The sequence below is a fragment of the Crinia signifera genome, chromosome 8, assembly GCF_055691185.1.
Source record: "Crinia signifera chromosome 8, ASM5569118v1, whole genome shotgun sequence".
Taxonomy (NCBI): domain Eukaryota; kingdom Metazoa; phylum Chordata; class Amphibia; order Anura; family Myobatrachidae; genus Crinia; species Crinia signifera.
Genome location: NC_139224.1, coordinates 60,110,571 through 60,182,659, shown reverse-complemented (window position 1 = coordinate 60,182,659; position 72,089 = coordinate 60,110,571). Strand labels below are relative to the sequence as shown.

The following is a 72,089-nucleotide window of genomic DNA, read 5'->3' as shown; positions in this document are numbered from 1 at the left end:
CCCTAGTTACGGCCCTGCTTTCACAGATCCATTCACAAAAAACTAACCAGTAAACATTTTTTTCCTTCTGTGCAAGTCTGGGGCTTCCACTAATCTGCTAAAGAAACAGGCTGGTCATCGCCACGAACAGAGACCCATCAGAAAAACACCTGGGCATGCCAGCGCTTTCACAAGCACAACCCGAAAACGCCATGTTTCCATCCACCCCATATTGCTGGCTTCCTGCCAATCAAACTGCAATGTCAATGTGTGCGGATATTTTTTACCAATAGTGGCCAAGCATGCACAATCCAAACTCTGCACACGCGCAGTCCTTCCATAATTGAATGGATTGCAATTTCTCTAATTGGTGATCCATGCTTAATTAGGCCTGCTCTCTTTGTTGTGTCTCTGGCAAATGTGATTGGTTGAAATGTCGTTGCTTTGCAGTGGAGGTCTACAAATCAAATGGTATGCTTTGTCTCTAAAGGTGACATCTTGCAACAGTGCATGGCTATCTGATACCCCTTGAGCCACCCAGGACCTTCTGCTCTTTTGACATATGATGTATTGCATGCGACCTCATTCCCACCCACTGGGAGGGGTCCGAATTGGAGGTCGGACTTGCAGCTGGTCTGACCTTCGACTCCGATCCAATGTGCACAGGACCACGCAAAACCATACCTCCCAACTCTTTCATGTTGAGAAGAGGGACACTCGTGAGCACCCGAAAAGGGGGCATGGCCTATGTAAATTAGGGTGCAGCCTATGCAAATGAGGACCACGTCCCATTTTTGCCCGCTGAATAGTCACTGTGTGCATGCACACAGCGTTTACTCTGTCAGACTGGGGGGACTCCCAACTGCCCCCCCACGGGAAACACTGCCGGCCCTGGGCTGGTGGCGGGACCGTCCCAAACCCAGGACAGTCCCGCGACAAACAGGACAGTTGGGAGGTATGAAAAACACATTTCATTTGGGCTGATTCCACCAGATTTCTTGGCCTGATCCTTCAGAATAGGGTGAAATCGTCTCAAATCATCCTAGTGTATGGGGGACTTTAGTGTGACCTCATTTTGCTAAAATTCAGTTAAAGCACCCTTCAACGGCTTGCATCCAGCTTTCTCAATCCGAGGTCTGCAATACTATATAAGGGGAGGACTATATTGTCTCAAAAATGAAGACTTTTCTGCCAATCATGCAATTGATCTTTTATCATTAAGGGCCCGTGACTGCCTGCTTCTGGGTAAACCCTGTAGAATTAAGAATAAAGGTTATTGTGCAATCTCACACTAATATATAAAACCATATAAAAAAGATTTTGTTAGGTTTAGGTAGACTTTAACTGCTAATGAATGTGCCTGAAATGCCTCACTGCTTCTTTCCAGAGAATTGACTTTAGTGTCACTGACGTAGATGTTTGCAGCCCATTTCACGTATAGAGGATCACAGCTTAGCAGAACCTAATCATAGAACCTGTGTGAAAGAGAAACGTATAATACCAGGCCACATCTCAGCTGCAAGCAGAGAGCTAATGAGACATTACAGTGTCAGTTATTTTACAGAGAGCAGTGAGTCAGAGCCACAGCTGTAAGAAAAAGGTCAGATGGAATCTGTAAAAAAGATAAAAAAGATACTACAGTATATCATGTGCATTATATAGTAGAATGAAATTTGCTGCCATCTGCTGGATCGAAGCTGTATTTCCGCTCAATCATTAATTTAGACAAAGCCGGTAATGTGTAGACACATATCAGTTTATGTATCTATACAGAAGAAAAGGATACCCTCTAATATGCCTAAATCTAAGTACTGGAGGCAAATAAACAGTGATTCAAGGACTAAACAACAATTTGCCTATTCATATACAACTAATTGGATGAACTGACTGCTCCTAAACCTACCTTATCATGTCCCCATGCGGATGTACTGTACCCCTGATTAGCATCCATCAGCACACCATGGGCCTTATTCAGCATGGATCACTAATTAGAACATTTGCTGAAGAACTGAAGAATTTGCATTGCACATGCATGTCCGCAATTTGTGTTTAAATGGGAGGCAATGGAGTCATCTGCCACCGGGCTCCTACTCCCAAGGGGCCACCTCTCCTTTCCTACCAGCTTGAATCAGTTAATTGAAAGCCATCGATATCGCGTCTGTGGCTGACTTCCCTCCTAACATCATTTTTTGCAAGTGTCACACCCTGTATTAAAACTCATGACCTGTCCTACTGGATACAGACACCTTATGCTGCTTTCACATTGCAGAACCTGCTTAGACCCAATATTTCAATTTTTTTTTAAACGGGTCAGAGCAAGTTAAACCCCTTTCACATCGCATGTTGTAAAGGGTATATTACTGGTTAATTACTGTATTTGCACCTTTCACATTGAACCCATTTTCAACCACGCAGTTGTGGTTGTGGGCAGTTACTTCATGCAGGGATCCAGCCTTTCACCTTCTATCCCCCCCCCCCCCACACACACACACACACACGGGGCAGCCAACCATCCCATCCATCCAACCCCCCACCCCCCCTGGACCAAGGCAGGTCCCCCCTCCCCTGGTACCTGGCCAGTGCATTGATCCGGGCAGCTGGATTCAAAATACTGGGTTATACTGTAGCTGCAATGTGAAAGGGGTATTACTGATTGAGCTATTTGGGGGCACCAATATTTACCTGGCCTCCGGGGAACTGGTATGAATTTACGCCACTGTCCGTACACATGAGTTGATGAGTAGAGACTTACTCAGATGGAAAAAAAAACTGTTCAGTGTTTTAGTTTTTTCAAATGGATCTGTGAATACATCGCTATTTTGCAAGGAGAGTTTATTTTTTTTTCTTTCTGGGCAGAAACTCTTTTGATCACAGGTAACTGCTTTCTCTAATCCTCGTGTATGTCCAGCTTTAGACACAATGGGGTCTGCAATGCAACTTTTAATAAAAACAAGTACAGATGGAGCCATGCTGATCAGTAGCACCAGCGCACTGAAATTACCCATCTCGTCACTCCACTAATTGGGCCTTATTCGAGTTCACTCTTTCTGATAAAATCCTTCTTAGATGGGCAAAACCATGTGCACTGCAGGTGGGGAAGATGTTACTTGTGCAGAGAGAATTAGATTTGGGTGGGGTTTTACTTTAAAGTGAGATCTATATTGCAGTGTAAAAATAAAGCAGTCAGTATTTACCCTGCAAAGAATCACCAAAAAATCACCAAATCTATTTCTATCTGCACATGTTACATCTGCCCCCCTGCAGTGCACATGGTTTTGTCCATCTAAGAAGGATTTTGTCAGAAAGAGTGAACTCGAATAAGGCCCTTTGAGACTGGGACGGCCGAGCTTCTTACATGTTCGCGCATCCATTGCCACAAATGGGGAGCGCAAGCATCTCACACACATGTGCGCCTCAATCGTGCTATGGTAGCATTGTATTTTCTATGCAATATGTTTCTGCACACAATGCAGCCGGTGTGTGCATAAAAATGTAAAAATATATATAATTGATGCTTTGCCTATAACTATTAATGATTGACCTTATATTAAAAATAAGGATATAAAAATCCATTGAACTTTGCTGTATGTATTTGCATAATAAATCAATGTATATTTATGAATATCCAATGTCCGGCATATGTTAGAGATGTGCATTCCCTTTCTCCCCTTTTTAGTAGCATATTTCTGGTGGTACACTTGAACCCCTTAGGTATTTATCTTTATGGATAACATTTACTATGCCTATGAAGTATTGGTATTAGTTCTCCCGTTTTATACATGTATATGTACACTAATATAACCAGTAAGCCGTTTTATCCATTAGGATATCAATTTAAATTAGGACAACTGAACACCACTAGAAGTGTTAGTAACTTTGATATAAAGCCAGTTGTGGACTGTATAGATTTCCCTCAAAATTGCGAAACATAAGACCAACTAATAAATGATATGGTGGGACTAGCAGCATGATTGATAGTGTCATTAGTGTAACGGTTACTACTACTATAGTGACATTGGTTACTGTTGTTATTGCTGTCATCATTATGATTGATACTGTTACTATGAGTCACTATATCCACACATTTTTCTATCTGCCTAGCAAGAAAAAAGAAAATTAAAAATTAAAAATGATTGTAGTAGATCTCTAAATATTTTTATAACTAGTACTGTGTCATTGACATATATTGAAATACGTCTTTTTTAGAGTGCAGCCTTAATTTGTGATTACCAGATATACACAAACATTGCAATGAGAAAGAGAAACCCCGCACAGCTCCTTTAAGTGAGAGTGATCCACACACAGGGCTATTAAAATCCATGAGATAAATACTGAATACAGAACACCTGTGCAAATTGATCAGACCAGCATTTAAAGCCGGCTAAGTTGAAGGGACCTCACTTCAGGTGCGGCGAAACGCGTTCCAGAAAGGATCTCCGCCAACACCCGCTTAACCACCTCCACAACGCCAGAGCCTGATCTCCCCCTGACTACAGCGCATAGACACCCGTTGGACGCTGTGGCAGAGAGTGTGCAGAGGACTATCAGTTGTGACCAGGAGACGGCTCACATAGAGCAATCAACCCAGCTGACTTCCGAGCAGAGGGTCAGTCGAGGCAGCGGGACGGAGCGGACGCTGAGGCTTCACATACACTGCCTAATAGGTGTGAGCCCTGCGAAGTGGTAAGATACACATACCACGCTACTGTTTGGATTGTGCCACAAGGCTCCTAACTTTATGTGAAAAAGCAATTTGCCACCCAATTCCAACGGGTTCCTATGTAACATTACCGACAATAAGACTTTACAAGGCAGATTGGATCTATCAGTGTGTACATCCACCACCCAATCAGATGATCCTTAGCCCAAAAAAGGATCAAGTTTCCAAACCAGGAGTTATTAAGCTGATCTTATCTAAAAGCTAATACCTATTTCCAAAAAGGCTATTTGCATTATTAGTGTACTTTTAACATTGGGCCCATTGTGTGTTTAAATGTTTAGTGACCGTGGCCCTTATTCCGATCTAAGCGGTAACGGCCGCATGCGGCCGTTCCGCCGATGTTTTCGCTCTGCGCATGTGCAGAGGGCACTCTGCGCATGTGCAGGCGAAATCGCCGCACAATTTTTTTTACCGCCGCAAAGGGGGTGGATAGGGGCGTGAGGGGCTACTTAGCCTCATTTCCCTATGCATACGCCCCGCGTTTCATGGGCGTTCCCATGCAAACGCGGGGTGTACGCATGGTAATGAGGCTGTGACGCATGTGTTGGGGGCGGGCATCTGACATCGCCGGATGTCAGCTGCCCGCCCCCATACATGCTTTCACACGGACAAGTGTCCGTGAGGTCTATGGTTGCGGGAGCTGGTGGAGCGTGCGGCCCTGCCTTCGATGGTCGGCGACCATCGAATGCAGGGGGCTGCTCCAAGATGGTGGAGGCGTATCCCCCGCCATTTTCATGCGGACCGCCACATGTCCGCGTACGGGCGGCCGTGGCGATCCGTATGGAAGGCGGGGATTCGCCTGCGCGGTCGGAGCCGCATATGCGGCTCCGGCCGCACCAAGCAGAATAAGGGCCCGTGTTCTATTGCTATTTTAGTGTATGTAGTGTTGTTTAAGTGTATACCTTTGAGCACCCCACGTTCTTTTTTTCCTGCCTCAATCGTGCTGCAGCCCACTTCGATAAGTTGAATAAAATTTTATGATAATAAATAATAATAATAAATGTAATAGTCTCATAGGTGTGGGACTTCTGTGCAAGCCCTGCACTTCCAAAACATGGAGGCTAATATATTTAGGGGGTTATTCAGGTTGATTCGCAAGGCTGCGAATTCGCAGCCTTGCAAGTCCACCATACCCCGCCCGGCGAACGACCGCCCACCTGCCGCCCCCTCAAAGTGCGGCTTCGCCCGAACAGCTGCAAATGGATGTTTTGCATAAACATCCATTCGCATGGCTCGGGTAACCGCCCACATCTTTCGATGGTCACTGACCATCGAATGATGTTTAACGTGCACGCATATATAAGTGACTTTTCAGTTGCTTATATATGCGTGCACGCTGGCGTGTGATGTCAGTGATGTCAGCTACCCGCAAATGCACGCAGTACCGAACGGATCTGAATCAGGCCCTTAGCCCTATATGTGTTTAGACACTAACAAGTATCTGCCTGTCTGTTAGCGTATTATAGAATATATTTGAATAGTTTATGAAAAATTCTACAAAGAGTAAAGGCCTTCATGCTCTGGTTATACAATAAGATGAAAGCTTTTAACACTGTTGAAGCAAATACAGTAAGTAATTACATCAAAAAGGGTTATTTCTGCTGTAGAGCAGCTGTCTGATATTTGCTAGTGTCACAGAGCTAATAAGCTGCATAAGAACTGAGTCAGGACACAATCGAAAAAATGCTTCTGCTCAGACACCGGTCACTAAATTATACAGTGCGCAGTAATTGCACACTGCCAGGGCCACCTAGAGGGGGGTAGGGGTTACTAATTACACTGATAGCGTGAGAGCTCATGCTGAGCCTGCCGTCAGCACAGCACATGCTGTAGGTGTGTGCTGCTGCTGAGGGGGGCTTGTGGAAATCTGTATACCTGAGCAATGTGTGCTTGGGATGGGGAAGGAATGATGTATTAATGTGCGCTGGGGTGGGGGTAGGAATGGCATATTAATGTGTGCTGGGGCAGAGGAATGGTGTATTAATGTGTGCTGGGGCGGAGGAATGTCGTATTAATGTGTGCTGGGGTGGGGCAGCAGAATGGCGTATTAATGTGCGCTGGGGTGGGGCAGAGGAATGGCGTTTTAATGTGTGCTGGGGTGGGGTAGCAGAATGGCGTATTAATGTGCGCTCGGGCAGTGGAATGGCAAATTAATGTGTGCTGGGGTGGGGCGGAGGAATGGCGTATTAATGTGCGCTGGGGCATTGGAATGGCATATTAATGTGTGCTGGGGTGGGGTGGGGTGGAGGCATGGCGTATTAATTTGCACTGGGGCAGCAGAATGGCAAATTAATGTGTGCTGGGTGGGGGTGGAGGAATGGCATATTAAAGTGTGCTGGGGCAAAGGAATGGCGCATTAATGTGCGCAGGGGTGGGGCGGAGTAACGGTGTACATAATCCTGGCGCAATGTGTCCAAGGGGCTCTACCTAGCGCAGTGTGTCCAAGGGGCTCTGCCTGGCACAGTATGTACAAGTGACTCTACCTGGCACAGTTAATTTAAGGGACTCTAGCTGGTGCAGTGAGTTTAAGGGGCTCTACCTGGTGCAGTGTGCCTAAGGAGCTTTAGCTGCACAATGTGTATAAATGGCACTACTATGTGGTGTAATGTGAATTTGTACTAATATGTGACCGTGCCTCTTCCCCACAAAAGCACGCCCTAAATATGACCCTTTTTATGTGTGTGTGTGTGTGTGTGTGTCAGAGGGGGGGCGGTGCACCAATTCCTTTTTTGGCACAGGGCAACAAAATTTCTAGCTACAGCTCTGTTGCTATCGGGCACATAATGTGTGTAAGAGGCCCTACCACTACAGGCATTATACACCTGTTATTCTGTATGGGAGGGCACAAATTTATAGTTTGCAGGGGGGCGCCGAACACCCTAACACCGGGGGGGGGGGGGGCAATAACAAATAAAAACCCCGCCTCCACCCGACTTTGTTTTTTCACCGCCCTCTAAACATTTTGGGTGCAGGCAATCGCAGGAGGTGGTTACGCCTCCCGCGATTAGACCATGCCCCCCAAATTTTACCTGGCCCCGGTATACCTTTCGCCGGCACTGTGCACTGCTTATAGAGAGTATTACTCTCATCAGTGCCTGTAAGTTTACATACAGGTTGAGTCTTTTATGGTCAAAAATTACATATTGAAATGATATACAAAAAAGTAAAGGGAACACTAACATAACACATCCTAGATCTGAATAAATGAAATATTCTTATTAAATACTTTGTTCTTTACATAGTGACAATAAAATCACACAAAAATTATCAATGGAAAGCAAAATGTATTTACCCATGGAGGTCTGGTCTCAAAATTAAAGTGGAAAAACACAATACAGGCTGATCCAACGTTGATGTAATGTCCTTAAAACAAGTAAAAATGAAGCTCAGTAGTGTGTGTGGCCTCCACGTGCCGGTATGACCTCCCTACAATGCCTGGGCATGCTCCTGATGAGGTGGCGGATGGTCTCCTGAGGGATCTCCTCCCAGACCTGGACTAAAGCATCCCCCAACTCCTAGACAGTCTGTGGTGCAGTGGCATTGGTGGAAGGAGCAAGACATGATGTCCCAGATGTGCTCAATTGAATTTAGATCTGGGGAATGGACAGGCCAGTCCATAGCATCAATGCCTTTGTCTTGCAGGAACTGCTGACACACTCCTGCCACATGAGGTCTAGCATTGTCTTGCATTAGGAGGAACCCAGGGCCAACTGCACCAGCATATGGTCTCACAAGGGATCTGAGGATCTCATCTCGGTACCTAATGGCAGTCAGGCTACCTCTGGGGAGCACATGGTGGGCTGTGCGGCCCCCCAAAGAAATACCACCCTACACCATTACTGACCCACTGCCAAACCGGTCATGCTGGAGGATGTTGGAGGATGTTGCAGGCAGCAGAATGTTCTCCTTGGCGTCTCTAGACTCTGTTACTATTACATGTGCTCAGTGTGAACCTGCTTTCATCTTTGAAGAGCACAGGGCGCCAGTGGCAAATTTGCCAATCTTGGTGTTCTCTGACAAATGTCAAACATCCTGCACAGTGTTAGGCTGTAAGCACAACCCCCACCTGTGGACGTTGGGCCCTCATACCACCCTCATGGAGTCTGTTTCTGACCGTTTGAGTAGACACATGCACATTTGTGGCCTGCTTTAGGTAATTTTTGCAGGGCTCTGGCAGTGCTCCTCCTGTTCCTCCTTGCACAAAGGTGGAGGTAGCGGTCCTGCTGCTGGGTTGTTGCCCTCCTACGGCCTCCTCCACATCTCCTGATGTAGTGGCCTGTCTCCTGGTAGCGCCTCCATGCTCTGGACGCTGACAGACACAGCAAACCTTCTTGCCACACATTGATGTGCCATCCTGGATGAGCTGCACTCCCTGAGCCAATTGTGTGGGTTATAGACTCCGTCTCATGCTACCATTAGAGTGAAAGCATCGCTTTCAAAACATCAGCCAGAAAGCATAGGAGCTGAGAAGTGGCCTGTGGTCACCACCTGCAGAACAACTCCTTTACTCAGGGTGTCTTGCTAATTGCCTATAATTTTCACCTGTTGCCTATTCCATTTGCACAAAAGTATGCAAAATTGATTGTCAATAAGTGTTGCTTCCTAAGTGGACAGTTTGATTTCACAGAATTGTGATTGACATGGAGTTACATTGTGTTGTTTAAGTGTTCCCTTTATTTTTTTTAAACAGTGTATTTGAAATCCCAAAGTTTTAGAGCACGACTGAGATAGTGACACCTTTGTGATGGTACAAACTTTGTTTCATACACAAAATATTTCATAAAATATATAAATTACACTCAGGCTGTGTGTACATGGTGCATGCATTTTGTGTTAGGACCGATCCCCACAATATCTCGTAATATTATGGTATGCTAACATTCCAAAATATGGAAATTCTGATCCGGAGCATGGCGTATATAAGAGGACTCAACCTGTATCAGTATGTTTTGAGGAATCGGAAGCACCAATAGGAAAGCCACACAAGCACAGGGAGAACATACAAACTCCCTTGTTTGTGATGTCCTTTATTGTCTTACATGTACAGGTGAAGGAGGATGTCATCAGACAACCCGCAGGAGCACGTATCATCAGTGACATTGAGCGTACACACTGGACGATATGAACATTTTGTCTTCCGACCTGCCAGGATCAGCAAAATTGTTCATATTATAGTCTAGTGTGTAGCCAGCATGAGACATAAAATGAATGACATTTATGGTGAAAAAGAATAAACTGATGTAAAGGTGCAAGAGGTAATATCATAGTTACAGTTACATGCTGACATATGTACACTGCAATATGCATGCAATGCCCATATGCTCCCGTAACATATGTACCCCAGGCATAAGACGCATACACTTATGATTCATTACATCATTGTGTATATATATAGGACTGGCGCCAATACTAGGCAGCTTTAGGCATTTGCCTGGGGCGCCGGCCACTGGAAGGCAGGCACTTGGAGCAGCCATAGGGGGGTCAGGTGAGCGGCTCCCTCTCTCTCTTGCCAGCCCCCCCCTCCCCTGGAGCGAGACGCTGCTCCCTCTCTCTTACACACACCCCCCCCCCCCGTGGAGCGACGCATCTCCTGCCGCCCCCTCCGTGGAGCAAGACGCTGCTCCCTCTCTCCTCCCCCCCCCTCCTCCCCGGGAAGTGACACTGTGGCCATCGCCGCATCTCTGGCAAACACACACTCCCCTGCTGCGGAGTGGAGTGGAGTGGCGGCCACTTCACCCCCTCCTATATACATATATTTCAGAACACAGAATATAGAGAGTGTCACGTCTAATGGAGTCAGCCACAGAAGCAATATCGACATCTTTCAATTAACTGACTCGGAGCAGGAGCCTGGCGACAGATGACTCCCTTTCCTCCCAGAGTTATGCCTCTGGACCCATGCCATAAGGAACTTTTTTCATGAATATGTGGGGAACACAATCGAGGATCTGAAAAAGTCCTTTCTTAGTGAATAATTCTTAAATTTGGCATTTATCTGTATTGTAGACTCTTTTCAGCATGCAGAGCACTAAAGACCTATAGAGGGCGTTAATTATCAACTTTCATAATAGGCAGTGCTGAACTCTCAAACCTTATGCAAGTTAGGTTATATGGATATGAAATAAAGTAGTTACGGTCTAATTACTGGGGAAAAATTGCAGAATAGTATACATTTTGGCAAATCACAATTAATATGGAAAAAAAAACCAGATAAGTGCGTAGTGAACCATAAGTTTAGCTGAAATAAGTTCAGAAAGACTTAGTACCATTCAAAATTCTCTCCAAAAATGCTCTTATTGGAAATGATCACATGCTGTTTCACTCTACTTATATTTTTAAGAGGGCTGGGAGACCATCGTTCTGATTCATCGAAAAAAGGAGATGGATTTATAAAACCGTGGATCGAATAAAGCTAAACCTGAACCAAGTGACCACCATATTAAAGTACTCTATGATGGTGATGCTTATTACTGCAAGTCTATTTTACTTAGGGTGTTTATCACATTTGGTATTCTGAGATAACATAAATCCCTATTCAATAAACTTTCTTCAATGTTAAAGTTTTCAATTCAAAAGAAATATAAATTGATTAAACCTAATTTGCCCTCAGGGGAAGTGTTTAGGGCAGTGGTTCCCAAACTTTTTGAATCACGGCACCCTACAGTATAAGAATATTTTTCACGGCACCCCTAGGCCAAAAGTTTGTTACTGAGAGTTTCAGAAAAAATGTTAAATTAAATAAGTTGTTATTAAATTATATCCTTAGGTCAAGATATGTGGTGAGGAATATGATCTACTTAAGTTTACCCACATATTTGATCATTGGAATCTACAAGAAGTGATTTTTCCTATTTCATTAACCATAAATAATTTGAATTGGTTCTGGACCACCAACCTGAGGCACCCCTGTAAGTGCTCTGAGGCACCCCAGGGAGCGTAAGCACACAGTTTGGGAACCACTGGTTTAGGGGTTAAATTCTCTTGAATAGCATATCCAACAGCATCTTCAGATAAAATATTTTTACAGGTACTGGGCCTGATTCAGAGTTGTACCCTAACACAATTGCAAATTTCTAAGATAGCAATGTAGCCGAACTGAGCTCACTGTGTGAAATGCTTTGTGAGAGTCTCTTTTACAAAAAAAAAAATATAAAAAATAATATAAAAAACTAAATAATTCTTCTTATTATTAATAATAATATTAAAAATAAGAAAAATTCAGGTATAGTGCAGTAATGCAAAAGAAAAGCAATTTGCATATATCCCGTACAAAATATGTCAAATTATGTTTTTTGTGAAAATCACACACAAAAAGGGTGAGATTTAATACGATTCAGAGAGAAATAGAGAGATTCTGAAAGGGAGAGATTTGGGAAGAAATCGCCAGTTTTTTTCATATGTCACTTCCGGTTCTGGTATATGTCACATAATAATAGAAAATATTGAAAGAGAGGCGCTCTTGAAAGTTAAGGAGAAATGATAAATTCCGAAGGGCTTTTATTTAACATTTTAGCTCGAGTTTTAAAGATATTGAAAAGATTTCTAACTGGAAAATTTTATTACAAGACCCTATTTTATCTGTTGAATGACCATCTTGTCCTTCTTTCATTTATAAAAATGCACCTTCTCTGAAGGACAAATAAGTCCATAGCAGTATAGAGTTAGAAATCCGACAAGGCATAAGGGTTTCACCGCTGTGGTGCTCTTCTTATGTGTAAGATGGTCAAGAGCAGTTCCAATAAAATGACTAGTTTTTACAGTAAACAGAAAGTCCTATTTAATCAATGAATTCTTAACATGTAATTCCAGAAATATTATTTATGCTATTGAATGTTCGTGCCACTTGATCTATATTGGAAAAACCACTATAAATGAAGTATACGTTTCCTGTATTTGCAAAATGGAATACACAACTGAACTGCAACTTACGCCACGGTGGAACACACAAGTGAGCCGCAAGCATCACTTCCGGTAGCGACAGGATGTCATATTTCTGCTTACGGAGATTGCGGACACATGGAGATAGACTTGGGACTTCCAGCTGTGGCAATTCAGGGGTGCAATAGAGGACGGACTTTGTTGTAATTAGTGCTAATATGAGGGGGTATAAATATGTGCTTTATGGATGTCTACACACTTCTGACAAAGTACCCAGTGTCCGAAACGCGTTAAGTGTGTGTACTCCACTGTGGACTTTGTTGCTGCTGCTGCTTCCCCCATTGGCGATTGGATTCTTGATCCGGCACTTGGATTCAACTTGCCTCCCTGGTGACATTGTGGGTGAGAGGATGCTTGGAGACTTAGCCCAGCAGTAACTGCCTGTTGGATTGATTTATGCTTTTTACCTTCTACTTGTTTGTTAGTGCTTTTTTAAAAATAAATGTTGATATATAGAAAAGAATTAGTGCAATACTTCTGAATATCTCCAACCATCCCTATAAAAACCTCCGGTTTGGGTGATGCTTTAGAGCAGGCATGTCCAACCTGCGGCCCTCCAGATGTGCTAAAACTACACATCCCAGTATGCATTGCCATCATTCTAGCATTCCCTAATAGCCAAATTGTGGCAAGGCATGCTGGGATGTGTAGTTTTAGCACATCTGGAGAGCCGCAGGTTGGACATGCCTGCTTTAGAGATTCTTGTGATTTTAGGTCAATTAAACCTATGTCATTGGATCACTGAAGTCGAGTGAACAGCCCAGCAGTTATTGCCTTATGGGATTGCTTTCTATTCACCATTTATTTGTGAGTGCTATATAAAAAATAAAATAACCTGCATGTTTTAAGTAGTATTGCACTAATTGTTTTTTCCTAAATCTCCAATCACCCCTAAACTAAAAATCCTCCTGTTCTGGTGCATGCTTTGGAGATTACGTTTTCAGATCTATCAGACCTGCATTTATGGATCTATGAATCTCTGGATACTCATGCAATAGGTCATGTACCTTTATTTTCCATCTGGATTGTATGGTGTATGAAATATAAGAGGTAGAGACCAAGCATTGGTTTAAAAACTGGTAGGATTTGTTCATGGTTTTCATACGCAAGTCAGGGAAGTCCAATTCCCATTTTAACATACCACTTGGTGTCTGGTCTAAATGATATATTTGAGCGACAGTCATATACGTGAGAAGTCAGAATAGACCTGTGCTATCTTACTTGTACAAGTCTGTCTAAAGTGCATAATGCGTTATCCACCCGAGAGTATGCCAGAGCAGATTGAGCATAACATGTATACATGCAAATTGTGGTATCTGAAGATATTTATCTCCTAGTTGTGTGTAATTCCAAGGGTCAGTGAGTCTACCGCGAGAACATGTGCCACATTTTTTAGACTACCCAAATACCATGAAATAAATACATTTGTAAGTGGATTAGGAGAAAAACTGATGCTACCCCACAAAGGGAGAAAAATGGATATTTGTTTAGAGGCTTTCAAAGCAGACCTGGCCAAATCTCCACACCATGCATGTGGAGTTAAGGAGAAAATTATCCCGCACCGCTTCTGGAAGTGCATGAGGAGTCCACCAGATCCCCGCTGGATGGGGAGCACTACATCTGTACAGTGTCAATATGGGAGAATCTTTGAAAAAGGTCGAGAGTCACCGAAATGGCCCGTCAGGGAACCTGGCAGAGTGATATATGCTGTCTTCAGCTACTGCCTGTTCTCACTAATACTACTTTCAGACCGCAAATGCCGTGTCGCACACGGGATTAGGACACGGGTCCCATCCCCAGAGCAACACAGCAATGCGGTCTGAAAGTTTCGACACCGACACGGCATATTGCCGAGTCGGTGACGTCACATGGGGCGGTGCTGGGCGGCGGCGCGTCATCGGGGGCTCGGGAGGAGGCAGTACTTGGAGCTGACAGTGCTGCCTCCTCCATACTGTGAACAGACACGGGTCGCTCGACCCAGGCACCCGTTCACACTGCACTTGACACTGGTCATAGCCGTGTTCAACCCTGGTCATTACCAGGGTTGAACACCCGTGTTGCTCGACCCGTGGTGGCCTTTTCAGACCGCACCGTGACCCGTGTTTAGGCCCCGCGAACACGGCAATAAGCCGTGTTCGGAGTGCGGTCTGAAAGCGGTATTAGGGTTGATAAGTATCTGTGGATTCTTCTATTATGCATTAAAGTTCATTATATGGGAGTGCTGGTTGTCACTGAAGGGGATGACAACTATCTAATGAGATTGCTGGTTGTGATGAGATGCGCGCTACCGTCACACAACTTATCACACAGCTCAAAAAGTATGTGCTGCACATAATTTTTGTACTAGATCTCATCTCGCTATTGCAAAACCTATGCAATGCGATCTAGTCCAAATTGTATACAATAATTGTAACGTGTATGGGAACCTTTACACAAAGGACAGTTACAATAGTTGTTTGGTTAGGGCTTTATTCAAAAGGGCGACAATATATTGAGGATACAAAAAGACTTCTTACTCCTTTGTTTTGGAATGTAATTTTATTTATATTCTTTATCCTGAAATCCAATAAAACACGGAGTGCAGCAGATAACGTATAGATATATTTATATATATATTTGTATGCAGTATAACAGATATATAAAATCCAGAAAACACAGGCAAAATACATAGATGCAGGCTTGGCCTGCTAATATCAAACCCACAAGACTATTATTGCCAGCTAGGCATCAATTTCTGACACACAATATTCATTTGTTTGTTATACACATACCATTGAAAAAGACAAAACACAGCCCCTTTTCCATGCAAGAAAACAAAATAAAAAATATATATATATTAAAACATGATAATTACAAAATACATTTTATCATTTGTTTTTAAAATGGAGCAATCCTTCATTCCCATCATAAACTTCTGTATAGGGTATCCAAGCGTAAAAAATAAACAGCAAGAAAATATAGAATTGAAAAAGGAATTAAAGGTTTTTCCATCTTCAGTGTACAGTATGTGTTCATTTTTAGATCTGGTACCATCTTTGCAAACAAAACTAGGCTTAACTGCAAGTTTTACAAACAAGAAGGAAAGTATGTGTATTATATACACATTAAATTCAGTAAACATAACAGATAAATAGATGAGCATATTACGATTAGAGAAACATGAAAACATAAAAAAAGTCAGGTACACCAGAAATCATTGGGGAGGGATCAAAAGCAATGCTTTCTGGCCTTCAAGTTGGACAATGCATCTGACGGTATGCCGTTACAGTTAGAGGTTTCAAAAAACAGGATTTAAGATCGGGTGTGGTATAACACCCAACAGTCGGGATTCTGAAAGTCATTAGCCCGACTGCGGGGACACAAAGTGGGGGGGAGCGCAATGAAGCCCCTTGCGGGCTCGCCATGCAGTGGCTCATTACATTTGCCATCTCTCTTATTCTCCCGCTATGGGGGTCATGGACCCCCACGAGGGAGAATAGCCGCTGCCCGTGTGTCAGGCTTTTAGCAGTTGGGATTCCGATGTCGGGGTAATGACTGTCGGAATCCTGACTGCCAGTGAGGCCTCCGGCACCCTTAAGACCATGTTGGAAATAGATTGTACTTGATTCACAAAAAACTCAGGACTGTTGGGCAATACTTCTCTAGTTTTTTATTAAGCGGCAATCATTTACACTACAAAATCAAACTGGTTTTGAAGTGTAAACGATTGCCGCTTCAAAAAAACAAAACCTGGAGATTTCTTACCAAATCTCTCACTTTCTGAATCTCCCATCCTATTACATTTCCCCCCATAACTTTTTTTATATAGGTGAAAAGCCAATCACCTGCTGCATATATAAAATGGTTTTCTTGCAGGTTTTACTACTTAAGACTCATTTATAAGTGTGTGACAAGAGTTAAATAAAATCGCTGCATCCCCTCTTAAAAAACAAAATGTATTTTCCTTCACCAGTTGCCTCAGACAGAGCACAAACACTGTCAGAGCGTCAGCACCATTACGGCAGTAATATATAAAAACACAGAGACAATATTGAATGGAAGAAGCCAATATGGCGCATGATGAACACAGTGTACAAGTAAGACCTTGTGCGCCAAATTTCCCATTAGCTCCTAATAAACACTTGTATATTTATTTTGTAGAATTCATTGCTGCTTCAGTAAATTTCTAACTATCTGGGGTTAAGAGAAACAGCCAAGTACTGTTTTTTTATTTCAACAGTAATAGTTTAAATAGCACCAACATGGATAGATATTCAGTATAGCAACACAAATATTGCAGTGTCCCATTTGCATCTGAACACAAAGCTGTTAAGGACAAAAGACTAACTACATTTCGGGGTGGCGGTAGGGGGGGGGGGGGGGTCTGGCCACAGGATTTAATAGAGCAATAACAGTACCTGCAAATGCAAACCAGAGTGCAGTGATTGTATTGTAATATACCGTAATTGCCCTTCTAAATCCTGACGGCACAACCATCTGTGCTTATGCTGGGTACACAATTGACTATTTTGAGTGATGTGGACGATTCCACATGATTGGGACTTTAACATCGTTCACACTATCCAGTGTGTAAGCCCTATTGTGCGCTCTCGCAAGCCATGCAGGTCGGTCGTGCATGCTGCTCATTCTGATTATATATCACCTGCGATTTTCATCACATAGCGCAGTGTGTACACACTACCTACATTAATAATGACCAAAAAAAACCTAAGGATGCACAATATATTGTTAGGTTGTTTGTAAGTTTATATAATGAACGAACACTGGGGGTCATTCTAATCTGTTCGGAAGGAGCTGAATTTGGCTCTGTTCCGATGGTTGGTGAACTGCGCATGGGTCTTTTGTGCGCATGTGCACGTCCTCTTTGCGAATGGCTTCGGCAACTTGCATAGTCGCTGAGCCGTTTGCTGGGAGCATGGTGGGCCGGACATAGGTGGGTGTCGCCCATGGGAAGGCCCAGCATTTCTTTAGTTCTCCCCATGAAAACAGTAGGCGTTCCCATGGGAATGCAGGCGGGCGTGTGCGTGCCAGGGACGGGTGGTGTTCCATGACATCAGCCGCCCACCCTGTCTTCATCCCAGTGCCCACAATTATAAGTAATTCTCCACTGACATATTTGCGAGCCCAGAAGAAATCATTCGATGGTAGTCGACCATCAAATGATTTCTCCTGCTGCGAAAACATGCGAGGGGATTCGTTTTCATAACACATCCCCTGATATGGATGCGAGGGGATACAGTGGTCGGGAGGGGCAGTTTTTCGCCAGTGAAGGCACTTTGGGACTCGGTATGCTGTGATCTTCAAAGCTTACTGAGTCAACCAGAATTAGGCCCACTGTGCAGTTTGTCCAGGAGTTCAAGGGAAATTGTGGACATTGCCTAGTTTGCACATTGCCTATTGTGTACTGGGTTTTAGTAAAATATATCCCCAAGAGGTGAACAGAGCCTAAACAAATGTGATTATATATATATATGCCTTAATATGCCTTAATAAATGCTAGAGTGCTATATCAATAAGGAGTCATTTCTTTTAAAGCACAGTAAACCTTAAAACATCTAGATGAACAAGCTATATTATTATTAGCTACATTTCAGCATTCAATTACACTACTAGGATATGGGCATATTTTATAATATCCAATAAAAAGCGCACATTTTACAAAGGGAGCGCAAGCAAGGCAGGCCATCTTTGTTACCGTATATAGAGCCTCCCAGTACATTCTTAATGTAAACTTACAACATAAACATTTGCAGATAGGGTAGAGGAGTCAGCAAAAAGACAGTTTTGTCTTTTTTCATATGCCAAAAATACTTGGGACACCCCTAAAATAAATATAATGACGTATCGGCTCCAACACACACAGTACAGTTACATTACATGGTGACCAGCCAGGTGCAGCATGTCCTTGTAGCTGGACAGAAAAGCGAATAGGCTGCTGGTTGACATGTGAGTGACCACCATTGACCCATGAATGCTTAGGCCAAACTGCTCACAGTGATACAGTAACTACAAGCACCCAAAAGCTATGATGGAGGCCACTAGTATCAACTGCCTGTTGCTTGTACAATATAGTCACCAAACAAATACATCTCCAGATCGGCCCACTATTTGCTTGAAGAGGGGCTTACAATGTTCAGACAACCAGCCTGTGGCTGCTGCTGTTTCGTCAATTCAAAAACTTCATAAGAAAATATGCACAAAATTTATTTTAATAAGCTGTAAAGCACAAAAAGACAGTATACCACATTTGCCCTTCCCCATAAACAAGGTTCATCTAAATCATGCTCATCGACAGGCATGTTACACAATGGGAAATGTAGATCTATTAATTTAAACAAATATATTTGATAAAGGTGAAATTACATGTTTTTGTGTTGTATTTTGCATTGGTCATCTCCACGCTATAAAGGACCACAAAAACCATGTCAATTTGTAACAATTAAAAGTGCTGGTAGATCTTTTAATTATCACTCTATATATGTGACTAAATAAACAGAAGCAATTTTTTTGTTTTAGGTTCTAAGCTTTCATGCAAGGTTTGTGTATAATTTGTGATATTTGAAATATTTTTAGTCTATATTACTATATGGGTCTGATTAAAGGTTCCCGGTGCCCTAGGCTAATACACATGTAGCTCCCCTTGCAATGACCCTAAACACACGTGTATGGGCAATCAGGGACTTGCCATTCATACTGCAAGTTTGCATGCAACGAAGGTTATACAACTGGCATGGAGGATCTAATGCTTGTGGTGTGTGAAGGAGACTTTAGCTTTTGGCTGCCCAGCTGGCACTGTAGCACAATGTACACGAAGTAATGGTCCCATCAGTACATTACATTGGCACAGTCATCTGGCAGTTATCTTAAGAACTTTACCCCCCCGACGGTACATTGGGACAGGTGATATATAACAAGCATGTAGGCCTTTGTGTATTCTTCGGCTGTCACCTGCAAGGCACCCAGACAGTCATGGCGTCCTAGGCTACAGTCTTATCAGCCTATTGGTAATCACGCACGGATGATTACTACTTGGCAGAAAAAGCTTGCAGTACTTTCTAATAACCTGCAAGAGATGACACGTCTGTCACAGAATGAAGATCCCTAAAGGTTATACTGTCTGGGATATAAATCTGGTTAATTGATGATTACAACGTAAATTAGCCATTTCTCTTATAGAAGCAGATATAAAATAGTTATACAATTATTCATGCTGTACTGGTTTCACTGGGAACAACTTTATCCATGATTACGGATGCTGTACTCTCAAGCCCAACCCCAAACTCCAAGTAAATAAGAGTCCGGCAGCTTGGCTTCAAAAGCATGATAAGGTTTATGCCCATTCCCAAGTGACGCATGGCACCCCATGTAGATAGCACGCTGCTGATCCCCAGGGGATCCATTCAGTATGTGTTTGAGCTTAGCAATCTCCCCTCCTGCATTACATTCATACATACACTGCAACCACCGCTGCTCATGGCCATTGTTGGAAACTGAAAACATCCCCTACCATTCTGAAGCTGTTCACACAGACTATGTGGATGAGAATGATGGGTTTTGAGGGACAAACAGTTTACATCATCTAATGTATACGCTCTATGACAATGCCGATGTGTGGCCCCGCTAGTTGCTTGTTGCTTCTACTGATCTTTTGATCAAGCAGGAATAGCTGTATATATTGTTAACGACTTGCAATCTCCTGGGATGTGGGCACTGACAATATAATTATCGGTACTTATGTATTATCTGGGCTCCCATGTTAAATGCACCCCATTTTTTCATACCCCTACTGTCCAACTACGCATGGAGTTGATTTTATATAGTGTGGCGAGCGCAGCGAGCCACCGTGCCCGAAGCGTGGCGAGCCCCGCGAGAGAACGCGGTCTCATAAGAAAAACGGGAGGCCAGATATTACATAAGTACCTAATTATCCTTTAAAATTATGGAGGCCACAAACCACCTACTTTTTGATTTTGCACACTAGTAAAAACTAATGACATATGCATTTGTAATTTTTTTTGTCAAAAAAAAGAAATAAAAATAAAGTGTTAAAATTGGCAAGCAAAATTTTTATTCATCATAATGACCTGTAGTTTACCTTATATAGGAAATATAATTGGTATGGGTTTCCTAGCACGGCGCCAGCGATAAAAATTGCATCCATCGGGACCCCAAAAATCGCGTTGATCGCATCGCATGCAACCAAATCGCATTGGAATCAATGTAAAATGGTCCCTGAGACCCGATTTTACATTGGCGCCAATGTTAAATGCCTCCCAGACCCTAATTTCCATTGTTTCCCAACCCTGATGGGTCAAATGCCCCCCATTGTTAACTCCACCCCGAAGCGTAGCGAGAGCAGCGGTACAAGTCCTCCTACCTTTTCATACCCCCACTATCCACGTCGACGTGGAGTTGACTTTATATAGTGTGGCGAGCACAGCTAGACACCGAGCCCGAAGCGTGATGCGCATTACTTCACAGATATTACGCGTCCGCTCGCCACGCTACGGGCTCGGTGGCTCGCTGCGCTCGCCACACTATATAAAATCAATTCACGCCGACGTGGATAGTGGGGGTATGAAAAGGTCGGAGGACGCGTACCCCTGCGCTCGCCACGCTTCGGGTTGGCGTTCATCGTGTGGTGGCGTTAACAATGGGGAGGCATTTGTCATGTAAAATACCCATAAGGGTGGGTACACAATGAAAAATTGGGTCCATTGGCCCATTTAACATTGTTCCCTATGTAAAATCGGGTCCATTGCATTGGTCGCATTGCATGCCTTAACTTAAGGCATGCGATGGACGCAATTTTTTTCATTGTCGGGGGAAAAGGCTAAAAATAGCCCTAAAATCGCGTCGGTCGCGTCCATCGCATACCTTAAGTTAAGACCTTAAGTTAATGTATGAGATCACCTACGACGGGCGCCGTGCTAGGAAACAAGTACCATATAATCTTTTCTTGTATTATTTATATAACAAATGTGAACGATGCTAGCATTTTTAGTGGATATTTTAAAAGATCATGTATGCATTCCATGTGCCTTCCAACAAACATAATTGTGAATTCAGGGCTTGTGTAATAATTAAAAAATCACACAAAAACAATAGTTGATATAGCGACACAAGAAACACTTTCAAAATGCCAGAGAGTTTGAGGTTTTAACGATGAGGCATTTGAAGATAATATACTGTAGGAGTGGTTATAGATGTTGATAGGCATGTATGCAACAATAGGTCATCTTTAACAATCATATTAAAAAAAGATTTTATGACCATTATTCAATACAAATCTATTGCATATTTTCATTTCTATAAGTGCTACTTTTAGTTATAGTTTGGTTTCTGTAATGCAGGGTACTTCCCCCATGAGCAGCAATGTGTGGCTGATACCTAAAATGAATGAAATTCAAGCCCCATACTGCCCTTTCAAAAAGTGGTTTTTCTGAGACAGGAGTTAAGCAATGGCTGCCTAAGGGCCCGATTCCAGTATGTTTGTAATTGCACAGCCACATGGAAGCTTTTGTACAACTAAACTGCTATGGTATCATGATGCAAACTGATCAGAGTGCTGTTCCTGAAGATGCAGCATTAGAGCACATCACCCATTTGTGTCAGCCAAAGCTTACTCCAACTGGCCAGTCTGATGACAAACCCGGGGCTTATGAACGCTTACAAATGGGCATTTTGTAGAATGGTTGCGATTGCACCTCATCCGAATTCTGTGTGCCATCATGCATACACAATGCACCCACCATTGGATCTGTACATAAACCGGCTTGTTTGTGTACCATTTGAAATTTGGCCATAAGCCTGCAGTTCCTATAATCAACTATGGATTACGCTTCTGCAGAGAGTGACAATTTTCATTTCTAGTACATTAACGTCAGACAAGAACTGAAGATTTCTTAAATACAGTATATATATGGCCATTTTGTTCATATCTCAAATACAGTATCCTATCTATTTTCGTGGTTTGTATTTACTGATCAGCAGTTTCCCTGTCTAAATTGGTTTCTATCTGCGCGGAGTTGCTCATTTACAAGAAAAGTGTCCAATGCACAAGTGCACATCGAATAGAAGCTCTTCAGTTTTTCCTTGTGCCATTTCTAAATCTTTGTACACACATTTAAAATAGAATACAATATATTACCTATGGAAAGTGCACTGTAGGTTCCTGCCCTTCAGACTGCCAAGATTTCAGATTAAATAGAAAGAACATTATTACACTGTTCTGCAGACCACCAGGAGGAAGAGCAGGTCAGATAAGAATCTGCCGACTGTGGACGGAAACATAAGTGCAAGTTTGAAACAATAACCCTTTAGAACTTGTTCTGATAAGATACATGATGTTCATACGGTACAACTCTTCAAATGCAACTGTGTCGTTTTCCCACCTGCTAGACATACAGTACTGACTGAAAGCAGCAAGGCGTGCCGAGTTGTACAAAGTGCAAGGCTTTTTTGTTGCTTTACCTTTTATCTGTACTAAGAGACTTTTTAGGAAGTCACAGTAATGTAGGATAGTAGTGCTGACAAGTCAACCACTACGATAAAAAATGCCCTCAGAGTCATGGTATCAAACACAGATAACATACATACTGAGTGAAAAACTAGAATGTTTGGCCGAGCAAAATAAAACTATTCACTATTCTAAAGAGGAGCAAATATCTGAATGGACTATAGTGAACACATCTATGCTTATGTACCATTCAAAAATTCAAGTTTGCTTAGGAGGTGCTGGAAAGCACATTACCAGGAGCTCAGCTACATCCTGTTCTGTAACCAAGTGTAATAGGGCCTACACACATGCCGATTTTGTGCCATTTTCTAAGCGATTTAGCAAGGTCGCTTAGAAACTAAGCATACATCGGTGTGTGTGTGGGGGCTAAACCGATATAGATGCGCGGCCCCGCGCGTCTAAATCGCATTAAGATGAAGAATGAGCATGTCCCATCAATCTAGCAAAATCGTTTAGCAAGACCCTGCATATCGGGCGCCTTTTGTGTGGTGTCAATCTGGCATGCTTAAATCGCTAAGCAGAATCGCTGAGGCATATCGTTGACACATTTTGCACGTTCTAAGCAATATAGATGATTTTGTGCTCAAAGGAAATCTGCTATGCTAAATCTGGCATGCTATATCTCTGGCCAAAATCGGGATGTGTGTAGGCCCTATTATCCTGTATTAGACAAAGTAAGAAGAAGTACAGTGGCTTTCTTATTGCACCTCAAACCAGGAAATAGCTTATATGTCCTGTTCAGTATTTTGCATTTCATTTCGCATCCAACACAAGTACTGGGTGTGAAAATGACACAATGTAGAAGTTGACTGACAGAATAGGTCAACCTGCCCGTAGATTAGCTAGCAATTTTCTTCCAACCCATTAACCCTTCAAATCCCATCCAAAAACAGATACATTACACTAAAATAGCTTTTTCAGGCTATAGCACCAGAGAAACCAAGGGATTATAACTTCATTCCCATGGCAAAACCATTCAATTTACAGAATCTCCATTGAAATAGATGACAAACCATTAGGTATCATCATTTTCTAAATCATGCGTGTGTCCAGTAATAAGTAAAAGTAGGGTAAACTACCTTTTTTACCACTCTGTTTAGTAGACACATGCATTATGTAAGGCTCTCCTCAATAAATGTCTGTATATGTAACAGTACATTGGCATGTTAGCACCAAGTATCTTCTTAACTTCGATAGAGGAGAAGTGTAGGAAACATTGACTGTTTGGGTCAACAGGCAAATCTGAATAGGTTAGCCCAGTGGTTCTCAAACGGTGTGCCGTGGCACCCTGGGGTGCCTTGGAGTAGTTGCACCTGGATTGGTGGTCCATGACCAATTCAAATTATTTAAGACCAGTGTTATAGGCAAATTGAGGACAAACAGAAGTGAATCCTGTCCATTACCTCATAACGGACCCCAAGGATGACATATAAGACACAATTTAGGGGTGCTGTGAATACATTTTTGATACTCGGGGATGCCGGGATTGAAAAAAGTTTGGGAAAAAAGTTTGGGAACCACTGGGCTAGCCACTTTACCCATGCTGTGATACATAACAAACACTGCTTTATCTGTAAAAGGGACAATAATAGGTGCTAGCACCAGTGAATTCTAGAACAAGCACCAGTGAATTCTAGACCACCATAGACCTCAGATGTATTTAAGAGATAACATTTCTACAGGTCCTGAACTACTTTTTTCCATTACTAAACTTTAAATAGTTAAAAGTGCATTCACTCAAAAGCCGAAGTTTTCAAGTTTTGGCCCAAAAGTAATTATTCTTTTAGCCAATAAAAATAGTTCAGCATTTCATCAAGAAGCAATTACCTACCCCGCCCTTTCCACAAACAGCTACTACCTATCTTTTGCCTTTCCTTTGTAATTACTACTCGTTCCGGTTCTTAAATGATGTAAGTATACTGGTTACTTCACACAATTCCTGACCGGAACATAAGTACAGTATAAAAATGTGATGGCAGAGAATGGTCTCAAAGAAGGAAGGAGATGTACAATAAGATATAATATACACATTCAGTATATTACTGACACAATTGTGATTCTGATTCAGGACTTAAAAAATTGGAATCTATATATTTCTAGATTTATAAGGGCTCTTCATTTTTGTGAAGACAGTATAATCTATGAGGGGAGCTAAACATATATGTAGATTTAAATGCATTAATATAGAAGTGATCCATTCAATTGTAAATTGGTTTGTTTTGAAGAAAAACAAACTTGTTTTAATGTCGAAGTAGCTGGTTAGACCACATTCTGAATTGGGCACAGTTTATGCTACCACTCTGTAATAAACAATGCAGAAGAACTTTGGAGGGTTCAGAGGCAAACATACTCATTATAAGGGAACATAAGGGTAAATAATAATAAAAGTTATTAAACATGAGGTTTACTAAAATTAAGAATTTCATGGAGCTATGTTTTTTAAATCTTACCAAGTGAAGAATTAGGGGGTTATTCAGAGGTAAAGCATTGACCGCACTGCAAATACATCGAAGATACAACATATGCTGATTACCACCTGGGACGCAAATAGGGCTGGTGAGTTGTGAGAGTGTAATGCTGTGTACATATGGTTAGATATACAACATTCAATTTTGACTATAATCCAAAATTGAATGGAAATCGAATGCACATCCAGTGCTTTTAGCAGCAGTCGATGCAGATTCAATACCGATGAGTGTTCACGTTTAGTGGAAATCGAAAAGAAAAAGAATCTTGCCAGGCAAGACTACAGTATAGATTATAAATCAAATTCCACATCTAACTCTGTGTACACACTTTAAGTGTCCATTAGTGTGTCACGCAGTTGAACGGGCACCAGGGGCAATGGACATTCTTTGCCTACTGCAAAGGGGCAATGATCAATTGTGTGCCTAAAGTACTGTATCTGTACGCACATCAACAGATTCACGCCACAGTCACTGGACATCTCAACAGGACGCCCATCGCCTGCAGCATTCAAATAAAGTCACCAAAAGTCGAAGCGGCTACTAAAACTATGTCCACCTCTGAATCATCCAATTATTTTTTTATTTTACAATGTTTTCACATAATCAGAGCAGAATTATGCATACATTCAAATATGCATACAAAATAATGCAGTGTGCATTTCTCAGAACTTACTTATATATAGAATTTTCCTTTTAAAATAATTTATAATTCATATTTAAATGTATAAAAAGTATTAACCGCAGATTGTATAAAAAATTATGTTCTATGTAGTAAGTATGCAAATATATGTGCTCTGCAGCTTTGATAATGCAGTTGAAATGTATATTTGCCAATAACTTAACCGTCATATTGCTGTTTTGATAAATATTACAAAAATCAAAGCAGTGGATGAGGAACGATTGGGACAAATCTCTGCCATCACATTTGTAGTTTTTAGACTGTACCTGCGTAAGCAAGATGAATGGAGCCTATGCTTAATAAGTGGAGCTATTTCTAAGTACATCAATTATACTAACCGACAATTCAAGACAACATGATCTCCACTATCTTTAAAAAACAGGACCACATATGAATCATGAACGTAAAGAAAGCTAGCAAATGGATAGGGTGGTGTAGCAATAGCTTAAGAGTGAATTAACCTTTAAATAGTTGAACATTCTTTGTTCCTATAATTCTTTATAATTCCCTATTTGCCAGCAGCTGCTACTTTCTCGAAGTCTTGTGCATTGCAGAACTCCTTTATGGTGACTGTCAACAGGTTGCTGGTGACATCTGTCACTACGACATTGGAGCATGGCGACATTTCTGGACGCCAGTCTCCAGCCTCCTCCTCGGGATCAGATTCCTCAGGCTCACCTTGCCCACGCTTGCTTGCTGAGGACTCTGGTGGAATAGAGAGATCCAGTGCCTCAGATTCACGCCAGTCAGGAACAGCAGGGCTGAGGGTCTCTGGCAGCAATTTAGGAGGCCGGTCATCCGATGGAGCTGGGGAAGGACATCCAGAGGTACTGGAACTATCATCGGCAAGACGCTGGCGAGTGTTTTCATCTTCGGCCTTGTCATCATCTGGTCCTCGAAGGGTTGGCTTGTTGTACACTGAGAAGCTTCCATATTTCAGATGGCGAATCTGGTTGCGAAGCATACTCTCACTGTACTTCTTGCTTTTGCCAATCACTCTGTTCCGCGATGGTATTTTGGGGCGTCCTAGCGGTGGTTTTGCTCCTTTATCAATCACTTTCAGATTGAGAATGATTCGGTTACGTTTTGGTTCTCGAGGTTTGGCTTTACGGTTGATGATTCGCACAGTCTCTGAAAAAGGTGATACTGGGGGACGGAGACCAGAACTAGTTCCAGATGGTGCTGTAGGGTCTGGACGGGGAAGGGGGCGACGAGACATACTATGACAGCGCCGGATGTCCTTCTTTAAACGATGCACAGCAGCACTGGAGTGCAGTTTAGGGGAACAGCTGGAACCTGGCTTAATGCCAAAGTGGACATCAGTCACACGAAGAGCTTCAGCCTGGGCTCTGGCCTGTAAATAGGGACACATTACAATAAGTACAGGCAGCAGTACTTCTTTCTACACTTAGGGGTTATTTTGGTTCGCTCCTTCTGGTAAATTCCTTCTTCGATGGACAAAACCATGTGCACTCCAGGTGGGGTAGATGTTACTTGTGCAGAGACAATTAGATTTGGGTGGGGTTTTACTTCACAGTGATAGCTATATTGCAGTGTAAAAATAAAGCCAGTATTTACCCTGCACAGAAACAAAATAACTCACCCAAATGTAATTCTCTCTGCACATTTTACAACTCCCCCCCTGCAGTGCACATGGTTTTGTCCATCTAAGAAGGATTTTGTCAGAAGGAGTGAACCAGAATAACCCGCTTAAAACACTGACAGAATACTTGCACAACCATTTTTGTCCTTTTGTAAACTACCTCTGGCAATAGGATAAATCCCCTCCACATGAGGGAAGTGTGTTGTGCTTGTAATGGCATGGACATGCCACCAACATCGCCCTTCTTGTGACCCTCTCTTACACTAGACTTCTTGGTTTCAATTCCCATCAATAAATATCCACAAGTCTGGCAGTACTGTAGGTGTGGCATATACCTGTACTTACATGTGCACACATCTATGTCACGCCTGACTGAACTGACCCCCAAGACTGAAATTTTGCTTTAATAAAATCATTCTTGCAATCCAATTTATTCTTTAGATTTCACACCTTTTGGACAGAAAGTTCCTCAATCAAAATGCTCCCACGTTTTTTCATAACAAATAAAGCAATCACAATGGCATCCGAACTTGCCCAATCTATATCCTATATCGCCCAAAATTTGTGGCTTTTTGCACACAGGGCAACAAACAAAGAGTACAGCAGATCCAGTGGTACTTTAAGTGTGACATGTAGCTGCACTTAATCGGGAGGATGAGAACATTGCAGCCAATAAGGTTAATCACTTTAGAAGGATGTTGGAAAAGGAATGATTAAAAACAAACAAAACAAAAAAGACCTTTTTTTTTACCTTTAAAAGGAATGTTTTTGGTTTTGGGCCTCTTTTCTTGGGTCCATAAATTTCTTGTTCCCTCTCTCTATAGAAAAATATGGAGTAAACAGCAACAGAGCTTAGGTTATTGCATAATGTAAGCAAGTTGTGAGAGCAATATCCTGAATATAAAATACAGATCACACAATACAAGTACATTCCATTACAAACTTCTGCCCTGCATTCTTTAACAAAGCATGCATAATTTTCCCTTCAGTCAGGAAACGCGGACATTTTCTATAAATGAGCTTTACCTAGTTCAAATAAACTTCTGTATTGTTACTGGTTTGTTCATATCAAAATTGCACAAGATATTCTGTATGTGACCATGGCTGCATCTGCATGTGAATGCTACAGTGTTTTTCTAGAAAACATTGTAATGCAGCGTTTCGTTTGCAGATACAGCCGCGGTCGCACACAGAACCACAGTACCACACAGCATTTTAAATCAGCAGTCTCCTTTTATGCATCTTATTCACATAGTGATGTGTATAAGACACATTGGGGAGGGGGGTACTGAATGAAGTATTCAATTGCGGGCATTTTTGTCCATTTTTTTTTTTTTATTAAAGTCTAATTGATATCAGCAAAAAATGTTCAAAGACCAGGTGAAAACATCGGCCACACCCAATTTTTTGGACTGTGCCGTTTGGTCGAAAATAATGGAACTTGAATTGAATAGATTGAATTTAGATTCAACGTACTCAATTGAAGTGTAATTTTATTGACTAGTCAAAAAGACCACATACTGTAATTGAACACACAATTTAGTCTGCAACAAAAAGGAACCAAATGCTAATGGAGTTGCAGGGCACCTGTCAGCTCACAGACACCAGGCATCTCCCATTGCATGGGGGTTGGGATCATTTGGTCTACAGCATGATGGTCGAGAGTCATTAGGTAGACACCATCAGGTCGACATGGGAAAAGGTAGACATGGTTCTAGGTCGACAGGTCATTAGTTCGACAATGTCTAAGTCGACACTTAAAAGGTCTACATGGGGTTTTTCACTGTTTTTTTTACCTTAATGTCAACACAGTCGACATGGACACAGTTTAAAATGCACCGCATTGCTCACAATGCGTCAGGCACACTATTTTATTCTCCCACCACGCCCTAGTGGATGGTAAGGCATGAAATACCACCTGCCTGCACATGTCAGCTCAAAAAACAGTGAAAAACCCCATGTCGACCTAGACATTGTCGAACTAATGACTGTTCGGACCTAGAACCATGTCGACCTAGACCCATGTAGACCTAATGACTGTCTACCATCATGCTGTAGACCAAATGACCGCATCCCTTGCATGGTGTACTGAGGCTAGGTATGTGTACACATCTGTAGGAAATCTTTAGTGACACAGCTAAAAAGCAACACTTACTTTTGCTCAAAGGCTACAATAAGTCGCGAATCCAAAATGTTCTCCTCTGGTTCCCAAGTGCTGTACCTGCAGATATGTATCATCAGCATAGAAGTTAATAAAAATGTATTCAGCTCAGTTCATAACCAACATACATTACAAATAGTAACTAACCAACAGGAACTTTGTTTCAATCAATGGTACTATAAAAATATATTTAGTATATTGAAATTTCATTTTTTTAATTTAAAAACAAGAGTAAAAAAAATTGTATAATAAAAATGAAACATTATGATCATTCAGCTGTAGATGGAATAGCTATCACTGTGGTCTCCTTGGAAGCAGTGATAGCAATGTATAGTAATGTCACAGGAGGCCCTCGGACACCACATCAGATCACTGACTCACCATCGGGTAGCTTGCAGCACCCATGGGGATACACAAACTGCTCATCACATCAAAACACACTTCTGTTTTCACAAAAGCGGGCCATTGCTGCCCTCAAATGGCATCAGACTATCATTTACTGACAGCCTGATGCTGTCCCTGCGTCCTGTGTCCCGATCACAGGTCCAGCTCATGCTTAAGGTACAGTACCGATAGGCACAAATCCAACTAGATTCAATGAGGTCCGGTATACAACATATATATTCTCAAAAATGTGGAATTTTTTTTAATTTTATTACTATAAAACTGACAATTAACAACTCACTTTTGTAAGCAGCAAGTATACTAATCAACCTTGGTCTCTATTCTATATTACAATTAGCAAACAAGCGTGTTCTTATAATAAAAACAAAGGAGCGGAGGGGTGTTCTATATTACACCTGTACAGTAGGATACCTTGAGGGTCTAATTGGTATTAGTATCCTATAGAAATATTAATACTTCTTGTGGAACTAAACTTTAAATACGTAGATTTTTTGTAACTGAACATGTGGTGTCTCGACTTTAATAATAATCTCGGATTACTAGCAAAACAGAGTCAGACATTATTCACAGCCCATTGACAGGTTTCTATGCAAATCCATCTCTTCTCCTAAGTAACTGCCTTGGGTCAATAATATTCTGTCTGAAGTAATGCAGGTGTTTTACCCCATTTACCTGTTTTCACCTCATTGTTCTGAGAACACAAAGCACCACACCGTGTGAATTATTAACTGGCAGTCCATTTAAGAAAATACTATTTTTAAAAGGAGCCTACTGCACACGTAGAGATTTGCTGAGCATTCTGAGCAACGCTCAGCAAGATCGCTCAGCACACAACAATGTGTCAAAGCAATATGTCAGGGTCAGTGTTCCAACACTGGCCCTGATCGATTACTATCCAGCATGCTGGATAGTAAATCGCCGGGCGATAGCGACACGCGGGGCCGCACATGGCTATCGCCTCTACAAACGGAGCGATTTAGGGGAATTTTCCAAGCGATCACTTACAAAATGCCCCTAAATCGGTACGTGTGTAGACTCCATTGGAGATCAAGATATTAGAAATAAAATATTCAAACAAACTATGCATACAGGGGGTAATTCAGACCTGACGTACAGCTACGAATTCGCACAGTGGCCGATTATCGACACCGCGCATGCATACAGCCCGTACTACGCATGTGGTAGGCCATCCTGCGATGAAATCCTGCTACTTTTTCTATTCACAAGATGATTGACAAAAAATAGACATTGGGGGGGTGGAAAATTGCCATTTTGTGAGAATTCTAAGAAAACCGCAGGCATGCCTGAGCTTTTTGGGGAGGGTGTGTGACGACAGCTCCAGGCATTTTTCCATCTCGCCTCCGATTAAGCCTCTGGCTACTCTGAGCCTGTGATGACTTGTGCCCAGTACAAAAATCATTCCATAGTGAACCTGTTACTATGGGATTTTTGACATATTCGCTCGGCTGCGAACAGATTTGTAGCTGTACACATACATTCGCAGTGTGAGCACTTTCATTTGCAAGGTGAGATTTCACTCTAGCGGGACAGAGGCGTAACTGAGCGCTGGCTGCTGTAAATTTGCGGCTGTGTGTTTAGGTCGGAATTACCCCCAATGGAGAAAAACAATGGGATCTTACTTGATAGCCCAACCTTTCCATTTCACAAGGTATTCAATACGGCCCTGAAACATAAAATAAACAGGGCTCAATATTTCCAAACATTAGATTATATTTATAAGCAATACATATTCAGTCTGCTCAGAAGGACACAATTTTTGACAAATGAGGAAAAAGAAAATCGAATGCAATGTTTTCTTATTTAACAGCCCTGTACAGATGCCTCGGTATGAATATAATGCTCACTAAAGGAATGATGCAGAATATAACACATGTGTATCTTGTGTGAATTCATACAGTGCATGCTGGGTACAAAAATGTGCAAATATGTGCAAGTCAATCATGTCTATACATGTGTTTTAAGAGGTGGAAGCAGTTTGGGACACAGGGAAAATACAGCAAGTATACAGTTTAATCACACAAAATGTGGACAATGCAGATCTGGAAGTATGTACTAGAAGACTGTATGCACACTGATGGTAATGGCAGGAAAGCAATGTAGCAAAGCAATGAGGAAGGCTAGTCAGATGCTTGGTTGCATAGGGAGAGGAATCAGTAGCAGAAAAAAAAAAGAGACGTAATAATGCCACTTTATAGGTCATTGGTACGACCTCATCTGGAATACTGTGTCCAGTTCTGGAGACCATATCTTCAGAAGGATATAAAGACATTGGAGACTGTACAAAGAAGGGCAACTAAAATGGTGCATGGCCTACATCACAAAACTTACCTGGAAAGACTAAAACATCTTAACATGTAAAGTTTGGAGCAGAGAAAGAAAAGGGGGGACATGATAGAAATCTTCAAATAGATCAAGGGTTTTTACATAGTACAGGAGGGACATTTTCTTCAAAGGAAAAGAAGTAATAGAACCCGAGGACATGCACTGAAACTGGAGGGAGGTAGGTTCAGGGGAAATGTTAGAAAAAATTACTTCACAGAAAGGGTAGTGGATAAGTGGAATAGCCTCCCATCAGAGGTGGTAGAGGCTAAGACAGTAGAACAATTTAAACATACTTGGGATAGGCATATGAATATCCTTACAAAGAAATAAGGATCAAAAAGGGTTGAGATTACCTGAAGGATAAAAAAGGGGCAGACTAGATGGGCCAAATGGTTTTCATCTGCCGTCAAATTATATGTTTCTATGTAATGAAGACGACTTACAGGTATGGCATCTGCTAAGCACTCACATATGTGCAACTATTTTTTATTTAGTTTGCAATAATCGCCAGATGTATTTCTAATTCGACATCAGACCAGCACTGCATGTATATCAGGCCATCACTGCATGCACACCACACAATGAACAGATCTCAGAAAGCACATATACTTTTCTAGTAACACCAGCTGTAATTTAATTATATCACATGTTCTCAAACTCTGTCCTCAGGACCCCAAAAAGTTCACATTCTCTAGGTCCCCACTCAGAATCACAAGTAAAATAATTAGCTCCATCTGTGGATCTTTTAAATTGTGTCAGTGAGTAATGAGTGCAACTGCTGGGTGGGAAACCATGAGGGGTCCTTAAGGACAAAGCTGAAAACCACTGGATATTATATTATGAAACCCTAAATTATACCCTTGCCAGACAAGGCTGAATTAACCTTTGGCAGGTCATTCTGGAATACAGATATTCAGGGTATACACTACCTCTAAAAACTGATCTTCTGCAATAGCTTTATTAGGAACCCTACTTTAAACCTCTTTTTGAATGTGTTTTAAAGAGATTTTCCTTAAAGAATACCATCATAGGTTAGTGATACATCAAGGTTTCAGGTAGAGTCCAAAACTAGGGCCTTGTGTGTGCTTGTGTTCATCAAACTCTTTGGGGCAATTCAAATGTTTCATCGTGCCATCACTTGAGATACTACAATATGTAATTCTATGTCCCTTGTTCTGATGCAACAGTTGAATTGCTCTACTGAAAACAACAGAATTACCACATTTGGGACTAGTTCATGGTTGGAAAACCGCCCTGAAGAACAAGTGAAATAGATTTAAAAGGAGTTGATATTTGGGAAATCAATGATGCTTGATAAAGCAGTCAGTACTGCTAAACGCGTTGGTGCTTGCTACCCTCTGGACCCAAGTGTGTAAAGACTTTTTCACCTATGTCTCAAACCTTTGCCTTCACCTGCTCATTCATCTGATCGCAATTCTTCACCCAGTGGAAGTCCCTTGCCCTAACCATATGGACACCTGATCACTCGCAGTAGTGAGGACTCCCAAGCTGGCTAATTCCATCTAGTGCCATCAGTTAAGGCCATTACAAACATCACCAGGATACCATAAAGCGGCTAATAAGGACTCCATCCAACATACCATCGTGGATCAGTGCAGGTTTATACTCATTTGGGTCCATTTATCAATCCATGTATTATTATAATGTATATGTAGTTTTAGCGTTATTACATTTTTCATTGATTTATTTGGTATATATATTTTCTTAGCACTGCTTTCTTTTGTTTTAATTAAGCTTTTTTTTCTCTAGGGGGCCGACTACCCCCTTAAAGCAGCTGCTTTGGGCAGATCTCACGGCAAGCGCTCTTCACTAACTTATTTTTAGTTCCTTTTTTTTTTTTTATTTGGGAAATTCCTTACTCAATCTAAATTGCAGTGTAAAAATACCACCTATGCACGTTTGCTTTGTATTGCCCAACATAATAAAAGGCTTAAGGTCCATACACACTGGGCGACTATGCCCAGCATGTATGGACAGCGATGATGACAATCACCGCTGCACTGAAAGCCGCTAGGGCATACACACTGGGCGGCTTTCCCCCTGCCCGGCGCCGACAGCCGCTTATCTGCTGGTATTACCAGCAGATGAGTGGCTTTCCTGGTGATGATGCGGGAGCACGCAGCAGCGCTCACCGCTCATTGCTGGGGCATACACACTGGTTGGCTTTGAGCTGAAAGCCGCTCAAACAGGCTGTTTTGAGCGGCTTTCAGCTCAAAGTCGCCCAGTGTGTATGGATCTTAACACTGCTCCTCACCTCTATGTGGGGAACTCAAGTGTTATGCAAGTCAGCAGCCACTGGATGGAACCTGACAGTGTGATTCAAGCGTTTAGGTTTCTACAGCTGTCAGCGCAGGCATTACTGTCATTTTGATGGGCGGGTAACTAGTTTTACATAAAATGTTAAAGAAACAACTTACTAACTATTGTGCCCCCAAGAAGAGGTTTTCATTTTTCTTTGCTTGCTCTTTGCGAAAGACTATTTTCTGCAAAGCAGACAGTATTTATTTATCTAGCATGAATTCAGAAAGAAAAAACGTATTTAAACCCTTTAAGACCCCTTTCATTGTATCATTGTTTGTCATGTGGAAAGTTACTTTTTAATCTTTTTGTTTCCATTCAGCACCTTCATAAGATGTTTGGCTTACATGTGTTGGCCATAATAAAAGCACGTATATTTTTACTGGTGTGGTATATTTTGTAAACATTCATTATGTCAACATGATAACTTTGACATGGTTCTATAGACTATTGGGCCCCATACATCAGCAATCACACTTAAGGGATTTCCAGATCCAGGGATTTTTTGGCCAGATAAATGGATTCTACAATCTATTTGACTTGCCCACACATTACAGATTTATTTCAGTGATCGGCAGATTTTTCCATCCAAAGATTGCATCTTCATATCTGGAAATTGCCCAATCGATTGTCATTTCAGCTGTTCATAATGTAAATAGATGAAGAAGACGAATTGGGAATGCCCACACATATAAAAAAGATCCGCAGATAATACCAGATTATTAAGCATGTTTAAAAATCTGATTCAGCAATCGATTGGCGATCCCTATTAATTTTTGATTGGGATTGCCAATAGGGGGAGCCTACACATCTAAAATTAATTGTGGCAATCATCTCCATATCTGAAAATTGTCACAATTAATTGCTGATGTATGGGGCCCTTAAAAAAATTACAGGAGCCAAGTTTTATCTCTTAAGGTGCCCATACACAGTGCGATGCAGTAGTAGATTGCATTGTATGTAGTAGATACGATGCAATCTAGTACTAAAAGTACGGGCTGCACAAACTTTCTGTGCAATGTGCTGTGCGCATTGCATCGTACCTGAAAAACACACTGCGTATCGGCACCATTACAACTACGATAACCCGTAGAAGTGCTAAATTTACCGCGCAGTAAAAACTTACTTTTAGCCAGATCATATTAATCGGGCTTAATCCATGCTGGTAGCTTCAATTTATAAAAAGATTTAGGCACTGCAATGTTAAATCTTTCTGTCAGCTAATGAACAGTCTTGTTTCATTACTGTGTGTTTGTTCCTATTTGTAAAACTTTTCAGAATATACTGGAGCAATCGAAACAAATCTTGGTTAATTATACCAACATCCTCATATTGTTCACAGATACCTATGGTTCAATTCTATTCCATGTGAAGGGTGCAATGAGCTGTTGCCCGGCATTTTATCGCCGGTAACAGCACCTGCATTTGCACCTTCCTGTGCTGAAATCAGCCACACATTGCACAAGTGTTCTAGGGCCCTAATTAAATGAGTATACAATCATAATGGTTATTCTGTCAAAACAATAACAATAGCCATGAACACTGTCCCCATGGTCCATATATCAAGTTAATGTTAAGAAAACAACACGTTTAAGCTATTATTTAAAGTTCGATACAGGAATGGGGGGGGGGGGAAAGGGAAGTTGTTGCAGGTGTCTACAATACTTAGGATTTGTAACAACTCTACAATTATAATATAATATATCCCATGAAGAGACAAATATAAACATAGAAGGAAACAAAAATAACATACTATGGGCCTTATTTTGGTTCATTCTTTCTGACAAAATCCTTCTTAGATGGACAAAACCATGTGCACTGCAGGGGGGGCAGATGTAACATGTGCAGAGAGAATTAGATTTGGGTGAGTTATTTTGTTTCTGTGCAGGGTAAATACTGTCTGCTTTATTTTTACACTGCAATATAGATCTCACTTTGAAGTAAAACCTCACCCAAATCTAATTCTCTCTACACGTTACATCTGCCCCACCTGCAGTGCACATGGTTTTGCCCATCTAAGAAGGATTTTGTCAGAAAGAATGAACCAAAATAAGGCCCTATATGACTAAAAGGAAAAGGAATGGTGGAGCACTCAATTATATGAAGTATTACAATAATCAATAATATTTATTATACTTTTTTACAATGTTAAAATAGTATTTTTCTAGCAGCAAGTGCATTCAACAATCCTGCAAGGTATATGGACTCCCTTAAGTAATAAATAATCCAGTACGGATCCATACCAGAGAACCTACAATCCCATAATTCAGGAACCTAATAAGTACAAGTGGGACTCCAAACCAATAAAACCTCTCCTGTCCTTTTATATCAATGTTATGAATTATTTTATTTTTCTTTATTGTTGAAAACACTTGCTGCTAGAAAAATACTATTTTAACATTGTGAAAAAGTATAATAAATATTATTATTATTATTATAATACTTAATAGATCCTTATTATTGAGCGCTCCACCATTCCTTTTCTTTTTTGTACAATTTTGGGGACTAGACACCCCCTAGTGGGAGCTGCTTGACTAAACACCCCATTTCAGGTAAAAAAGAAGTATTGAAATGATATACAAATCGCGCTTCAGATCAGCTGGAGATCTAAACACAAAATGGTGACCCTACACCAAAATGTTTATACAAGAAGGATGTTGTGTCTAATGCTGTGTACACACTGATACAATCTGCATAAGATCCAGATAAGATTTTGACTATATAGTCAAAATCTTATCTGGATCTCATGCAGATTGTATGGGTTTTATCCCAAGCGATCCAGATGCGTTCAAGATGCGCGCTCCCATATCTTAACCAGAAAGTCTTGGCTGCCCTGTCTATATAGTGCAGATCTGCACTATATAGTCTAAATTGAATGCAGATAGTGTAAATTGTATGCAGATAGTCTAAATTGTAATCGCATCTGGATCTTATGCAGATTGTACTAGTGTGTACACAGCATAAGAGTGTGTACACACGGTTCGATGTTCTGTGCGATCCGATGTACGATTCGATGTTTTGTCCGATTTTTACTTTTCCCTTTTTTTTTTTTTTCCCTCTACTCCTTAAGATATGCCTTAAGATATGCTTAAGATTTTGACTTTTTACCATACAATTTGCTATGCGATTTCCTATTTGATTTACTATGCGATTTCCTATGTGCCTTAAGATTTGCTTAAGATTTTGACTAAGCGATTTTGACTTAACAACAGGATGAATGACAGGGCCCTGGAAATCGTATAGCACATCGCATCTTAAGCATATCGCAAGGCACATACGATGCATGCGATATGCTTGCGATTTGTGCTAGATAGAGTGGGCACACTCTATCTCCCCTCCGATCTCTCCTTAAACGGGAGCGCGCATCGGGCTAGGAAGCCCTTACAATGCATACAATCAGTATGCGATATGTATGCGATATGGCTTCCGATGTTGACGATATCGTCAACATCGGAAGCCATATCGAACCGTGTGTACACACTATAAGACACACACAGTAGTGTCTAGATCTCCTGCGCTCTGTACTGTACCCCATTTCAGGTGCCAGTTCTTTTTTAGCCCTAGGGCTAGAAAATACTATATGACTAATAACATTTCAATTTTCCAAAGCAGTGGCTTTTCAACTCAATTTAGGCAATAAATGTTTCTATTTCCTATTGTGGATAGTTTAGGAAGCTAATCATATAATCCTGTGCTATAAACTGGCCATATATGCATAGGCGCTGCGCAGCTTGCCGGGCATGTGCCCACCGCATGTAATGTACTAATGTAACGTATTTAATGTCCCCCCTCTTCATCCCTGCACTGTAATCCACGAAAAAAAATCCTAGTGTGCGCAAGCACACATGGCCAATAAAGTTGATTATTTTCTATAGCTAAACCCAATAGTTTGAATTTAATTATTATATTGTGTTTTGTAATCCAAGAGGGTTAAGGTTACTGTGACTGGTGTGCATTTAATTGAAAGAAAAAAAAAGGTAATTTCTAGTTGAAATACAATATTTATAGTGAGTTGGCATGCTTTTATTTGATAAATATTACCAAGTCCAGTTAATAATTAAGATTCAAAACAATTATGTTTAAAATTATATACACAATACAAATTAAGTTACATGCAATATAATATAAGATAGTATTATATTATTGCTGTATTACGTGTAAGTGTTTATTTGTATTGTGTGTATATATTTTAATTTTAAACGCATTAAATTGTTTAGATTATTAATAAGCAACTGAACTTGGTAATATTTATCGAAAGAAAAAGGAACATGCCAACTCAAAATAAATATTTGATTTAAACTAAAAATTACCTTTTTATTTTTTTCAATTAAATACACACCAGTTTCAGTGACCATAACCCTCTAATTCTTTGTATGTTAGGATTTTGACCAAGTCCTATTGGCCACTTGCAACAGTTGAGATTTACTTTATAACTGTATTTACTTGGATCTTTATTGAATCTACCTTAGAACAACTATCTACAAGTGCCAGGAGGGACACAGTAGTACCCAGACATTATAATTAGTTGTGCAATCATGTTGCCTATTGAACAGGGCATTTAATCTTCTACTATTGTGCTAATACAGATCTAATGCAGCTGTAGGAATGATGGATCTAGTGTCAATAAGAGGAAACCATTAAAGGGAATGTATGTAGGAGAGCTACAGGAGAAAACGTAAAATTAAAATCACATAACTTGTTTAACCCTTTGACTGTCAACATGTGAGAGAGATGTGCAAAATATCCACTAAAAATGCCAGCGTCACTCGTATTTGTTATATGAATTCAAATAAAAAAAAAAAAGGTTGTGTAAAAAGATTTATATAGATATATCCTATATATAAAAAAAAATTAATATCACAGGTCATTATGATGAATAAAAATGTTTGCTTGACAACTTTCACACAAATTCACTTTGCACACAAAGGGTTAACTACAGTAGGTTTAGATTGCCATTTTGTATCATTTCTTTATTAACAGTTTCTTATATAGCTCACACATATTCTGCAGCGCTTTACAGAGAATATTTCTTCATTTAAACATTTAGGGAAAGTAGCTAATTTTAAAAGACTTCTTCCCAGTGTTTTCTGCGAATATGATTGGCAGAATTTTGTCATGGACAGGATTTGTATAACAGTTTTTCAGGTTATAAAGATTAGATAATGAACCTGTGGTTAGTGGAACATTCATGGAAAACACTTTAAAATGAATGTACAGTAACGTGGCAGAAAAATTACTAAATCATAGCTACCTAACAGAGCTTACAGTATTACCTTTGGAAACATTTTATATTCTTCACTTTACTTGGTATTAAGTATATTTTGTGGTAGTGGTCAGTTAGGAGTGGTGCAGTTGCTGGTATTTAGACTCTGCATCGACACCCATCTCACATTCCGCACCTTTTTTTTTTTGTTTTCAGTTCAAATTCTTTAGAAACCTGACAATAATTAACAGTAACGCATCAGCAATACATGAAGTGTGTAAAGGGTCAACAAGGGTGAACCACACAAAAATGTCCAAGCTTGAGTATAGCCTTGTTTTCTGTTCAAGAGAATATATAAATAAATATAATCTTTTCCACCGTTGAATACCTGTACATCAACCTAAAACCTGTGATTTAAAATCACCAACCGTTAGTGAAATAGGCAAAGTACAAAAAAGGCATATATATATATATATATATACACACATACACACACACACACACATGCTAAAACAATGGGGGATTATTCTAGTTCACTCTCTGACAAAATCCTTCTTAGATGGACAAAACCATGTGCACTGCAGGTGGGGGCAGATGTAACATGTGCAGAGAGAATTAGATTTGGGTGGGGTTTTACTTTAACGCGAGATCTATATTACAGTGTAAAAATAATGCAGCCAGTATTTACCCTGCACAGAAACAAAATAACTCACCCAAATCTTATTCTCCCTGCACATTTTACATCTGCCCCCCTGCAGCGCACATGGTTTTGTCCATCTAAGAAGGATTTTGTCAGAAAGAGTGAACTAGAGTAACCCCCAATGTGTTGAGTATAGATCAAAAAGGGTGAGATCTCACTATATAACCATGTATCCAGATCAGAAGTGCTATATCTGAATCTGAATTTTATTTTGGGTTTGTCCCGAAGGCACTGAAAATTGAGAACCCCAGAAGAGCTTTCTGGTGTCAGAATATGTAATCCCTTCCTGAGTCCACACCTTAAAAGGTGATAAAGGACATTTCTGGAGGGACAAAGGTTTGCAAACAATGGTATCAATGTGGACACCAAGGATAAAAGTTTTACTTAGTCTGTTCTAACGCATATGTTTTATACCCACGGTCTGGCACTCTGAAGTTATGTGGCACCATACAAATTAATTGGGGGAAAAACACTTTATGCACTCTCCTCTCAGTGGCTTCTTTTTTTTTTGCAGATGTTGCCATTTAGTTGAAAGTTTGCACAACAGTAATTGCTCTACACATCTGCACTTATACAACAAGCGGGTTCTTGAACTGTCAAAGAGCACTATTTATCTAATCCCCAGGGCTAAAAAGGTTTATTATGCTAACACTTGAGGATTTAAAACGGAGTAACAATGAAGAGAAAAGAGAAAAAATCCTAAAAGGGCTGGCAGCCATTCTATCAGCTTTGATTGAGGACAATTTTTAATTATTGCTTGGCCACCAATTGAAACATGTCTTGAGCTGCTGCATTCCAAAAATATAAATGTAAAAATGTTTAAATGTTACTCAAAAATTACAGAGCATGTAGAACAATTTGCTGTTTGTTTGCAGGTCATTCAGAGATCTAAAGAGGCATACAGTATTTAGTGAATCTATCTATCTATCTATCTATATATATATATATATATATATATATATATATATATTAGAAACTGCATATATTATGTATCGCTCTAGGTCAGTGATGGCTAACATTGGCACTCTAGCTTTTGGTGAACTACACATTCCTGCATCAGTTTTAGCATGGCCAAATAGTAAAACTGTAGCAGGGCATGCTGGGATGTGTAGTTCAACAACACCTGGAGTGTCAATGTTAGCCATCACTGCTCTAGGTATTAGCAGTCTAATGGCGGAGATCAAGAAATTTCCTGGAGAATGCTCATTAGCGTTACCAACCACAGTCCCCATTATTCCTGTGCCTCTATGGATCAAACTCCAAAAATTGATTACACGGATGGTGTTACTGCCTTAACCATTTGCCTATCAATGATTTCTGACTTTTATTCCAGTCGCTGTTCACCAGCCCGGCCCTTCCTCCCTCCCGCCGGGTTTGGACATGCAAAGAAATGTACATGTGTAAACCTTGGCCATCGGGGCCGGGGCCAAATTTCTAATTGCAATGAATGATCCTGAATCGGCCCAAGAGTGCAAGTGCCACAATCCAAAAATATACTGCTAGGCTAATTGGCTCAACAAAAATAAACCCTAGAATGTTTGTGTGTGTGTGTGTGTGTATGTGTGTGTGTATATAAGTGGTAGGGAATATAGATTGTAAGCTCCACTGGGGCAGGGACTGATGTGAATGTTCAAATATCCTCTGTAAAGCACTGTGGAATATGTGTGCGCTATATAAGAAACTGTTAATAAACAAATAAGTGTTCATGTACTGTAAGGTTAGTGGTAAAACATTTGTCATGGTATAGACTGACGACATTAGCAGAAATGCCCTTTAAGGTCTTTCATTATATTCAGATATAATTGGTTATTTTAAAGTTAAAAAGTATTTGGTAAAAGTAAAGTATTACTATTTTACACTAGGTGATATAACCCAGACTTGATATAAGATTAGCTTGCACATGCCAATGACATTTCATGTGTGGTAGTATGAAAACAGGCGTAGAGCAGCTCTGGTTTATCAGTGGTGACTATTTACAGTCAATGTGATTTAGCTGCTTCGGAGGTAGCAGAAACAAAAGATAAAGCAAATAACATTGGATGAAACACACAGAACACAGAGGTGAGTGATCCCGAGTCAGTTCCTTTTCCAAACAAACAGATATCAAGTGCATGTTTATATACTTTACTCAAATACTTAGTACAAGAGACACAGACACTGAGAATAGCTATTCTCAGCTGTAGGAGTTTGGGGTTTATTCTAGTTCATTCTTTCTGACAAAATCCTTCTTAGATGGACAAAACCATGTGCACTGCAGGGGGGCAGATGTAACATGTGCAGAGAGATTTAGATTTGGGTGAGTTTTTTTGTTTCTGTGCAGGGAAAATACTGACTGCATGATTTTACACTGCAATATAGATCTCACTTTGAAGAAAAACCCCACCCAAATCTAATTCTCTCTGCACAAGTTACATCTGCCCCACCCGCAGTGCACATGGTTTTGTCCATCTAAGAAGGATTTTGTCAGAAAGAATGAACTAGAATAACCCCCTTTATCTTTTTCATTACAGAAATTTGGGGCAGCCCTTGGTGGAAATCGCAAGGCTGCGAAAATCGCCTTGCTAGCTAACCAGAATAAGGGCCACAGTATAAAAAGTTGAAAACTGATTGCAGTTCCCACACTAAAAGATGATTGCGAATTAAGCACAATAAATTAACACCGTACATACTACAGACGATTAATTCACAAATCTGGGCTACAAGGATTGACCATTTTTGTAAAATATTTACTTAATGTATCCCTTCTGTGTCACCCCTGTTTGTCCCTCCCCTTTAGAATGTAAGCTCTCACGAGCAGGGCCCTCTTCCCACATGTGGTTTTCTTTCTCTTACTTTAAACCGATCCAGCAGTTTTGTGCCATGCTAAAATTTATGTCAGTGTCCTCTGCTGATGCATCTATGTTTATGTACCCTGTACAGGTCCTCTTTTGTGTTCAACTGTAAAGCCATGTATACACGGGGTGATTCTTCCAGGCTATTTTGACTAGATTGTCAGTCGCCCAGAAGGTTAAGCAGAAACGCCCTATGTGTACACAGCGGGTTATAGAGATGCGCGGCCCAGCAGCTTAGCTATTGCCCAACCAAATACAGTGCAGGCAAGAATATTGTCACTAGATGCTGCCTGCACTGTGTATTTGGCCACGGCTGGGGAAGGCAGATTGTAGTTAGCGGCCTAATCCTCTACATCTTGATTACACAGGGGGTTATATGCATGGATGTATCAATTATCGCATGCAGAGACAGAGCTTGCAAAAAAGATGACCCTCTGCAGTCATATTGAGGAATTTTTCGTGAAAACTGCTGCAAAAGCCCCATCATGCATATAGTTAGATACTATAACAATGCAGAGTGTGCAAATAACCTTTTGCCCATTATTATAGTTAAAAAAAAAAGTTAACTAATCTGCCTCAGGTTATAGTGAAACATAGGGGGGAGGGTTTATACAAAAGGGAAGAATGCTCATAAATGTGTTGGGTTTGTTTCAGCCCGCATAAACTTCCAGTTGTAGGCACAAAAGTTAGGATTACCTTAATGTCCACACTCTCCTGGATGTGGCAACATAAAAAAATAATATCACCAAACATTGGAATCCTGCTCTTTATATGCTATACTCTAGCCTCAGAAACATAGAATGTGATGGTATATAAGAACCACTTGGCCCATCTATTTTGCTGTAAAACTACAGTATTGCCATGCCCTGCCACAGCTCTGGGATCACTTTCATACCAGCTTCTTCAAGAGTTCCCTCATTTGCACACACAGGCAGGGCAGCCGAGAGGAATGTCGGGCGCCGGCAAAAAATTGTAGGGGTGTGGCCTATATGTGGGACCCTCCCATACTTAGGCCACGCCCCCAAAATGTTTAGAGGAGGGTGAAAGAAACCTCTAAAAACTGTAATCTCAGCAGCAGCACATCACCTACAGCATATGCTGTGCTGACAGCAGGCTCAGCATGACCTCTCACGCTGTCAGTGAGACACATGCTGAGCCTGCTGTCAGTACAGCACATGCTGTAGAAGTGTGTGCTGCTGTAGCTACCCGGGAGGGACAGAGGGGGAAGGGAGGGGTCGGCCCAAGCTTAGTACCCGCTCTCCCGCACACAGGGTCTCAGGAAGAAACCCACCTTTTTTGGTTGTTGGTTACTATATACCGCAGTAGTGCAGTTTAATAGATTGTGTAAATAAAGGATCGTTGGGGGAGATCCTCTAAGCTAAAAATGCGGTAAAACCCCCGTTATCGGGTTTTTACCGCATTTTGGGATGCTGTAAGCATCCCCCGCCGGGTTACCGCGGCGGTGGGCATCGCCAGAAAAATCTGGCGATGCCCCATAGAAGCCAATGGGCTTCTACCGCATCTCACCGCCGCCCCGCAACGACCCCCTGCACAGACCCCTGCATCGCCCCCTCACCTGTGTCCGGGCAGCACAGAGCTGTGCTGCCCGGACCTGTGACCTCCTCCCTGCACTGATCCTCTTCCGGGTGCAGGGAGGAGGAGAGCCCGGCGCAGCAGCAGCAGCGCTGGGTGTGGGAGGGAGAGAGGAGCCACCGGGACCTGCTGGGACCCGGCGACTCTCACCGCAAAGGACAGCTCTTAACGCAAGAGCTGTCCTTTGCTATAATTATCGCATATGTTAGAGCATATGCGATAATTATAATTGCGGAGAGGCGAAGGGGGGCGGAGATTCTTAGAGAATCTCCCCACATGATGGCTACGAAGGGGTCAATTCAATTACCTGCAAATAGACAAGTTTCCACTAAGGTGTGGAAACGCCACCACAATGCACACCCTTTGTGGCACGACTGCATGTTTTTTTGTACACAGTACTATGGGGCTGCAAACAAAAAGTTGTGAGTTCAGGGCGAGAGTAATGGGCCAAACACACAGAGGGAGCATATCTCTTGCTAACTAAATCAGTGCATGCAGTCAAAATCTAGTTAGATTGCTTAGCAAATGTCTTAAAATCTAAAGGGGCATACACACATGGAGATCTGTGCTAAGCAATTTTGCTGGTGTCAAAATCTCCCATGGAGAGCACATACACACGCAGAGATTTGTGCTAAGCTATACTGCTAAGCAATTTTGCTTAAGCAAAAAAAGGCCAGGTAGTGGATGAGAATGAGAGAATGCGATCAGTATTTACCCTGCACAGAAACAAAATAACTCACACAAATCTAACTCTCTCTGCACATGTTAAATCGGCCCCACCTGGAGGGCACATGGTGTTGCCCATTTTGCGAACAAAGTTGTACTGCAATCAGATCTAAATAAGGACCATTGTCTCTATATTGGTGATCCGTAATGTACTGATACGGTGAAGGTGTTAATACACTGCCCAATATATCATATGCGTAATGAATGTATTTGAAGCTAAGACACTGTGGTAAAAGTAAAATATGTTTATTGTGCCAATGACATGGATGTATTAACTGCATACATGCATGTGGAAAGGGAGAAGGGGATGGAAAGGAGAGCCCTTGTGGAGGGATCCGGGGAAGGCAGGATGGGGGCTGGAAAAGCCGTAAAGTCCAGGTTCACAGAGGGGGAAGTCTTGTTCTGATGCACACACCGCTTCACCTCCTGCGGTGAACGCGGTCTGAGTGCTCTGAATAGGGAGTGGGGGGAGGGGGAACAAAGTCACAGGTTCCAACTGCAGTGATAATCGGTGTTTGTTAAGGTCCAAAGGGTCATGGAAAGTGTATAAGTGGCGTCCAGTCCAGAGCGTCCTTCTGCTGGTCCTGGCGGTGCACCCAACACTTACCTGATACCCGGTGAGGTCCTCTCTCCGACCGTCCCACGTCGCGCTTGGTCTGGCTGTGTTCTGCTGGTGTCTGCACAGCCGTGCAGCAGCACCAGTGAAGATTCCGTGTCGCTTCAACAGTAACTTGAGTACTTCCGGGTTCCGCTGCTGTGCGTGCGCCGGGTACCTATGGTTACTGGAGTAACACGGGCTCAACTCCCAGAGTGGAGGAGGCTGATGTGGTGATGAAGTGTATAGGAGCTGTAGTCCAACGCGTTTCGACCCCTCTAGGGTCTTTTTCAAGGATATTGTTCTGTAGTTTGTGATCGCTTTTCAAGGGTAGTTTTCAGACTCCGCCCCTTATGGGATGGCGTTCATTGGTCTATGTAGTTGTCCATCAGAGATCATTATGCAGTGACATCTCTGTTGTGGGCGTGCCAATGTTCATGGTCACGGAGCTTTGTAATGCTATATATTGGTTTGTGAGGACATGACCGGTTATATAAGGAGTGAATGATTTGAGGTAGCAAGTGGACACAGCTTGTGTCGACCTCGTAACATATGGGTGGATATGAGTTTTTAAAGAAAAGTGTTTAAACTAAAATGCTGTACGAAATTATCTTACGTATCCTCACAATGGGTGTGGGTCAGAAATCGGTCATAGTGTTCGTCAGGTATGGGTCAGGGTTGTGTATACCTGACTCCATAGCTCTGGGTGATCCTCTTGTTAGTGGGCTATTGTAGTGGATGGTGATGGAAAGAAGTTAAACTGGGTGGAAGGTCGACATGGTTTGTGTCAACTTATGTTAAAGTCAGGATCAGTCATGTGGAACCAGATTCTCAAGGGTCGCTATTTGGAGATGGTCCCCAGGTTAAAATCTATATTAAGTCCATTAGGTGTGAGTGTTTTCAACTGGAAAATCCAGAACAACTCTCTCCTATCTAACAAAGCTGCAAAGTCGCCCCCCCTCCAGTTTCTTTTTGGTGCTTCAATGGCTGTGAACTGCAGTCCTCTGGGGTCGCAATTATGTCTGTCCCTAAAATGAGAGGACACACTGTGTTGTGTATACCCTCTTTTTATATTTCTTATGTGTTCGTATAGTCTCGTGCTTAGAGATCTTGTGGTCCTGCCCACGTACTCTAAATTGCATGGACATTTAAGTAGATATATGACCCCTGTGGAGTTACATGTGAGATGTTCTTTGTGCTGAAAGGTTCTATTCACTGTAGTGGAGTGCCAGGTGGTTTGTGCCTTGGTGCTGGTACTGTTCTTATTCTTGCACCCTGAGCACTTCCCACAGTGGAAGAAACCTATGCTGTTGGTTAAGGTGGTTTGTGTGGACACGGTCGGTTTAATGTGATTTTTTGTTAGTTTTTGTTTGAGGTCAGGGGCTTTCCTGAAGACCAATTTGGGTTTTTCTTGGATGTGTGTTTTCAGATCTGGATCTTCCTGTAGTATATGCCAGTGTTTCTTCAGGATTTTTCTAAGGGTGTGGGCGGATTGGTTGTATTGAGTGATGAATAAAATGTTGTTGTTGTTGGTAGTCTCTGTTTTGTCTTTTACGGTTAATGTTTGTGATCGATCTGTGTTGCGTACTTCTTGTTGTGCTGCTTCGACTCTAACGGGATTATATTGTTTTTCTATGAAATGTCGCTTCAGTTCATCGGATTGTGTGTCGTATTCTGTTAGTTTGGAACAGTTCCGTCTTATTCTACGGAACTGTCCTTTAGGGATGTTGTCCAACCATGGTCTGTGATGTCCACTATTGTACAGTATGTAACTGTTTACATCAACAGTTTTTTTGTATGTTCTTGTCTGTATTGTGTTTTGTTCAATATATATTTCAAGATCCAGGAATTGTACTGCATGTTTACTGTAATTGGTGGTGAATTTGAGGTTGTTATTGTTGGTATTGAGTAGCTCTATGAAGTGTTGTATGGAGTCCTCAGTCCCTCTCCAGATGAATATGATGTCATCTATATATCTCCGCCATAGGATCAAATTGGCGCTCCAGTCATGCTCACCCCAGATATGGTCTAGCTCCCACTTCCCCATAAATAGGTTTGCATAACTGGGCGCCACTTTTGATCCCATGGCGGTCCCTGTGGTCTGTAAATAGAATGTGTTATTGAACCAGAAGTAGTTGTGTAATAGTATGTAGTCGAGGGCTTTTATGATGAAGTCTGAGTGTTCTGATGGTAGTGTTGAACCTGTATCCAGAAAGTGTTTTGTGCTGTCGAGTCCTTGTTGATGATTGATTATTGTGTAAAGAGATGTGACATCGCTAGTTGCAATCCAGTAGTCTTCCTTCCAGTCTATGTGTTGTAATGTGTTGAGGATATCAGTTGTGTCTTTAATGTAAGATGGTAGATTTTTCACTATTCCCTGTAAGAAATTGTCCGTATACTGTGCAAGGTTGGCGGATAGTGATTTGATCCCTGAAATTATGAGTCTACCAGGTGGATTCTTGGGGTCTTTGTGTAGTTTAGGTAAGTAATAAAAAACGGGTATGATTGGATGATCTGATTTGATGAATGTGTATTCGGCTTTGTTAAGGATGCCCATGCGTTTACCCTCTTCTAAGAGGGTGTTTAGTTCTTTTTTGTAGGCTAGTGTGGGGTCTTGTTTCAGTTGTTGATATGTGTTGGTGTCTTTTAGAATGTTTAGTGATTCTTTTATGTAATCTGAGGTGTTCAAGATAACGATGCCCCCCCCCTTGTCTGCGGGTTTTATGGTGATGTCTTTGTTTTTCTCAAGTTCTTTGATGGCCTGGGTTTCCTGTTTGGTGAGGTTGGATGTTGTGTTGTAGTGGTTCTTTTGTTCAATGTTTCAACTGTTGAAGCGACACGGAATCTTCACTGGTGCTGCTGCACGGCTGTGCAGACACCAGCAGAACACAGCCAGACCAAGCGCGACGTGGGACGGTCGGAGAGAGGACCTCACCGGGTATCAGGTAAGTGTTGGGTGCACCGCCAGGACCAGCAGAAGGACGCTCTGGACTGGACGCCACTTATACACTTTCCATGACCCTTTGGACCTTAACAAACACCGATTATCACTGCAGTTGGAACCTGTGACTTTGTTCCCCCTCCCCCCACTCCCTATTCAGAGCACTCAGACCGCGTTCACCGCAGGAGGTGAAGCGGTGTGTGCATCAGAACAAGACTTCCCCCTCTGTGAACCTGGACTTTACGGCTTTTCCAGCCCCCATCCTGCCTTCCCCGGATCCCTCCACAAGGGCTCTCCTTTCCATCCCCTTCTCCCTTTCCACATGCATGTATGCAGTTAATACATCCATGTCATTGGCACAATAAACATATTTTACTTTTACCACAGTGTCTTAGCTTCAAATACATTCATTACGCATATGATATATTGGGCAGTGTATTAACACCTTCACCGTATCAGTACATTACGGATCACCAATATAGAGCCAGAGCGCTAGTCATCTCTTTATTCTAGCAATCCCCAAGGTCTGGACATACCTGACTTAGCAGCCGGCATAGAGGCAGAGCGCCCTTCCCCCTACTATTTCCTGAAGGACCATTGTCTGATGCCTAAATATACTCTCATATAGGGCGAGATGTACTAAGAGTGAAAAGCCACCAACCAATCAGCTCCTACCTGTAATTTTTCAAACACAGCCTGCGACATGGCAGGTAGGAGCTGATTGGATGGTGGTTTATCACTCTCCATTTCATCACTTTTCAAGCTTAGTACATCTGGCCCCGAATCTTTTTTTTTATTTTTTTCGTTCACTTTAACCCGTTCTCTTACTACCTTTAGACTGAAAAAAGCATCACAGGAACTCGTGCAGAGAACTCATTTCTCCCATGATAAAATCTTACCTCTTCATTTGCAAACTACAAGGTTTAGCATAGCTATTTTTTTATTTATATATAGACAAGAGTTTCACATCACCATCCATAGTACATAAAATGTATCTAAATTCAACTGTTTTACAACTAACAGCCACAAACATTTCAAGGGATGACTCCACTATATGGAAACTTTATGCAATAGAGGTTTTTCATTTCTCATTTTCACACTATTCTGCTGAAACTTGAAGACTATGGATTTGTGAAACAGAAGCGAGAGCAGCTCCCAGAAAGTGGCAGCAGTCTGAGGGAGAAAAAAAAAATGTACTGTATAGAAAACAGATACACACTATTTTACGTCCACCCGGTCACAGACACTTCTGGAAATTATCAGAACTAGTATAGGGGATTTCCAATCCCCTATACTAGAGTTTTCCTGAAACTTGTTCTGGGAGCACCACCAACCTTGCAATATACATGAATTTAAGTCTACAATGTGTTCCTATGTTGGTCTTTTCGATTTAAAATAATCACTTCCAAGATTATGTGCGGACTCACACAAGTCTAGTACGAATTATCAGAACTAGGCAGCCAGTGTGGGAGGAAACATTTTATAAAGCACTTTCTACATGTAAATCTATTCACAGACAGCGGCAAGACTTTCAGTGCCTTAAAATGGCCTTTATGGAGCAATGACTTGCATAGATTAACCAGGGCAACATCATTTTAACAGACTGCATTTATTTTTACTTGGTTAACTAACATTATAGAATATTACATTTCATTCCCAAAAATATTCAACCAAGTTCATACATGACAAATGATCTACAGTAAACTTCATTAAAAAAAAAAAGGTTAAATGGTAGAAAGGAATAATAACGTCAAATAAAAAGATTTTACAGAATACACATTGCCCTAAAGCAGAGTCTGCAACTATAGCTTAATTATTGGACATCACTTTGTGTCAGGTTGGCAAGAATAAAGTACAAGCTACAAGATATGAGTAAAGAAGTGATTGTAGTAAATGATGTATTGACTGCATAGCCAAAAGGAAAAAGAGAAATACACTTTGTTTTGGCCTAGAGCCAGAAGAGGTAGAATGTTTTCTTACTCTATATAGCATTCGCATGACTCAAGACTTGTCCCCATTTTAACTTTGCAATGAAACAAGCCAAAATCAGCAATAAATTAATGTGTATGTTATCCACAATTGGTACTTCAAAATAAATATATAAAATGATATAAATATATTATAAACACACACACACGCACACGCACACACACTAATAAGCCTGCTCAAAGCAAAAGCTTCAAAAGCTTGTCTGCTACGTTCTCTGTGTTTGTACAAGTGTGAGAAAGAGATGTAGTTTCACTCTCTGCCAGCAGATGCCAGTGTTTTATAGACTCACGGACACTAGAGATATAGATAGGTATAGCTGTATGACCCGGCACTCCACTAAACGGCATTGTAACTGCTCCTGGTGTCCTTTGTAATAGTTAGGTATCACAGTGTTGAAAAGAACAGTGGCACTCCGGAGACTTGGTAAAGAGTTTTACTGTATTTAAACAGGCAACATAATGAACGTGACTCTGGTGTCTGACGTTTCGGGACCAAACGTGTCCCTTTGTCAAGGTGACTTCAAAATTCACCTTGAGAAAGGGACACGTTTGGTCCCGAAACGTTGGACACCAGAGACACATTCATTATGTTGCCTGTTTATATACAGTAAAACTCTTTACCAAGTCTCCGGAGAGCTACTGTTCTTTTCAACACTGTGATTATAGATATAAATATATAGATTTGGAGTTTGAGGTGCACTGTTGTTGAGAGAACACTCCCCCTTTTTTAATATAACGTTTCTAACGGTCACCAAAATGAACTACATCCAAAAATCCATCTAGACTGCCTAATTGTGAGCGTATTTGTCGGCTGATCCATAAGATTCAGGCGTCTCACCATTATTTTTACAATTATCATAGCTAATCGCTACATACAAGTTATCACTAGAATATTCTTTTGAAGGTTCCAATTCCTTTTTTAACTCAAAATGTCTAACGGACCTATCTAAACATCACTTGATATACACCAACTAAAGTTACCTATATGGTGAGGGGTTGTTTTACAGATAAACAACTTGAAAATCCCCTTCGCCATAAGGAACACAGGGGCAGATTTATGCCCTTAACGCTAAACTGGGGGGGCTTACGTGTTTTGAAATGTATCACTAGCACACTGAACATGCACTAGGGACAGCCCGCCGAGTAACGCTCGATGGGCTGTCCCCCGCAATCGTCCGCAGTAATTAGCGGCCAGGTTTATGGCAAAACACCCATTTCGGGGGTTCGCTGCAAATATCAAGTGTCACCAGACTGTATGTAGGAGGAACCGCAGCAGGAATCTCCGATAGCTGCTGCCCGCTCATGGATGCATCCCCCATAGGTTACTATGGGGGATGCAAAGCTGCACGATGTATCAACATCAGGCAGCATTGCAGTGGGTCCCTATGTGCTACAGACCACACTGCTAGCGGGGCTGTGCAGTCAGCATTAACCGCACATGTGCAGACCCCTGGCAACTGGCAAAGCAAAGTGTAGTAATGGGCTCCTTTTCGGAGCCCTTGTCCCTGCAGGTTGATACCTTCATCCTAAAGGATTGCATATTGCAATGCGATCCAGGATGGTAAACGCTGCTCAGATTGCATTATATATGTTATACAATGATAAATGGGCCCTATAGGAGGTACAGCACAGTACCATGACTGAACTATAATAACATAACATGTCATTAGGCTGCGGAGAGTTTGAGTGATCACATAAAGGGAACACTACATGCATTGTGTATGATGTGTAACATTATTAGTATACTGCTGAGCGGGCGTGTGTGGTCACCTTTTAAGGACACAGAAGTGAACCCTATCTGCAATATGGTAATGTGCAAATGGTCAGAAAACTGCATGTGAGGTCACACTATAGAATGCACAGCAGAAAACCCTACCTGAACTATAGCGATACGTCAATAAATGGCAGCAGGGAACCCATCCTGCAATATAGTGACATATTGGTAGATGGCAGAGGGCACGTGAGGTTACCCTATAGGGGGCACAGCAGGGAAGCCATCCTGCAATATAGTGACATATTGGTAGACGGCAGAGGGCACGTGAGGTTACCCTATAGGGGGCACAGCAGGGAACCCATCCTGCAATATAGTGACATATTGGTAGATGGCAGAGGGCACGTGAGGTTACCCTATAGGGGGCACAGCAGGGAACCCATCGTGCAATATAGTGACATATTGGTAGACGGCAGAGGGCACGTGAGGTTACCCTACATGGGGCACAGCAGGGAACGCTGCCTGCTCGATAGGGATAGGTCATAAGAGGGCAGAGGGCACGTGAAGTTACCCTATAGGGGGCACAGCAGGGAACCCTGCCTGTATTATAGTGACATGTCTGTAGATGGCAGAGGGCATGTGAGGTTACCCTACATGGGGCACAGCAGGGAACCCTGCCTGCTCGATAGGGATAGGTCAGTAGAGGGCACGTGAAGTTACCCTATAGGATGCACTGCAGGGAACCTTGCCTGCACTATAGTGACATATCAATAGACGGCAGAGAGCACAGCAGGGAACCCCTCCTGCAATATAGTGACATGTTGGTAGACAGCAGAGGGCATGTGAGGTTACCATATAGAGGGCACAGCATGGAATCCTGCCTGTACTATAGTGACATGTCTGTAGATGGCAGAGGGAACATGAGGTTACTCTATAGGGGGCATAGCAGGGAACCCTGCCTGCACTATAGTGACATATCTGTTGGCGGCACAGGGCATGTGAGGTAACCCTACAGGAGGCACAGCAGGGAACCCTGCCTGTACTATAGTGACATGTCTGTAGATGGCAGAGGGAAGGTGAGGTTGCCCTACAGGGGGCACAGCAGGGAACCCTGCCTGTACTATAGTGGCATGTCTGTAGACGGCAGAGGGAACGTGAGGTTACCCTATAGGGGGCACAGCAGGGATCCCTGCCTGTACTATAGTGACATGTTGGTAGACAGCAGAGGGCATGTAAGGTTACCATATAGAGGGCACAGCATGGAATCCTGCCTGCAGTATAGATACATGTCACTAGACGGCAGAGGGAACATGAGGTTACCCTATAGGGGGCATAGCAGGGAACCCTGCCTGCACTATAGTGACATATCTGTTGGCGGCACAGGGCATGTGAGGTAACCCTACAGGAGGCACAGCAGGGAACCCTGCCTGTACTATAGTGACATGTCTGTAGATGGCAGAGGGAAGGTGAGGTTACACTACAGGAGGCACAGCAGGGAACCCAGCCTGTTCTATAGTGACATGTCTGTAGACGGCAGAGCGATGTTAGAATAAACACCATAAAAGGTTCCATATAATATTCTATGCTGCCGCGAGTGACCGGGGCAATACACTGTAGAACACTTCTGCTTACACAGACGCTTCCGACAGACACCAGACAGGGGGGCGATGTGTAGCGCGGGCGGGGGGATACTGGGATAGCACCGTACTCAGGGCCGCTATGAGACGGACCGGGGAGACGCAGAGACGCGCCATTGCGGGCCTGCGCTTTGGACACTGACTGCGCAGTTCGCAGATTAAACAAGAAGCAGACGCGGAGAGAGTGATGGCGTGCCGCCACCGCTACCGACCCCGCCGCAGTGCTGCGAATGACCACTCTGAGCTCTCACCTTCCTTATGCGCCGTTTAATGATGGATTCGGCAGCGAAAACCCGCTCCCCGACGGCAGACAGCTCCATGTTCAGCGCGATCCCAGCAACGAGTAGAAAACGCAGCAGCAGCGACAGCCAGCGGACAGCTCCTCCCCTCAAAGTGCCGCTGTCACCTCGTCTGTGGCCGCGCCCCTTCCCACTGTCAACGTGTTGATCCCTCCCACCCGTCCCCGTCAGTATGTCCGAGCCCCCGGCTTCCTGCCGCCCCCTCACGCCTATTTTAAAGAGCTGAATTCTGCGCACATGATTCTTCTGCTGCCCGTGTGTTCCCAGCCCCTCCCCCGGCCGCGCGCTCCCTCACGTCCCCGCCCCTCCCGGGGCTTTCTCTCCGCGCGCTCCGTCCGTAAGGATGGCCGGCTCGCGCGGTCGCTTTTACATGTGTGACGTGTATTGTGCTTATAATATGGCGGTGCCGCATCTTATCTGCTCGCGAATCGTGATTGTTTCCTACAGAAGCGCGTTATCACAGTATACGTGGCGCATTCGTGATGTTGACGTTCACAATGTCGACATTCGGCATGTTGTCACTAATGCTGTGGCACAATTTTTCATAGTTGTTTTTCTCATACATTTATTCTAGCTGTTTTTCTCATACATTTATTCTAGCTGTAAAGTTTTTTACATACGAGTTCTGTTGAAGATTAGATGTTCTCCATAGCAACCAGATTCCATCAGTTATGCTTAAAATATCAACATAATAAAAGACACCTGCAAAATGTTGAACATTTGCGTTAAATGTAAATTTACTACAATGGCAGTTCTGTTGAAGGATGTTGCCCATAGCAACCAAATTCTACTTATTTATGTAGCATCTTCTAGAGCAGGCATTCCCAACCACGGTCCTCAAGGCACACCAACAGTGCAGGTTTTGCAGATATCCAGGCTTGAGCACAGGTGACTTAATTAGTATCTGAGGGATTCTGATTAAACCATCTGTGCTGAAGCCTGGATACCACTAAAACCTGCACTGTTGGTGTGCCTTGAGGACCGTGTTTGGGAATGCCTGTTCTAGAAGGTGCTACATAAATAAGTAGAATTTGGTTGCTATGGCCAACATCCTTCAACAGAACTGCCATTGTAGTAAATTTACATTTAACGCAAATTTTCAACATTTTGCAGGTGTCTTTTATTATGTTGATATTTTAATAATTTCGATATAATGAATGTCAACCTGTTGTGGATATTGCCATTTTACAGGGTGTGGGAAGGAGAAATTGGAAGTACCTGTGCACAAGCCAGACAGTAAAGCCCCGTACCTACTACATGACTGGAGCTGCTGATATCATTCAATGATGTCATCAAGCCCGCCATTTGGCAGCAGGGGTGGTGTAATGGTTACTGTCTCACAGCGCTGAGGTCTTGGGTTCGATTCTCACCATGGCTCTAACTGTGCAGAGTTTGTATATTCTCCCTGTGCTTGCGTGGGTTTACCTCCGGGTATTTCAGTTTTCTCCCACAATCCAAAAATAAACTGGTTGGGGAACTGTCTCTTAACAAAATTAATTCTAGAATGTCTGTGTGTGCAAGTACCTGTGGTACTGAATATAGGTTGTAAGCTCCACTGGGGCAGGGACTGATGTGAATGTTCAACTATTCCCTGTAAAGTGCTGCGGAATATGTGTGCACTATATAAATAACTGTTACTTATTAATAATAATAATAATAATATATCGCCAAGTTGACCTGCATGTTTGGAAGACCTCAATTATCCTTAACGATGTGCGGAAGCGTAATATCGTTAATGATATTGAGTGTACACACTAGACGATATTGTGAATAATATCGCTCAGAAGCCTGTTTCTGAGCAATATTGTTAACAATATCACCTAGTGTGTATGGGGATTTAATAGACATTTTAAATATAATCCACAGTTTACATAAGGGAGTGATAGTGTATGTCTCAGTTGGTTAACTCAAGTGGAGGTGCTCCCCTGAGAGTTTATTCAAAAGGAAGGAGAAAAAGAACTCTTGTCTTACTGGGAGCACTCTTGGTATGAATAATATACCCCTTTTACATGAGCCTAAATAACCTGGCTTTTACACGGGAGCACGCAAAAACCTGGGTTTGCAGGTGGTGTAAATGCACCAATTTGAAATGTCCAGAGTGGTGAGACCCAGCATTTCAACCTTGCTGGTAGATGCTTTTATCTCTCAAAACTAGCTCAGGCTCCTCCTCCAGTGACATCGCCGGCAGGGACACTGGTGTGAAAGGGGTCACAAGCCAGGTCTAAAATCCCAGGAGCAACTCGGGCTGTAGTTATAGAAGGGGTATTATTTATAATAGTAGGAAACTACTGTTCCCACACAAAACCAAAGACACAAAAAACATGAAAAACACACAATTGGACAGATAATAAATAAAAATTGTGATGCTCGTTAAAGAAGCACCTTCGTTGGAAAATCAGTCAAAATATTCAGTCAAAAAAGTATAAAATAACACATTTGTCCCTGGTGTATATGTCTTTAAGACAAAAAATAAAGACTGAAATTTAATAGGATGAGAGATTCAGAAAGTGAGCGATTTGGTAAGAAATCCCCTGGTTTTTAAAGCGGCAATCATTTACACTGCAAAACCAGTTTAAGTTTAAGGAGCTCATAATGATTGCCACTTTAAAAAAAACTGGTGATTTCTTACCAAATCTCTCACTTTCTGAATATCTCATCCTATAAAATTTCACCCAGGGTGTTTAATAGCAAGTAGAAGTTCTGAGAATAACTGTAGAAATTCTTTTGTTCATCACAGACCATGATTCAATCAATCTCAGAGAATGAATTAATTTAGTGCTTATGGATTTTCACACATAAGGAAAACATTCCCTTTGAGAATTTAAATTCTGTATGGATTCACACGTAATGCAATACATTAGCAATATGGTCAGTGAGTTGGTACAGAAAAAAACATTCCATGAGGGTATCATATACTCCTTGTTATAGAGGCAAATTGCAATGATCAGTAGCCCATTATCCTTTCGTATTCCCTATTATGGATAAAGAAGGATACTTCTACTACTTCTTTGACTGGCTGGCCTGTGGTCCAATCAGAATCTGGGGGTGGGGCTTTACAGGTGTTCCGTGCTCCTGGCATCTTCGGGAATAAAAAAAAAATCTGTTATGCTGTGCTATTAATGCTATCATCTGGTTCTCCCCCAGCGATTGTAAATAATTCTACATTGCCATTAACCATTGATTATGGGGTATATTCAATGTAATTTAGGTGAGCTATGACGGCAACAAGTGCCAATAGCTCGCAGTCAGTAATCAACTGACCCCCCTTTACTTGCCGTTTCCACCTTGCTGGCAGCATTGAATATACCCCTTTGAATCATCAATGGTCAATTACCTTCTATAGTACTGCACAGTATCAATGAGTGGAGCTAATAACTGTAAGTTTAATTTTATTTTTCTGCAAATTTATCTTGTTTGTCAAACATGGTTTATCAGATACACAGTTTTACTAACAGTGAACAGTTTTGGTGCTCATATATCCTAGCACCACATATATTTACCAATATAAACCCACTAAGTAGGTTCTTTGAATAACATTAAGGGTTTTCTCTCACAACACTGTGCCAAAGTTTGGCCAAAATGCATTGCCTGATTAATCAATAGGCTGATCAGGCTGCAGCCTAGGACTCCAGGACTGGAGGGTACACCTTGCAGGTGACAGCCAAGGAATATAATTAAGGCCTGATTTATTCCATGCTTGTTAGTGATCACCCACCAATGTACTGTGTACAATGTACTGTGGGGGGGGTAAAGTTCTGTGGCTATGCCAATGTAACTTACTGACGGAACCATTACTTTATGTACATTTTGTTACAGTGCCAGCTGAGCAGCCTGAATCCAAATGCCAGTTGTATAACCTTACGTGTAGATGGGCAGTATGACTAGCTTCTTTGCCACTTTGTATAACTCCACATTAGCAAAGTGCTCTTTCATTTATTTATTTATTACCATTTATTTATTACATATTCCGCAGCGCTTTACAGAGAATATTTGAACATTCACATCAGTCCCTGCCCCAGTGGAGCTTACAATCTATATTCCCTACCACATATACACATGCACACAGACATTTTGTTTGAAGCCAATTAGCCTACCAGTATATTTTTGGATTGTGGGAGGAAACCGGAGTACCCGGAGGACACCCACACAAGTACGGGGAGAATATACAAACTCCGCACAGTTATGGCCATGGTGGGGAACGAACCCATGACCTCAGCGCTGTGAGGCAGTAATGCTAACCATTACACCATCCGTACTTTGATCCCTCCTAAATCTCAAAAGTATTAACATATATAAGTGGTTTACTAAGGAACACCATTTGCACTGATATATACCCACATTCTCAGTGATAAAAGATAACAATTTTGAGGCAATTTATTAATATCATCTTTATGTCATAATTTTCTCAATCATTAAAGCTGGGTACACACTATATCATTCCTCCCAACTGTCCCGCTGTTCGTCGGATGTTCCATTTTTTGGGATGTCCCATCCGGGGCAGGCAGTGCCCAGCAAGGGGGGAGGGGGGGCAGTTGGGAATCCCTGAGCAGGGAATAAACAATGTAAACACTGAACATATATTCAGAGAAGAAGAGGGGCTGGGAACGGGGTCATGGGCAGCAGCTTACACAGTGATGGCGATGCCCCCGTAGTGACAGAAAATGGGTGCGTGACCTGCGGCCGCTGCATCCTCACAAGCCACACCCCCTAAGACATAGACCACGACCCTTTTTCAGGCACATTTTGAGCACCCAAATTTCTCAAATGTATATGTTGGGAGGTATGCTATATGAAATGAGCAATATTGTTAGTGTATTCATGCAAACTACCAGACAAACGATATTGTACATATACACTGAACAATATCATTCAGTAATGTCAGCAAAATGCAGGAGGGTAGGCAACTATGGATCAGATCAAGCTTACTTACTGTATATGTAGCTATCAGCAGGGCCACCATCAAGGGGGTACTATGGGTACAACTGTCCCACCCGCCAGAGCTGCGTTATTGAATCTTGCGTGGGTTGCCTGCTGCCCGCCGCACACAGCAGCCTCCTTCACACCAGGCCTGCCACCTGCCGCTCACCCAACATAGAGCCGGCGGAGACAGATGCTAGAGGTACTTCTGCACCTTTAGTGTCTGACAGGGAGCGCAAAGCATCCAGTGCTACTTGGAATTGCGGATTCCAGGAGTGCTAGTGTGCAGTGCACCCCCCTGGGCAACGAGCAAGTATCTCCCCCTGGCAGTGAGCATGTATTCCTCCATGGCAACGAGCATGTAGGTAAGCGGCAGTTATGTAGCATAATATGTAATAAGCATTACGGCAGGGCTGGGCAACACCGGCCCTCCAGATGTTAATGAACTACACATCCTAGGATGCTTTGCATTAGTTTTGCTATGTGGCCATGCTGAAACTGATGCAAGGCATGCTGGGATGTGTAGTTCTTCAACATCTGGAGGGCCGCTGTTGCCCAGCCCTGCATTACGGTGTGTGATATAATATGTATTGGGCATTACGGTGTGTGGCGTAATATGTAACAGGCATAGTGTGTGGCATAATATATAATGGGCATTACGGTGTGTTGTATAATATGTAACAGGCATTATGGTGTGAGGCATAATATGTAATGAGCATTGCCATGTGTGACAAAATGTGAGCACCCTAGCACCAACCCTGCACATAATGCCTCCAATGAAGTGTGGCCACTGCCAGCCTGTACAATAAAGTTCATTGTATGGTAGGACATGACATAATAACGTAACACTGTGCCAGTGAAGATATGAGGGGAGCCGCCAACCTGAGTTGAGCCTGTGCAAGAAAGTGCATCATTGACAAAAAGGCCAAGGGTGGAAGGTACAGCGGTGAGAGATTGGCAGAAGGGCATCCGGGGCTGGTTCTTTGAGCAGGCTGTAACAATATTGCCTGTTGATTTTGTGTGACAGTGCAGGCTCAGCAAGGCTGTAACCAGTGGTGCAAGTAAGGTGGTACGGCGTATCTTTAAGAAATATGTTACAGGTATGTGGTACCACCTCGTGCCCACCACCCCCCTCTGCTGTCATTTAGGTTTTTTGTTAAAAATAAATTGATGGTGCTGACTAGCGGAATGCTGCTAAAATGTTCTGACAAAAATATTTTGTGTAACAATAGGTGGGGAGCTGCCAATTTTGTCAGTCCTGGGCCCCACAATTTCTGATGGCAGCCCTGGCCACCAGAATGCATATGCGCAAGTATAGACTGCCGGTGTTAGCATTTGCTATTAAAACCCAGTTCCAAAAAGCTAGACTTTTAGCAGCTTGGTAATGTCAGGAGGTCTGTACTATGCAGCTCATACACTACCCATTACCTGTATTATGAAAAACTAAACAATTTGGCAAGTAGACATAAAAAGCCCCTAGACAAAAGAGAAGATGGATGTTAGCGCAATACTAATATTTCTAAAGAGGTGTTTGCACACAGTGCGATTTGGCCAGGCAATTTTGAGTAGATAGTCAACACCACCTAGAAGACGGTTAGCAATTTACACCGTGTGTACACTGCGAACGATATCCATGCCCGGTGATATAGACAGTGCAGGCAAGACAAATTTGACTAGCCTCAATTCTGCGTGAATTTGGCTTATGGGCCTGATTCAGACCCTTTACTAAAGTCAAATGACCGTGCATGCGCAAGGTACACTTTGCGCATGTGCGGGGTCCCCTTGTGAATGAATCCAGGGATCGATAGCCATCACTGGCTGTTCCCAAGGTGATTGACAGCTGGGAGCGTTTATAGGTGACACCCAGCATTTTCTAGGAGGACCCCTGAAAACCGCAGGGGAGCCCAGCCGTAGGGAGGGGGTGCTGCTGCTGATGTCATCGATGGTCATGGTTATTTGGAGTTCCGAGTAATTCTACACTTACTCTTACGTGCTGCCAACAGGGGTAAATTCATTCAATGGGGAGTGATTGCGAATGGTTTTGACCGTGTGTGCATGGCTGATAATGTCTTCGCAGGCATGCACAGGGGTGGGTGGGGGGGATTCTTGAGGGGTGGTGTTTACCTGATCATTGGGTTTTGCTGATTCACAGCCCAGCGAGCAGGTCTGAATTCATATTCAAATTCACTTAGTGTCAGCTTGCCTGTGTGCACACCCCTTTAGTGTAAACTGTGCATGCACAGCTGGGATGGTAATCTATTGCAGTATTAGTCTGTGGAGCATAAAGCATCAATGTTGTCACTAGACATTTTGGTGCCCTGTGCCAGAAAAGGAATTGGTGCCCCTCTCCCCATACTGAAAATATGGACAGTGCGTGCCAAAGGTGGAAATCTAGGGGTGTGGCTTCATGGGGAAGGGATGTGGCCACATATTAGTACCAATTCAATTAAATTCAAATCCAGGAGTTAAAGTGAGGGGGAACGGGGTGGAACTGAGTTCCATCACCTCTCATGGTAGGGGGAACTGAGTTCCACCTCTACAACAGTCCTGAACAGTAATTCCACCAGAAAAGCCTGTCCCAGTGGCTTCTTCTTCTGGCACGGTGTTCGGAATGTATGTAAAGATGAACAAATGTGGACAAGGGGCATGTGTGATGTTATATAAATCAAGGGCACTACATGCGGTGTAATGTGTATACGATTGTGCTACCATGTGTTGTGAGACCATTATCCCTTTTCGGGTGGTAGGGCACAAATTCCATGGCACTGGTCTAATGGGTGGGGGGTCAGTGTTAGGGGGAACAGAGTTCCACCACCTCTCCAGGACCACTTTAAGCCCTGATTAAACCACATAAGTGTGTCCTTTTTTTTACATCACTTCGCACAGTGACATCACTTGCACACAATCCACTGTAGGTACAAACATGGGGGCCGATTAAGACGAGCTCTCACAGGTCCGAATTTGGCCCCCGATGAAGGGCCGACTGCGCATGCGCATTTTCCGTAATGTGCATGTGCAGGGCCAGGCTGTGAGCGCCTTTGGCAAATTTTGGCGCTGCTAAGGCACTCGCAGCCTGACCGACAAGTGGGGGGCATGCCGGGATGGACCTCTGGCATTTCATGGGCATGCACAAAAAAACAGTGGGTGCACCCATTGAAACACTGGGAGTGGCTGACACAACATAGGCGTTCCTTTACCTGCTAGTGGCGTTTGTCTGAAAATCACCTGTGTGCATTGAATATAGTGTGCATCGCATACAGGCCCTTATTCAGATCTGATCACAGTACAAAATTCTCAAATGGGCAAAACCATGTGCACTGCAGGTGGGGAGGATGTAACATGTGCAGAGAGAGTTAAATGTGGGTGGGATGTGTTGAAACTGAAATCTAAATTGCAGTGTAAAACTAATGCAACCAGTATTTGGTACTTGAGTAGTTTCACAGCACCACTTACATAGTCAGCGTAGTGTCCCTGTCAGCATCAGCGTTGTGTTCCCACAGCCAGCATAGTCAGCATCAGCGTCGTGTTCCCGCAGCCAGTGGCTGATCGTAGTCAGCGTCCCTGTCAGCATAGTGAGCTTAGGGGGAGATTCTCTTAACTAAAAATTATCGGGTTTTTACCGCATTTTGGGATGCTCTAAAGATCCCCGCCGGGTTACCGTGACGGGGGCATCGCCAGAAAAATCTGGCGATGCCCCATAGAAGCCTATGGGCTTCTACCACTACCCACTGCCCCCCCGCACCGACCTTCCCCTCACCTGTGTCCGGGCTGCACAGTGCTGTGACCTCCTCCTCCCTGCACTGTGATCCTCTTCCGGGTGCAGGGAGGAGAGCCCGGCACAGCAGCAGCAGCGCCGGGTAAGGGAGGGAGGGGGGACCTGCCGGGACCCGCTGACTCTCACCTCAAGTCTTTTATTGTGCATGAGATGCACTTGCGCCTGTACCCCCCTCTGTGCAAGAGACGCATTTGCGACTGAACCTCTAACCCTGACCGTATCCCTGAAGCAGACATGGGCAGGGCTGCTGTACCCTGCCACATGAATTACTGAGACACACTTGCGTATGAGACCTTCGTGCATCTCAGGCAGATGGAGCGCCTCTCCATCAGCGCAGGGGATCTGGCAGTTACCGGAACTGTGTGAGAGGCTCTCAATAGGCTTGCCAGGGATGCCGGTGACAGAGCTGCAGCTCGCGGGATCAGTACAGGTGTGGTATAGGGGTCCGACAGTTGGGATCTCGACTGGCTGGACCCAGACAGCATGGCGAGCGCAACAAAGCCCCTCTAAACATTTTATGGGTGTGGCCTAATCATGGGAGGTGGTCACGCCTCCCACGATTAGGCCACACCCCCAACATTTTACCAGGGCACGGCCTACCTCTCGACTGCCCTGGCAATGATTAGCTGTGCCCATTATGGTGGAATGCAATAACCTATCATTGTACCACTAGTGGACATAAAGGGTGAGATTTAATAGGATGAGAGATTCAGAAAGTGAGAGATTTGGTGAGAAATCTCCAGTTTTTGTAAAGCGGCAATCATTTACACTGCTAAACCAGTTTGATTTTGAAGTGTAAATGATTGCCGCTTTAAAAAAACCTGGAGATTTTTCACCAAATCTCTCACTTTCTGAAAATCTCATCCTATTAAATCTCACCCAAAGTGCCTTCATGTTGAAATAATGTTTTCGTGGGACACACACACACGGGATTATTTATTAAGATCAGAGTTCTAGTGAAGATGGAATGTTGCTATGGGCAACCAATCAGATTTTTTTCTTATTTTGGGGCATTCCCATGGGCAGGCCGATTAGATCAGCCGCCCACCATGTCTTCGTCCCTCCCTGCTCCAGAAAATATAAAGTCAGTCTCAACTTGCTATGGCAGGGGATCGCCACCGATGTTCTGCAACCATCAAATGATTCTCCTGCTGCGGGCACATGAGATGGGATATGTCTTCATAACACGTCCATGCGTGGTGGTTGCGAGGGGATATAGCAGGGGGAGGGTATTTGCCAGGGCAGCATCACAGGGACTCTGTAAGCTGACAGCATCGCAGTTTACCGAGCAAATTAGAATGACCCCCATTATCTTCTGGAAGAGAATACATAAATAAAAAGTAGATTCTGATGGGTTGCTATAAGCAACATCCCATCTTCAATAGAACTCCCATCTTAGTAAATAAACCCCACAGGCTCAGCAAAGGTGTTAACATAAACCTTAAATACAATTGCCTCATAGAAAACAGTTCCTACTAAACAGAAAAGATTAGGAAGTATCAGGACCTTGACAAATACGTATTGTGTGCCGTTAAAGCTCTTCCTTATAGATCTCCGGATACTGGAGACTCTACCTGTACACATACAGTACTGGCAAGCAATCATTTAATTTTTTTTTTTTTACATTTGAATGATTTTATTTTGCCGTACAATAGTATGATAGCTCAAAATCATTAGATGTTATCTGTTATCATACATGCAGGTATACCAGATCCCTTGGTTACCAGCACTGTGCAGAATTATGCATTTTTCAGGATAAGAGGGAGTACAGGATAAGACAGAGTAGTACTTCCGGTGGGGCTGGAGATGGTCGCATCACGTTGAGCTCCGATCTCCCATCCACGGAGCTCCACCATCCCCGGCCTCCGGAGCAGCGTGGCGATGGAAGCGGCGGCGGTGGGCAGAGGAGGCGGTCGGAGGGAGTAGAGCGGAGGAGGCGATCTGAGGAAGCGAGCGCTGTGTCCCTGGCGCAGGAGACGGTGAGGAAGCGAGCGCTGTGTCCCTGGCGCAGGATGCGGCGACACCTGACCAGAGGCGGACGGCGCTGTGCTCCCCACCGCAGCACCATCGGGCAGCACTGCGGGGCCCCCCGGCAGCACCATCGGGCAGCACTGCGGGCGCCCCCCCCGGCAGCACCATCAGGCAGCACTGCGGCTCCCCCCCCCGGCAGCACCATCGGGCAGCACTGCACCCCCCCCCGGCAGCACCATCGGGCAGCACTGCGGGCCCCCGGCAACACCATCGGGCAGCACTGCGCCCCCCCCCCGGCAGCACCATCGGGCAGAACTGTGACCTCCCCCACCTGGCAGCACCATCAGGCAGCACTGTGGCCTCCCTCCCCTGGCAGCACCATCAGACGATCACCCTGCATTTGGGGAAATGCCAGAACAATGCAGGTGGGGGAAGGGCAGGACCTGCATCACACCAGCTATCATCCGGCCAGGTCAGGGGGCACATTGACCATGGGGGCCCCGGCATGACACCCAGAGGCCAGCAAGATCACACCCCCCCCCCCCCAGTGACTCTCAGCCCAGGGAGGGCCCAACTACAGCCCCAGGCCTCACTGTCTCTCCTCAGTGACTCTGCCCCCACCACCAAACCAGCTTTCCACGCTGGTTTCTCCTACAGGAAGATGGCCCGTTGAGGCCTACAAGATGGCACCGCAAATGGCTGCCAAGGAACTGTGCACTCAGCTACTGTATGTAACCCTGTGTCTTTGCTCCAATATTACCTGCCTGGCTGGTGCAGCGACCAGTGGCGCCGCAGATGGCTGCCTAGGCGCTGTGCAGCTCAGCGGGTATGGGTTCCCTGTGTGATAACTGTAACTGTCCCTGCTTATACTGTTACCTACCGACTGCTGCAACAACCAGTGGCGCCGCTGATGGCTGCCTAGGCGCTGGGCAGCTCGGCGGGCATGTGTTCCCTACATGTAATGTCCTCAATGTAATGTATGCAATGTCCTCCCCCCCCCTATCCCTGCTTGATGCTGCACTGTAAATCCGCAGAAAATTCCTAGTGTGCGCAAGCACACATGGCCAATAAAGTTGATTCTATTCTATTCTATACAGCAGCATTCCAACGGCCTACCACCCCATCGGCTAAACCAGGCATTCCCAACCACGATCCTCAAGGCACACTAACAGTGCAGGTTTTAGTGATATCCAGGCTTGAGCACAGGTGACTTATTTAGTACAGAAGTGATTCTGATTAAACCATCTGTGCTAAAGCCTGGATATCACTAAAACCTGCACTGTTGGTGTGCCTTGAGGACCGTGGTTGGGAATGCCTGGGCTAAACCAACTAACCCACCCTGCAGCACCTAGACTTCCTATAGCAAATGCAGCCTAACCAAGCCCACCTGCAACCTTAGCCCTCGCACAGCATAACACCCCACCCATCCTTACAGTGTATCCACACCGGTGCCTGACGTGTCCAAATTAAAAGATATGATGAGTAACCTTTTTTGTACCTGTTCCAATGTGCATTGTAAATGAACAAAAGTGCTGGTTATAGTGCCTTTTACACTTATCACTTCTTATTGTACATTTCTCCCATTATTAGAGTGGTAATAGAGGCATACTTCTTTTAATTGTGTGTAGCAGATTTTTAGTTCTGGCTTTCTTTTTCTAAGATAATGGAAAATGAGTACTTAATGCATCACCAAATATACATTTGTGAAGGTTTGTAACAGCTGTTTTATTTAGGTTTCTATATTTACAGGTCATTTGAGAGGGAAATACTTTACGGTCACAGTTTTGTATGCTCAAATGACTAGATAAGGACATAATCCAATATGGTAACACAGATTACAATATGGAATACATTGGCTCAATATGCCTAATTTTAGAGTTCAATATCCATGGTGACTACAGATAAAATTTGTATCAAGATTTGGTGCTCATATGAAAGTCCAGTAGAAGTATTAGTGTCTATAAAAGAAAGCCAGCCGCTCTCCTTGTCTATAGGTCCAGTTTTGAATTTTTTTTGGGATGCTTGTCCCTTAGGCATGCTGCATCATCCAAGTGGATGATGATGTCTCCATAAATTGCTCCATTTAAAGTTGCATGCACAGATCTAGATATTAGAGTGTACCAATACATTTACGCAGATGTGGATTTTAGCAGCTAACTAAAATCAGGCCCCATTTATATGTAAATAATATATTCATTTGTATTGTTATAAGAAAAGGGACCATGTCATTTTTACTTTTCTTTATAATAGGCTTATTTTCAGGTTGGAATGTATCTTAAGACCCCCCCATACACTTATGAGATTTTGTTCAATTTCACCCAATTCCAATGTATCAGGCCAAGAAATCATGTGAAAACTGGCCAAATTGCATGCGTTTGTCATCAGTGCTGCACACCGGATTGGATCCGGAGATTAAAGTTTCTGCACATAAATAATTCTGAATCGCAGCTGTCAGTGCGAATTGCGGCTGCATCAGAATCCTTTTGTGGTCTCATGTAAAAATGGCAGAGTGCCAAATCAGATGGAAGGCTGATATATATATATATATATATATATATATATATATATATATATTTCAAAGATAAAAGAAAAAACAGTGCGCAGTGAGATAGAAAGAATAAAAGAAATGGAATTTATCATCCCGCCAAGTTAGTGTCCACACAGTCAATCCTGTGTTCACAGTTTTTAATTTAGCACACAGGTGTAACACCCGGTCGCTCTGTTCCCCACCAATCGGTGATCCTGGGTCCAGCAGGTGATTTCTAGAATAATTGAAACAGGCACTTCATAGAGCTTAGAAATGTTAAAAGTTTTTGGTTTATTTGGTACAAACACACAACCTAAAAAGTTGGAGCAGGTTACACTGTCCTTCTGAATTCATTACTCCAAGTGACGAAGCTAGGGGGCATGGCCTAGCGTCGTCACTTGAAGTAAGGAGTTCAGAAGGAGAGTGTAACCTGCTCCAACTTTTTAGGTGCTTGTCACCCTTCTCATGCGAAAGTGACTGTCGCTATCCATACCACCATCTGTGGTACGTCACCCCATCCCTGTGCTTGTACCAAATAAACCTTTTAACAGTTAGAAGCACTATGAAGCGCCTGTTCCAATTATCATTCTATATATCTATCTATCTTTATATATAGAAGTAGAGGTGTAGGCCTGGCACTCCTCCAGCAGTACAAGTAACCCAGGTGCCTTCAGGAACAGAAGTACAGGATAGTGAAGAAACAACAGCGGCACTCTGGGGATTTTTAGAAAAAATATATTTTCAGCAAAAAAAGCTTCCAACGTTTCGGGGTATGTGACACCCCTTTGTCAAGGTTATACGTGCATTGCACGTATAACCTTGACAAAGGGGTGTCACATACCCCGAAACGTTGGAAGCTTTTTTTGCTGAAAATATATTTTTTCTAAAAATCCCCAGAGTGCCGCTGTTGTTTCTTCACTATCCTATCTATATATATATATAGATATATATAGATATATATATATATATATATATATATATATATATATCTATATATATATATATACTGTATATACACACACACATACACACACAGAATTAGGCTACAAACGACAGGACAGAGTTAAAATGTTGTGAATTTAATCCCATTTTGATGTAAAAAGCCAATAGACCATGATTAGGAAAACACAATTTGTATGCAAAACTATCAAATAAACCCTTCTTTGTTAATAAATAAAACAGCAACATGAAGTCAATTGTATTTAATATATATAGCGTTTTTATTCTGCAACAAATCCTCTACATAAATAAAAGGTCAACAGATATACAAAAATAAAAGCAGACATTTGTTTAAGATACTTTATACACGCTCTGCTTCTTTCTTCTGAGTTCCCTCCCACCCAATTTCATACATATTTTCAAGCTGGATTACCATTTTCACTTCCCCTACAATTAAGTGTTATTAAAGAAAAAAAAAATGTGAACATTATTTTTCAATAGGACATAACATAAGTGTTTGCAAAACTGTTGTTACCTCAATGGGAAAGCTCTTCATCCATTGACTTGATGTAGAGGAAGCACATGATGGCACAATCAGTAACACACGTTTGTAGAAGTTAAACTATTCGAAATGGGGGGGGGTGGGTTTATTTTTTTTGGGAAGAGAATTAAAAAAAACTGGCTTTTTTTGGCAATCTGCTAGTAAAATGTGTAAAACCTTTAGTTACCCAAATTTACTATAGATTTCAAGGTTTGCATTTACCGTATTAATATAGGACTATTTTCCCTTTAAATCATCATTTGTGTTAATTTAGAATTTGATTACATACCTTCTCTATAATAAACTTTATTATTTCTCGAAGATCTACAAATCGTGTTGTTTTCTGTCTTTGGAATATTACATAATAAGTGTAGTTCTATTTGGCTAATTTACTGCAATATACTTTGTGTTTAGGCACAATTATGGCAATAGGTTTGGATAACCCTACTATTGTACTGTATAGTGAATCTAAATTCAGAATACTAATACAAATTTCTTAAGCATGTAAACATCAAAAATGACAACTCTGAGTAGCAAGTGTTGTAACTTGCAGAGCAGCTTTCAACAGTATCATGAATATTTCAAATAGATAAAAAAAAAGTTTTTTTAATCCAGCTTGAAAAAAAGTACATTCAGTTTGTCTCTGTGACTGCTATGCATTATTATCTGTGCAAGTAAAGCAAGAGAACAAATCTCCCAAGTTCCTTTACAATAAACATCAGGTAAATTCCTTTACTGTCAGACAGGAAATAGATGCTCCATGCATTGTGTTTAAGCAGCCAAACAGTTTAAAGCAAGCTGCTCACTTTAAAAACATATTGACTTTATAATGTTATATTAAATCTATGCACAATGTAATTTAGATGGAACCGAATATTGAATTTATTCTACTAGGCAGTTGAAAAACTAACTTGGAAAATAAAGTGCGGATGCAAATGATTTTTTTCTTAAAAAAAAAAAACATTATGTGAATTAAGTGGGATATTGTTTGAATTTATTTAAAAGGGCTCAGCTACAACTGAAACTGTAAACTAAAATTTAAATTTGAAAAAGCAACAACAAAAAACACTTCCATAGGCCCCTAAACAGTTATATGTGGCACATCCTGAATAATCCATGTGCAAATGACTAGACTTATGTAACTACTTATAAATCCTTTACAGGAATAAAATAAGGTAACCATAATAAATCTATTTGGTTGTTAACAACTTGTACTTCATTTATGCATAGGGATCCCAGGAGGAATACAAATGATATTCTTTTAAGCATACACACAATTTGCCATCCATAGCCAGGCCTATACTGTTAGAAATATCGCATCGTACACACAGGTAGGACGATCTGGCATTTATGACCACACAATAACTGGGGTTCCTTCCATGAGGAGGAGATATTTCTCAGATTCCTCTCCAGAGAAGGAACAGGGGAAGTGTCTGCCAGTCACATGAGGCAGTGCATAAACTGCTCAGTCTGGCCAACTTGCAACTTCAAAATATTGAATCGGACACACATACATGAGCAATATTTTTGAAACTGTCGCATGCATACAGTGTAAGAGTGTATGCTTTTTTCCTGCCAAGATCAGGCAGATTTCCCAATTGTATTGTGTATGCCAAGCATAAGTAAACCAATCTACATCAAAGCTTGACTTGAAGTTTCATGTATTGTGACAAGTGCATATAATGTTATGCTCATTCTGTAAACCACATACATAGGAGCTTAATATATTGTACTTTTTTCCACATAACTGTCGAATTTTAATTAATTTTATAACCTAGGTTGTTAAAAAGGTTACATATGCAAAGACAACTGTAGTAACCATATACAGTTCTAATTATAAAAAAAAAATCCTGTGTTTCAATGAAATATTAAATGGACATCGAGAGTGAAATTTAATAGGATGAGGTTTAGAAAGTGAGAGAATTGGTAAGAAATCTCCAGGTTTTTTTAAAGCGCCAATCATTTACACTGCAAAACCAGTTTGATTTTGAAGTGTAAATGATTGCCGCTTTAAAAAAAACTTCAGACTTTTTACCAAATCTCTCACTTTCTGAATCTCTC

The 72,089-nt window shown here is 42.3% G+C and overlaps 1 protein-coding gene across 1 annotated transcript; it reads right to left on the bottom strand.

The window, feature by feature from the left end:
* Window positions 1-16,999: 16,999 nt before the first annotated feature.
* CBX6 (chromobox 6) lies at window positions 17,000-55,501 on the bottom strand. Its single transcript, XM_083156521.1, has 5 exons — window positions 55,311-55,501; window positions 32,113-32,156; window positions 30,062-30,127; window positions 28,658-28,724; window positions 17,000-27,657 (listed from the first exon to the last, which is right to left on the bottom strand). The coding sequence occupies exons 1-5, from the start codon at window positions 55,377-55,379 to the stop codon at window positions 26,812-26,814; spliced, it is 1,092 nt and encodes a 363-aa protein (XP_083012647.1). The 5' UTR covers window positions 55,380-55,501; the 3' UTR covers window positions 17,000-26,811.
* Between the last annotated feature and the right edge of the window lie 16,588 nt (window positions 55,502-72,089).

Coding starts and splice junctions, on each gene's coding strand:
- CBX6 (XM_083156521.1), bottom strand. CDS start 55,379: ATGGAGCTGTCTGCCGTCGGGGAGCGGGTTTTCGCTGCCGAATCCATC. Junction 30,128..32,112: donor TGGAAAGGTTGGGCTATCAA/GTAAGATCCCAT, acceptor ACATATCTGCAG/GTACAGCACTTGGGAACCAG. Junction 28,725..30,061: donor ATTGTAGCCTTTGAGCAAAA/GTAAGTGTTGCT, acceptor ATTTTTCTATAG/AGAGAGGGAACAAGAAATTT.